The 72,089-nt window shown below is 36.6% G+C and overlaps 1 protein-coding gene across 1 annotated transcript; it reads right to left on the bottom strand.

Annotated features, from left to right (window-relative positions):
• Nucleotides 1–22,464: 22,464 nt before the first annotated feature.
• On the bottom strand, nucleotides 22,465–68,845 carry LOC121408535 (clathrin heavy chain 1). The gene is made up of 29 exons (XM_041600024.1): nucleotides 68,648–68,845; nucleotides 59,065–59,272; nucleotides 54,845–55,113; nucleotides 51,530–51,559; nucleotides 50,135–50,296; nucleotides 49,786–49,899; nucleotides 49,058–49,231; nucleotides 46,070–46,267; nucleotides 44,558–44,758; nucleotides 43,754–43,846; nucleotides 42,927–43,109; nucleotides 42,162–42,392; nucleotides 41,529–41,600; nucleotides 41,004–41,255; nucleotides 39,770–39,988; nucleotides 39,073–39,338; nucleotides 38,573–38,807; nucleotides 37,868–38,013; nucleotides 36,942–37,125; nucleotides 35,737–35,929; nucleotides 35,112–35,269; nucleotides 34,536–34,700; nucleotides 32,940–33,215; nucleotides 32,393–32,542; nucleotides 31,228–31,419; nucleotides 27,422–27,643; nucleotides 26,557–26,778; nucleotides 25,927–26,002; nucleotides 22,465–25,131 (listed from the first exon to the last, which is right to left on the bottom strand). The coding sequence occupies exons 1-29, from the start codon at nucleotides 68,687–68,689 to the stop codon at nucleotides 24,977–24,979; spliced, it is 5,088 nt and encodes a 1,695-aa protein (XP_041455958.1). The 5' UTR covers nucleotides 68,690–68,845; the 3' UTR covers nucleotides 22,465–24,976.
• Nucleotides 68,846–72,089: the final 3,244 nt, after the last annotated feature.

The raw sequence follows: 72,089 nt of genomic DNA, 5'->3' as shown, positions 1-72,089 counted from the left end.
TGTTGGTATTTTGTTTCCTTTTGTATTTTTGTTTTTGTTTGTTGGATATCCCATTATTTTTTCTATAAACCTCACAAGATCCGCGGGGTTGGAGTTTTAGGCATTTTTTTTAAAATAAAACTATTAACGTTTGTATTACAGGCTAATCGTTTAACAGCTTTCGTCACCAAAATGGAATGTAAAATTCTGTTAACACTTGCATAACCTATATAATTCTAATATCCTAAATGGTGTTGAATAATCGCTTATAGCATGTATAATATTGTCCGTTTTCAGTATTTAATATGATTAGTTTTAATCGTGAGTTATCAATATTTTATTAGCTAAAATCAGATCACAAATACAGAGTCATCTTTTTAAATGTAACGTTCCATTAATCAAACATGTACTTAGAAGCATTTTGGTATTAAGTGGGAGTTCTGTCACGTTGCCGCGCTATACCCGAGAGGATATTCGGTTGAGCATGTGCTATTCTTGTGCAACAATTCGTTAACGAAGTCACGGGAGGAAATTCCACAAAAGTACTGATGAAGATAAAGATGTCCTGTGAGAACATCTATTTGTATTTTCGGCATCCAGGACTTGAGTTCTCTTTGTTTGTTTTTCCCCTATCAAAGCTCAGTATTTCTTCTCCCTACCTTCCATTTTTTTTTTTGGTTACTGTCGCCCCTCCAATTTTCCCTCGTCATCAGTCAGGGCATTAGGAACGATTTTTTTACAGGGGGTGCTAATGTAAACTTGACGCCTGAGTCAAAAAATCGGGGGGGGGGGTTCAATACAAGATGGGGTCCTTTTGGTTATATTTGCCCATTTTACCAGAGTTCCAGGGGGTGCTGCCTATGGAAAATAACACACCCAGCACCCCCACCCCCCCCCCCCCCCCCTTTCCCAGGGCCATGCCATCAGAATATTGTATTTTTGTTTTAAAGCCCTTTCATGATAGTGTATTCCAGTTCCAGAATTATTACATGGAAAAAACACTTTTTATTACCACCAAATTGTGACCTACTTCCCCCCCTCTCTCTCTCTCCCTCTCTCTCTCAACCAGTATATTTCCCCCAACTGCAACTAAACGACCTTAAATGATCACACAGAATGCAATATGTTGCCTTATCCAATGTTATCTTGGGAAGATGTGGAATTAGCATTTTGGGGGCTGTCAATTTCTTTTGTTTTTATTGGAATTTAGTTGAAGGTATGAATGGTGGATTTTAGGGCTTATAAAACGTATTGATGTAGTACGTGTTGTTGCAGGACGTTTACAAGCTCTGGATGTTAGACGTATGGAGAAAGGAGATTTGTTGTAGGACGTATAGAGATAGGACGTATTGTTTGGGACGTATGAATATAGGGCGTATGTAACTATGTAGAACGTACGGAGCCTATAAAATGCCAACGACTTGACGACTTGGAGAGATATTTTATCTTGCGACATGTCGATATAATAAGCTTATTATGTCGACATGGCGAGATACTTTTTCTCGCCAAATCGACTTATAAAAAGTTATATGTTGACTTGGCTAGATACGTTATCTCACCAAGTAGACTTATCAAAAATTATATGTCAACGTGGCGAGATACGGTATCTTGCCAAGTTGACTTATAAAAGTTATATGTCAACATGGCGAGATATTTTATCTTGTTTTCAGTTTTTTCAGGGGAAGCTAATTTACTGTCAATAAAAGCCCGACATCATTTTATCCTATCCTTGTTAGCACAGGTTTGATCGATGTGCACACCGGTACCAAACTTTGCCTTGAATAATCATGTTGCATGTCCCACAGTCCCACGTAAAGACAAACTTGTCTGGCGTGCCGTTCCCAAGGGGTGAACTGCGGCCAAATCAGGCTTGATTTATCGCTCAAATGGGATCCCGTCTTTCATCCTCGTATAACATTCGTGTTCCAACAGTGGCTGTTATTCCAACAATTTCCCTGAATATTTCTATCGTGCACCAGTGCACACTTCCAAGGAGGGAGACGCATAGCGCGAGTTGATTCGTAAGGGGGCAAGTTGAAACCATAGAGGGTAATGATGATGATGATGATGATGATGATGATAATAATGATATTGATAATAATTATTATTATATTGGAATTATATTGGAATTATAATAAATCCGAAACCCCCGATAGAGCGGGGGTTTCGGATTCCGGTGGTCACACTCGGTGTCGATTCCCACTTGATTCCCTTTGGTAAGGCATTAATCCTCATTACCAGGTCCCTCGTAGAGGACCTTAAGCCGTCGGTCCTCTGGTTGCATCTTTACAAGCATTCATGCTTTCTAAGCAATCAGGTAAAACAAAATCATCACAATTTATTGAATAACAATAATATAATATTAATCAGAACAGTATTGAAAACAATAACATTGATTGTTATAATTAATGATGCAACGTTTACACAGCTCAAGGTACATTGTTTCGAAGCGCTACATACTGTTACCCCAGCATTAGGACGGCTACCCTGAACGGAAACTTAAGCATTTTTTTTGTCCTACGGATGACCACTACACCTGGGTGGGAGAGTGACGATGCATAATAGATAGACGCCTATCGAGCCCTCGTTATACATACCTCATGTAAATATATCAACGATTATTTCATTCTGCTCATTTTCCTGTGCATTAATCTATTTATAGGCCTATTTCATTTTAATAAATTTTCTTCAACTTCGCCACCCATCCACCCCTGATCGCTACCCCTCGCTCGAGGTCAGTCACACGACAAAAATCCAGATTTCACTTTGCCAATCGTCTGCAGAGACCTAAATCTCGAGTTTCCGCTTACGTGCAAATTGAGCTCTCTTTATCTGGCCCTTGTAAATTACTTCTGAATGTCTGCAACATCGTGATGGAATGTGTTGTTTTTCTTACAATTTCTCATGTTATTCCAGTAGTTTATTTAGAAGAAGATTCTCTTTAAAGTTTGAAATATGTATAGACAAAATAAACGTTGTTTCTGACTGTAACATAAAAGAATCTATCGCTAAGAAAGTTTTTTTTGTAAAGTAGTATGGTTTTCTTTCGTAAGGTGTAGACCCTCACACAAACGCGACCATCCTTGAGCTTTAAAATGACAACGAATTTTTAATGTAATAATGCCGTTAAAACACAAGTGTGCCCCTCATTTGAAATTTGAAAGTGAGGACCTTTTTTTTTTGCTTGTCAAGTTTTATCGTGGACGAAATGTACTTAATTTTTTTATTGAAGACCTTTTTTTATATATTTTTTTTGCTTGTCAAAATTTTCCTTTGAAAAATGTACCACCCCCTCCCCTAAATGAGAATATATATATATATATATATAAGTTAATCTAACACTTCTCTGACTTTGTCCAAATAATAGAATAATGGAGGACCTAGAGGATGAAATATATTTTCAGTAAAAAAAAATGTATGAAAAAACATTGCTGTTGTAATGATAACTTCGGCGCAATCTACCGCCGAAAAAAGAGGGAAAGCTCAGCGGCCTAATTGAGGCTGTACATCGCCTGGAACAGGTGGAAAGGCACGATTTCAAATTCATATATATATCAATGGTATTTTCATCATCTTTATTATTTGTCTTGTGTTTTTCAGCTGTAGATTGTCAAGTATCGGCATGGAGTTACTGGGATGGATGCAGTGTACGTTGTGGCATTGGGATCAAGACGAGAACACGATCAGTCATCACACAACCACAAAACTCAGGCCAGAAATGCCCACCATTGCGACAGGTCAAAGCTTGCTTCAGCAGTTACTGCGATATTACCAATAAATACGGAAATAGTAAGTGAACGTTTGAAATAAATCAATTAATGTTAATTTCATGCATAATCTCTAATGGAAATATCTGAGTTAGTTAAAACCCGAAATCGACACCTTAACCGAGAGCAAACAGTTAAACTTTATCGTAGTAGGAGTCGAATAATGGCAGGTTCCTACATTTGTATTTTATTCTCACCGTCGCCAAAAAGTCAGAGCGTCAGGATAAGTATGAGGTTAAGATGAAAGTCGATTATTAATCCAGAATTTCAAATAAATTCATAAATGAATAATTTATTCACATCTTCTTGTTTTTATCTTTTTCTAATATAGGTGTTGCTTTAATTTTACCTTATCATTTGGGAGTGAAACGCGACGAAGCACAACACAACGCAGTCAACAACTTTTTTTACCGAGATCGAATGACGTAAGTTTAACTTGGTTCAATTGTCAAAAAGAGTTTTATTCAAACGAAGTTAGGAGGGGAATGAGAAGAAGAAAAGGAAACAGATTTTTTAAGGGGTAGAAAAAACAAGAACAAGAAGAACAAAATATGAGATGATGAGGAAAAAAGAAAGAAGAGGAAGAAGATGATGAATAAGAAAGAAAAGGGAGATCCTAAAATGTAAGCAACCAAAACGGATGCGATAATGAATGTTGACTCTGACGTCATAAACAATCACAATACTAGAATAAATCACCATTAATGTTAAACTTTCTTTTTATTCCTTGCAGATTCAAGAGTTACTGTGTATATTTCAAAGTAAGGCATGTAAACAAACGTTGTTATACAGATAGTGAAAGTTGGACATCTAGTCTAAGGAAACGTAAGTATTCCAATATTTTTTCTATAAAAAATGGTGAGGATAAAATCATCCAATATTAAGTAAAAAAAGGGTATATGTATGTTTTTAGATGACATATTAGATAAAAATCATGTTTTACTATTTTCCAATAAAATTACGCAAGAATTACACAGCATTGACGTTCTTTAACCAAACAACTCCGTCGTCTGTACGTTCTTTCTTAACACGTCATTGGGTAAAACATTTTTTGCACGGTATACAGTGCGTCCCACAAAAAAGGAAACACGTTTTCAGAGATAAATTTCACAATATGTTTATACTGTAAATTTGGTGCTTATAGTAACAGTGGAATCTCATCTTTAATTTGAGACCAACAGCTTAGCAAATTATTCACGCATGGCGGGCTACAAACAATAAATATTAAGGCCTATCAAAAACGATCTGCGCAGAAACTAACGTAAGAATCTGAATAGACCCTCATTTCAGGGATCAGTGACAGAAACTTCATAAAGAATACAAAAGAAAATAATGCTAATGAGTCAATCGTCGAATAAGCACGGTTGTTGTATCAAGAACCAATCTTGTCCAATTTTCTGCGCAACCTGATTTTGACATTAAAATTTCAAACTCGTTTTGCTCATTAATGCGTGAAATGTTTGTGACATATTAGGTATCAAAATGTAGAGGAATAATTGGATTGTATGGTGATATAAATGAAATATCATAATTAATTTGCCTTTGAAGAAAAAAAGATGTGGGAATCCCGGTTTCATTGTTTCTGGGACGCACTGTATATATAGTTCACATCCACTTCTTAATTCCAAAACTTGTCATCATGTACATATGTAGGTCATTCAACACCCCACCCTCCCCCGATCGGCCCAGTCATCCTCCATCCATGCAACATTGAAAATAAAAACCGACCGCATAAAGGGTAAAATAGTTTTCGGTTTGGAGTCTGACATTAACCCATGGTATATAGTATTGAACTCTAGACCTTGCCGTGGTTGAGTGGTCAGACGGCTCATAACAGGCGACTTGTTGGCTCTCTTAATGACTGGTAAACTTACACCTAGCCATTCATAACACTTCAAACGATTATGAAGACGTCACATCATCGCGATTATTAATAAATGATTTATTGAGCATGGGATTAATTGTGAGTTATGATAATGATGATATACGGACAAGTGATAAATTAGTGAAAATCCCTCGCCAAAGCAGAAGTCACAAAATTTGGAATATTGAAAAAACGAGCACAAATTTACAAAAGAAGTTCTTAGTCTCTGCGATCACCAATCCGGACAGTGGATCAAACCTTAATGGAAAAGGATCAATGTAGCTATATAGACTCAATATTTTTTCAATGGTATAAGAAGAAATACGTTTTGAAAGTGATAAATGTCTTCTCTAACATCTTTTTATCATATTTCCTTAGGACAGCGGTATCCGTCAAAGGAATATTCTTTTTTGGGATTAGGGATCATTTTCCTCGAATAATGAGTAGGATAATAACTGACAAAAATGATAAATCGTCCGATTACAATGCTCTTCTTTTCATTACCATGATCACATCGCTTGTTAACTCTTGGAATTTGGTTGCAAAAACTGTAGTGTTAACCGGTGTACATAGAGGATTACACCAGTTATTTTACACCGGTGTTCAATTGGTGGTGTTAGTTTTACACCTATAGGTGTTATAACAACCCCTATGGTTGTTACATTTACACTCTTTGGTGTTATGTTCAATCTCTAGGGTGTTATTTTAACACCTCAGGGTGTGTTCCTCTATTAACACCGAATGGTGTCAGTTTTAACACCACAGTTTTTACAGTGTATAATGTCTGTCGTTTTGGTATACTTAAATAACTTTCTACATGAGGTCATTGAATTATGTCCGACAATATAGTCTAAATGGTAGTAAATGGCAATAAGTATACTTAAGAATCCATTTTTTTACTGCATGGTCGTCAGTAGTAGGAGCCAGAGGGGGCAGATTGTCCTTGTGAATTTCTAAAACATGCATTTTTTTTTAATATAGATTCTTTGATTCCAATGAAAATGCCTTCGTTATCAGCTCTCTTGTTTTGCTCCCTCGGTTTGCATACCTATTATAGTTTGTAAAGATTCTTTAAAAATATATTTGAGTAATTTTTCAAGACTTGCATTATTTCATCATAATTGGAAAAAATGATCCAATCTAAGGCTAAGGTCACAACCCCCAGTTTTTAGCTAATTTCACCCTTGAAGCGAGTTGCGGCTGTCCGGGCACCACTGATTTTGGGGGCATCGCTCGTTCGCCGCTAAAAATTTAGCACGGATTTAAAATTCTGATGACGCCTGCTCACTTTTCACTCGCCGCCCGAAAAACGTTCGGTGCCCGGCGCCGTCCGGCCGCCGTCGAATGGCTGTCGAACAGTCATTGGTCGGTCGCCAGCCGCTGGCAGCTTTAAAGGTTTCCACTTTGGCGAGTTAACATCGCGAGTTATGGCGAGTTAAAGCGAGTTGCCAAAATGAGGCACTCGCGATAACTCGCATAAAGCTCACCATGAAACTCGGGATAACTCGCGACAACTCGGCATGACTCGGCGGAGCTCGTTCAAGCTCGGGACAACTCTCCTTGAAGTCGTGAGCAGTTTCAAAATTTTTGAACATGTTCAAAAATTTTGCTAACTCGCTGTAACTCGTGCTGAACTCACCTAAACTCGTTGTATACTCGCAGTACTCGTAATAACTCGTAAGAAGCTCGAGATAAACTCACAATAACTCGTAATAACTCGCCACATCTGAGTATACGCGAGTGCGTTCCGAGTTTTCAAGAGCGAGATACGAGCATTGCGATCGTTTTACGAGTCAAGTGGAGGTGCCCACGAGATTAGCGCGACTTTAGATCGAGCACCCCGAGTTACAGCGAGTTTCGTATGCGTTTATTCCGAGCGCGTGGCAAGGGCTCAGAGGCATGCCGGCTGAATGATAAATGTCCAGTGATCTATATTTTCCCCACATATAAACCCCTCAAAAAAAGTTTGGAAATCTGAGTTTGGCCATTAATTTCTCCCAACTCCAAAATTTACACATTGCATATTTGACATCATTTAAAAGGTCATTCGATTTTCTTTACAATGATACCATGCTTGTTATGATCATGTCATCACGAAAAGAGCAGGATTCAAAAGTGTTGGATGAAGTTTGAATTGAAAAGCTGCAAAACGAGCAAAAAAGTTTGGAAATCTGAGTTTGGCCATTAATTTCTCCCGGCTCCAAATTTTACACAATGCATATTTGATATCTTTCAAAAGATCATTTGATTCCCTTTAAAATGATCCCATGCTTGTTATGATCATGTCATCATAAAAAGAGCAAAATTGAAAAGTGTTGGATGAAGTCTGAAGTAAAAAGCTGCAAAACGAGCAGAAATAATTATGGAGGGTCAATACAGAACATGATTATTTTGTCTGTGTCAATATAGATGAAAATCCATTGGCCCTGCTTTTTCATTTCATAATGTTTTCTTGTGGTTTATGTTTTTTGTGTGTTTGCTTGCGCAGAGGTATGCTTGATTCCATTTGAATGTTGATGTTAAGGTGCATGAAAACAATTGCTGAGAATCTCACTCATCATCATGGATGAAAAGAACAGTGACTTTCAATATTATGTCACTTTGCAAATTTTGAATTTTGACCTTGCCCCACATTTCAAGGCACTGCACCTCCAGGTGAGCCAAAATCACATCATGGAAAGTATCATTTTAAATAAAATTAAATGAACTATTCATTGATATTTACTAAAACCGAGGCGGGATTACAGATCAAACTCAAAAGAAACCGCTTAAAAAACTCACTCATCACCACGGAAAAAGGAACAGTGACTTTCATTATTGTGTCACTTTGCAACTTAATTTTGAATTTTGACCTTGCCCCACATTTCAAGGCACTGCACCTCCATGTGAACCATAATCATATCATGTAGGGTATCATTTTAAAGAAAATTAGATGATCTAATCATTGATATTAATAACAATTGATATTTATTAAAACAGAGGAGGGAGTTTATTTTAAAGTGAACATTTTAACTAACCCACGAAATGTACACTTACTTTTAAAAAGGCTGTTGCCACTGCATTATTACAACTTTAAACAAATAAGGAGAGAAATATGCCTCGATCCAAAAGATCCAAGAGTTGTGGCCATTCAGGTAGGGAAACAGCGAAAGAAGATGACATTCAAACAAGGGTAGAAGAAGTGCAGGAAGAGACAATTGAAACGGAAGAAAATTTCAATGACGAGCAGAGCCAAGGTAAAAGAATAAGACATCAAACTAGACAAGGTCCAAGTGGAGCTCCTCTGGTAGTCTAACCTGCATCACGCTATCCAATATAGTAGCAGTGCTGACTTTGAAAACTACTATAAAATAATTATTCACAAAAACACCATTCATACAATGATACAATACTACGTTCATTGACAATAAATGACATTTGACCTTTATCATGTGACCTAAGACTTCAGTTGTCAGTGATACTTGATTACCCTATATCCACATTTTATAAACTGTATCTAAACTTTGAAAGTTATGACAGCAATATAGTATTAATCTCCAAAATGGCCAAAGTTCAATAACCTTAAATGACCTTTGACTTTGGTCATGTGACATGAAACTGGCATGAGATGTTCGGTGATACTTGACTACTCTAATATCCAAGTTGATGAATCATATCCATAAGCTTTCAAAGTTATGATGGTAATTCCACAAATACCCCCAACATGGCCAAAGTTCGTTGACCTTAAATGACCTTTGACCTTCGTCGTGTGACCTGAAACTCTCACAGGATGTTCAGTAATACTTGATTACTCTTATATCCAAGTTTTATGAATCAGATCTATAAACTTTCTAAGTTAGGATGGTAATTCAACAGATCACCCGAACATCACTAAAGTTCATTGACCTTTTAACCTTGGACATGTGACTTGAAATTCGCACAGGATGTTTAGTGATACCTGATTACTCTTATGTTCAAGTTTCATGAATCAGATTCATAAACTTTCAAAGTTATAATGTTAATTTAACAAATACCCCAATTAGCCAAAGTCTATTGACCCTAATTGACCTCTGACCTTAGTCATGTGACTTGAAACTCAAGCAGGATGTTTATATTCTTTAATAACCTTATGTCCACGTTTCATGAACTAGGTTCATATATTTTCTAAGTTATGATGACATTTCAAAAACTGAACCGTAGGTTAAGATTTTGATGTTGATTCCCTAAACATGGTCTAAGTTCATTGACCACAAATGAACTCTGACCTTGGTCTTGTGACCTGAAACTCAAGAAGGATGTTCAATAATGCTTGATAAACCTTATGGTCAAGTTTTATGAACTAGGTCCATATACTTTCTAAGTTATGATGCCATTTAATTTCAAAAACTTAACCTTCGGTTAAGATTTGGTGTTGACGCCACCGCCGCCGGCATCCATCTTTGAGTGCCAAAAATGTGCATATCTCGTCCCTTGGTCGTATGAAACTCTTATCACTCGTAACAAAATCTTGATAACTCGTTCATAGCTCGCTTTAAGTCGTATAAAGGTCACCGCAACTCATACTAAGCTCGGCCTGACTCGTTTCGCGCTCGGTTCACTCGTACAGCGAGCGTAGTGAACTCGATGTTGAGTCTTTTGTCACTCGAGCAAATTCCAGAAAAATATGTAAATTTCACGCGAGCTTGTGCGAGCTAAGGCGAGTTAGAGCTCGCGCAGCTCGCGTATGACTCGCAACTCCAACTCGCCAAAGTGGAAACCTTGCTTTAGAGATCGGTCGATGATCTCGCGGAGAATTTCAGATCGGCCGGGCGTTCACATAAAAATAGGCGGGTGGCCGGTGCGAGACCGCCCGGGAATCGGTGGGTCGTCAGCCGATCACTGCTCGGACGCAAAACAGAAGAGTTCCCCAATTCGACCCAGATTTGGCCTTGAGTAATGGGTTATCGTTAGGGCATTGTTCGGCCACCGAATTTTCGCCTTTTTACAGCCCGCTCGACTTCTACAAAAATCGTTAGGCGATGCCTGAATTCCAGGGGCGATCGACCAATTAGTAGTCTGCTCGGGCTTCGCTCGAATTCAAGCATCGCCCAACGATATTTTAATTCGCCGCGAGATCATCGACCGATCTCTGAGCGGCCGGCGACCAGCCGGTGACCGCTCGACAACCTTTGATCTGACGAGTTCAATTTTTTACCTAAATTATTCCACAGCGACCGCTGAGCTCGATTACCTCCGCGCCCGGATGGCGACTACCCGGGCACTGAGCATATTTAGGGGGCGAGTGAAAAGTGAGCAGGCGCCGCCAGAATTTTAACTTGATGCCCCCAAACCAGTGGTGCCCGGATGGCCGCCGCTTGGTGCCCGGGCGAAATTGGCTAAAAACTTGCCGCCCAGTCGCTGAGCAGGCTGACTTTAGGGTTGTGACCTCAGCCTTGAAGTTTGATGAGATTCATTATCACGTGTGTATTTGTGTATTTTTGTTTGGTGAGTTTTTTATGTTATTGTTTAGTCTCGTTTTTGTTTTATTAGGTAAACATTTCCTCAATTTACCTCGATCACACACTAGTTTCATGTTAGATTTATGTCATTGGCATCCATTATATTACACAAATTGCGAATTTAACGGCTGGTAGCAAGATATCTATGTTATCAAGTTCCAATTACCATTAGGAGATCATTTTCAAGGTTATCAAATAATATCCCGCTCATCTTTATTAAGGAATAGTCTCTTACCATTTTACTTGAATTACCATTTTTTTCTAAGGACGGAGCTTGCTTCATACAAAACATTAATCTTAGCCCCCGGCCTGTCGCTAAATGTTGAGGATATTAGGTGAACTTTATGATGAACTTAACACAAATCAATATCGTTTTACACAATCCCCTTGCTTTTGTGACATTGTTACAGCCGCCAATAAATTGGGGATTGTGACGCTGTCGAAACAAGGTTTCCCACTACGCGAAGTTCTTGGGGAAGTGCTTAACCTTTTATTTAGGGAAATGGGGGTTCAAAAATATAGCCAGAGGCGAGAGAGCATGAAATTGAGCTATTTATCTTCTTCTTCTCTCTTTCTATCTGTGGTTTTGGGTTGATTGTGTTAAACGGGAATACCTGTAGAGATAACTTCGTGTTAATTTTCAAGAGCAAGCATGCACAGTCATACCAAATGAATGAAAATATAAATAAAAGGAATATGCTTTTGGGAAGTGATCAGTCGGAACATCGTCTTATTGATAATGTATGTCTGCCCGCAGGGAGGAAGGGTGACGGTGCTTTTAATAAAATATAAGGAACAAAAGGTTAGCCGTTATGTTTGTGGTCTCTTTACATGTACTTCGTGGTTTGTCCCGTCAATTGAGGTATGAAAATTATATGATTTGCGGTCAAAATCGGACGTGAACTTAATTTGACCTCTCTAGAATTTCGTGGGATAGTTATCGATAGTTGGCATGCTAATCATAAAGTGGTAATTTTGCTTGTTATTCTTCTGAACAGCGATCATCTTCTAACAGAGTGGGATTCGAAAGTGACCAATGTCTATGGCAAACAAAATGTTAATCATTTTCGTCAAGGTCACAGCGTTCAAGTTCAATTTCAGTTAATTCACTTCGACACTTTAAAAACACTGAGTAAAATTTTACCCAATATTGGGTAGAAAGGGAACATGCATGTTTGCTGGGTATATTTTTTTAACCTCATTGGGCTATTTCAACGCAACATTGCGTAAGATTTACAAAATTTACAAAATATATCTTTTTACTCAACCAACGGCATTTTAACCAATATTGGGTACACCCTTTTTTTAGAGTGTATTTAATACATCACAACGAGGTCTCTGAAGGCTTTACATCGTCGATAATCTTTTTCAAAATAATCACATTCACTATAAGACTAGATTGTAGCAGTCAAAATTGACACAATTACATGCATGCAATGGCACTATTTAATCAAATTGGCAAATTTATCAAAATTATAACATCTCATGTTTGACAGAAATCGTGTCAGTTTCAAGCAGACTAGAACTATATGGAGTTCATAATTGAAGTACGGTGTGGTGATTGTTTTAGAGTAAGATGTGGGCCTATCATTGTTCGTAACTCGATGAATCATCCTTTAAAAAGTACAAGTCAACTCAAACGAGTATTTACTTCCCTCAAAGGTGTTTCTACTCCATCGTTGATTTTTTTTCCTCCAGGTGGAAGGAATACTACTGTGAATCAGACCCTTTGGAGAAGGGGGTTGCTTCCAGGGGTACACAGAAGGGCGTTCCCGCGGGAAAGGGGTGTATGGGGGGTGTTTGCAATTACCCCACTTAAAACTTAAGCCTCTTAATAAACGCCCACCGTCTTATCCTTTTGCACTAACATACATATAATTGCTGTATTTATTATTTAATCATTAGAAACCGCTTAACAATTTAAATTAAAAGATAAGATTATTGAGCATTGGTTATGTTAACCTGTATGATCAGGTGTTCTGGTGAAAAAAATATTGTTTTACTCCAATGACTAATAGTTTTTTTATTGATTTGATCAGTGACTATTTCTAAAACGTTTATGACTGTCGCGCGAGTTTATCAAATCTATGTCATGATCATTTTCACGTTGAAATGCATTGTCCTGTGAATTAATTATGTGAAGACTTCACATAATTTCAATTCATGTTTAGACAACTCCACATTGAAGTTGTCTAAACGTGAATTAAAATTATCAACAAAGCTACTCATTCTCACATTTTATATCTATAATGCAAGACTATATTATATGGCCTTTTGGACATATTCTACGCGAGCTGATAGACTTAGATTTTCTTGGAGGTTTAGCAATAAAATCTAAGTCTTCGGGTAACTTTGTTTTTAATTACAAGGGGTTTTTAAGAATCATTTTGGCTATTTCCTGTTGGATTTGAAGCATCATTCTTTTGGATTTAAAAAAATGTGTTTTGGGGATATGGTATACAAGATTTTTACAATTTTATTGCATGTTCAGAATTTACAAAACTTATGACATCGTTCAGGGCATAGGGTCCATGTTCAGAGAAAGGAGGGGAACTCTGACCGAAAACACGACGCATTTTCATCACCTGATTGTTATTATTGTTTTTTTATGAAGTTAAATTATTGAATATGTTTTGATTGGATGTATGTGAGCTTTTAGTTTTCCCTTTACAATTTCGACAAATGTGCAAATTAACTTGAATTGTGGCTGCAATTTTTTTCAGTATATCTCAAAATTTTGTTTTTTAAACTATGATGTCTATGTTTTGATGTTTATAGATGCTCTGAAGTCTTATCTTTCAAATGCAATTTTAAAGCATAAGATTTGTTCATGCTTGAGCGTACACAGAAAATTTTTGCTGGGGGTTAAAAAAAATACTTGCGCCAAAATTGCAGAAAATTGGAAATAATCATGAAACTTGGTAATGAGCAGGCTCCTCTTAACGTTTCATTATTTTGCCATTATTTTCGAATGCTTTCAAAATAAGCTTTGTTCCACACAATGAAAGGATTTGAATAGATTACAAGCTCTCCCATTAATACATGTAATGCAAATCCCATTACTTGGGTTGACAAAAAAATATGAAGGAATATACTCAATGCTATTAGATAACCTATTATAAGTTGGTTCGTGAACCACGAGTTTCGCCTGATCTACCCAGTCAATATCTATCAAGTGTGAACATAATTGATACAGTAGTAAAACAAAAAAAAGAGAGTAAGTTGAACAAAAACTAAAAATATTTTTTTATAGCAGACCAATAGGAAAAGTAATTACTAGGTCTCTGCAAAATTTCTTTCAGGTGACACCAAAATGGAGTTAGAAAAATCAGGTGAATAAATAGCTTTATAAATGCATTTTTATACGCACTGTATAGGTTGGATCAATAAATTCGCATGTCAAATTCTTGGAATGCAATGCAAACGATGATGATGATGATGACGAAGAGATTCGACATTACTGACCACTGAATTTAGGAAGATCACCCCCCCCCCCCCCGAAAAAAGTACGGCATTGCGTGTGTCAGGATCAATAAGTGGCCTTGCCAACTAATAGGCCCTCTGTGATCTTCAGGAAACACAGTTGATTGTTTCCCAGGGTTGGGAAGGTCAGGGGAATGATCTTCACTCAAATGAGTAACAGCTCCGGGTAACAATCACAATAAAGAACTTACAGTTAGAAATAAAATGAAATAAACCATTTTGTCTTTGGCACAAGTCCACGGTTTGCGAATGATTGAAATAACGGCTCTTTTATGGCCTTTCAAAACGCTATCCGATGTCGTATCATGAATAAAGGTGATGATAAGTAATGAGCGGAATTGTCTTTACTTTTGCTTGTGTAACGGGTTGTGACGTGAGAAAAAAAGTATGTTTAATGCGACATATACGAATGTAGCATTGTTTCGAAACAAAGTGTAATGATTTAGTCATCTTTTGCTATCGCCCTTTATCTATGCCTCTCACTCATACCACCCCCCCCCTCTCTCTCTCTCTCTCTCCTTCGTCCTCTCTGTGTTCATCTAAAATATATTGGGTAAAAATGCTCAATGAGGGTAATTATGTGTCCAATCAACATTATGCATTTCTTTGGGGCTTTTTTATTTATCCATGAAAATTTTGCCAATTCTAAAGTAATTTCTGCTTATTTTTGTAACCTTAATGGACAATATCGTGTGGTCCAGTGGTTAGAGCATTGGACTCATAATCGCAAGGTTGTGAGTTCGATTCCCAACTCTGCCATTGTCTCCACTTTGATAAAAAGGCCCGAGAGTGATATCTGTCGTCTATAACGTCAGCCACTATGACTGATTAACATAGACGTTAAATGTTTCATTGGTAATTGGTTATATACCAGCTTGGCGTTTACCAGCAAAATGCTGTCCCGCCGAGTTCCTACGGGAGTTACCACAAACAGAAACAGAAATATGTTTCTCGCATTGGGTAAAATACTGCCCCAAATTGGTTGGACACACAATTACCCTCGTTCTGTTTAAAAGTTTACCCAATATTTTTTACAGTGCATACTTAATGTAATGGCCTATAACATTGACTTCCTTATTTGTAAAAAAAAAAGTCTTGTAAATTGTTACAATGTTGTTGAGGGTAGCCTACTGCACAAAGGCGTGGCGAATTCATAACTCATAGTACTTTAAAATCCAATAGAGTTTCATGGTAGGAATCTGACTTTTGAAAGTGGACAATTGAACTTATCTCGAGTCAAAATTTCAAAATATAAATGAAATCATCTCGCTATCATGTCTTACCCTAACCGTGCCCGACCTCCATTTCAAGTTATTTATCAATTTTACGACTCGATAAACAAATAGGGGCACTCATCAATCATAAAAATCTAAAAAGCCATTTTAAACGTGAATAAACTTTGAGTGGAAGAAATGAAGCCTTGATTATTTTGTGTACTGAAAGGTTAAGTTCACTGCTTGGATAAATACGCGGGAAATGATTGAAGTGCATGAATTATTTAGCGGAATTAAACGCTCGTTCCTTTTGTAATATCCGTGTAAATGAAATGTAATTTGGTCGCGACAATGGGATGGGTCGCTCTCGGGATCATTCTTCTGAGATAGCGATTGTCGAAAAGAATGATTTATTTGAGTTTTTTGTGAGACGGTAAACTTGTGCAAAATCTGGTGCCAGAAATATGTTAACAATATTGCCCGCATACATTGTGTTCTATAAGCCAAAACATTGTGTAGGGGCAGTGCCGGCATTTAGGAAGCTATGGTATTGTATCGAATGCTCGTGAATTGTAAAAAATTGGCAATCGAAATCCAAATGAAGGATTTAATCTATATTTTTTTAATGATTTTTTTTCATCCATTGCCGTGATCGCACGAACAACCAACATTATATCAAAGTCCATTTAAAAAGTCGGTGTTTACTTAATGCACTGTTATCAGAAAAAAAATAATTTCCAGCAAGCTTCGAAAGATGCCAACCACTAGCTTACCTACGGGGAGGCAGTCTGCCCCCTCTGACGAGTCACAACCCATGCAAGGGACGTATCCCTGCCCCCCCCCCCCTGACGAGCTTGAAGACCTTTTTTTTTTTTTGCTTGTCAATGGTACGCTTTGCCAACATGTTAAGGGCTATAACAAAAAAAGTTCAATCAAATTTGTGCAAACCTGGAAATGTATCGTTTAATTAATGTTAATTGGTATATCGTTCATTCCGCACTCGATTGGACAGAGATCTTAAATTCACATCCTTATTCAATGGAGTACGGGATGTAGATTTGAATTGCTTCGGTAAATATTGTCCATGTGTGCTCAACTTTTACTGTCGTAAATCACCTATACTACAACGTATTCACCAGGGAAATATTATGGACACGGGTAATACAGTTTTATGTGTACATTGGGAACAATTTGTAAGCTATCAAGAAAATGAAAGTTTGTATTTCTTATGTCTAATAAACCCACATGTTTTTACTGGAATTGACATATCAATTTAGTAACATTTCTGTTGAAAAATGTGATGTTTGGAATATCTAGTTACAAATTTACTACGTCGAATGACTACGTGTAACTTTTCATAAGTTGACTTGGCAAGATACCTTTTTGTCGTCACGTCGACTTGACAGGATAGCTTAATAGCTTACGTCGTATGTTGCCGAAGTTATATTTGTTGAGGCTACTATTTGACAAGATATTATGTCGCCAAATTTACACAACAGATACGTAAATTTGATGAGACCATTAGGTCTACTTGACAGGATATCTTATATCGTCATGTCGCCAAAGTTACACAATTAATACGTCGACTTGACTAGATTCCCCTATATTAGTATATAGAATTACAAACATAATAAGTCGACTTGATGAGACCATTATGTCGACATGACAACACATCTCACCATTTCGTCGAGTACAAGCTTTCGTGTTACACGATTATCTTTATTATTTTTTTTCTCCAACCACCACAGCAAAGATAGCATGTGTTGAGTGTGACCGCCCCGCTTACGGCACCGACGGCCACTGCCACGGTGAGGGAGTCCTCAAAGAGAAAACTCGCTTCGTCGCTGTCGACGTCAAGGGTTGCCGAGGTCGCTGGATACAGCAATCCATCGAAAGTGACTGCAAATGTAACACCGGAGAAGATTATATATTTGTTTAGTAGATGATTAATATTTACCCTCTCATTATATTATTATAACTCGTAATGATTCTGATTCTATAGGCTGTATTTTTCTCGTCTCTTTCTTTAAGTTTCTTTACTTCGCTCCGTATTTTCGATATGTATTTTTCGCTCGGGTACTGTAAAATAATTATTTGGATGATAAGCGTATCAAGACCGTGTGAATTTCTAAGATTGTGTATACCATGTTCTTATCGCATATAGATTACTATGCGATTTTCAGAATGCCTTCGTATTTTAATGGATTTGAAACATTTTCCTTTTTCTTTTTCGTCAAAGTAATGCAATTCAGGTTTTGATTAAACTTTAGCCCACCACCGACATATTTCTGTATCAAACAAACACTAAAAACAAAATCTTCAAAGTAATTTGGATAGCATGTTATAAACATATTTGTTAAAATTAAAGCTAGTTGAAATATAATTAAACGAAACCAGTATCATTTTGATATGAAAAAAAATGATTGAAAAATACACATTTTGACAGAGTAATTCGTGTTTTTGATAATCATATTTTTATATGTTACATGTGATTAAATGTTATAATTTTGCAAAAAGCATGTATGATATTTCACAGCAGTCCATTGCTTTACATAGACATAATTATGTCAACCCTATTTGACTGCTAAAAAATCGTTTTATTAAATTATATTGGCAGATTTCATGGGAAAATTAGCTAAAAAGTTTCTGATGTCCAGTGAAATGGATAAAATAATATTTCCAATGTAATAATAGAGAATATTTAATTGTATAGGATACAATATGTTACTGTGAATAGTAAAATTCAAGCAGATTTTTTTTCACTTGAATTATTTAAACTGTATTGACGATATTTAACTTAAAAATCATGGTCTTGATACATTACATTAAAATGTTTTAATGTGTATTAGAAAGAGGTAATAAAATCAGTTATATTCAGCAATAAACCTTTAGACGTACAGCAGGGGCCCGTTGCAGAAAGAGTTGCGTTTAAACGCAAGCCAAAAGAAATCATCGCAAGTCCCAAATGCGCGCTGTTGATTGGTTGAAAATCAAGTTACGCATGACTTTTAGAGTTTGATTGCAACTCTTTCTGCAACGGGCCCCAGAACACCAGAGAGTATTCAGACAATCCGTTTTCAAGATTTTGGACCAAATCGGCAACGTCTCAGTCAAATGTTTGTATTCAGTCCTGTAAATATTGGTCTGTTGAGTGTTTTTATACACTTTTTTAGTCAAACCGGTATATTTTCGGCATTAATATTTGGAACGGTGAGGCGTATAATACACGGTGAAACAGAGTATGCGCTGTTTCATTCTAGAGTTATAATAATAGGTATGTTTTTAGGATGGTTGCACGACAAGTGTTAAATAACTTCGCGAAGAGTCTTATTGTTGTACTATGTTATAAAGAACACAAAATGTTGCATTTTATGTGAAGGTGCTATCGTTTGTCACGTGTATATACTATTTTCCCCTGCATGTTTTTAATGCCTTTTAGACATGTATTTATATTGAGATATTATTCGTTTTGCATATAAACATTTATCACTAGCTTTTTACTTGTATCGTTAAAAAAATTATAGTGATAGAACTGCCATTATGTATTATTTTATTAAATTGGGTTTTTATTGTTCTGCTGCACTGTCTGAATTTATCTTGTTTTTTTTTAATAACAATGATGTAGATTTCCGAGGGAGTGTTAGAATTTGTAGTTAAAAGAGGAAAATATTTTTCAACTGCTGTGCTTTTTAATTATTGAATCTAAAATAGAGTAGAAGAGAATTAACTGTTGATTTTGATATCGATATTATTTATTTCCTTATTTGCTGACCTTCGAGATCATCGCCTTTGCTTTACTGCTGTATGTTTAACTAATAACTCCTTATAAGTGTTATGCAGTGATGGCCTCTAAGGGGAGCGACATGGGTAGACCTCTCCCTATTTATGTTTTTTCAAGAAGTGAAAAAATGAAATATAGGAGAAAATTAATAAAAAGCGGAAGGGAAATTTTTTAAAAGGAGAAAAAAGAGCATAAAAAGGAGAGTTGTGGGTCGTCCAATTCCAAAATACCAATTTAATGTTCGCTGTCTGTATGTCGTCACTTTTATGATGTGGTCTCCCCCCCCCACCCATTTCCCCAATCGAAATGCAAGTGCTCCGCCCTTGGTATCTTTTCATTTTTTTTTACTCATTCTACACATCTACAACATAATTCATTTGACTTTCTGTTGCCTCCTCATCTTACAGTCTTATTTCGGCTCTCCCCCTTCATCGTAACTCTTCAATACCCATATTCCTTTTATTCACAAACTCATCATTTCTGTCTTTATCATCCGATCTTCTTCCCTTTTTTAGAATAAATTTTCATTTCGTTTTCCTTCTTTCTATTCTCTTTCACATCTCTCTCTTCATTTAGCCTTTCACCAAGTTTCCCTCTTCTACCTTTAAATCTTATGCTTTAATTTTACCCTTCCTTTATCCCCCTCTCCTTCCTTTCATCATGTCTCCTTTCTCTTCTCTCTCTTCTATTTTCTCTTCTCATTTTTTTTTATTTTGCCCCCTCTCCTTCCTGCATCCATCCATTTCCCCCTCTCCTTCCTTTGTCCTTTCACCCTCTTTCTCCTTTCAGTTCCTTCGCTATTTTCTCTTCACCTTTTATTAATTTCCCCCATCATCAGTCCTTTCTAATTCCTTCCTTTATCCTTTCCCCTTTTTTCTTACATTTTGCTCTTGTATATTTTCCTTACACTAATTAATTCGTCACTCTCTTCCTTCCTTTTACCCTCTTTCCCCTTCTTCTTCCACCTTTTTCATTTTCTCTTCACCTTTTATCAAATTTGTCTAAATCTCTTTCCCTCCGCCCCGTTTTTCTACTTCTCCCTCTTTTGTATTTTTCATGTATTATTCGTCCCCCTCTCGCTTCCTTCGTACTTTAAACCTCTTCCTTCTCTTTTATTTTTTCTTCACCTTTCATCAATTTCGCCACCCTCTACTTTCCTTCCTCCTTTCATCCTTCTTCCATCCTGTGTTTCTTACTTCTTTCTTAATTCTCATATATTTTCTTTTCCTTTTTCCTCAATTTTAATATCCCATCGGTTTATCCTTTTACATGTCACTTCAGTTCAAAGATAAGTAAAACCAACTAAAAACCGAGCTATACGTGATTTCGCATTGAAACTTTTTTATCTGTGTAATGTCATAGTAAATGGCAATCAAGATATCAGGTGAATTGAAATTTATAAAATACTACTTTGGAACTAAAGAGCAGTTTCATTATACCTCATCTTAAAAAGAGAATAGATGAACTTTGTCCATAGATGTAAGTTTTGTTTGAATGTCCGGCAGTTTAATGGCAATAAAGTGTGTGTGGTATACAAAAGAAACAAAAACAGTGTGTGAATGTTTTCTTTTTAAACATATGTATTGTTTTGTACTGTAAAATCAGTCATTAATAATGTTTTTAATCAAAGTGATTAATTTTGGCATTGTTACTGACATTGTTACTGAAATAGAAGCTTATAAGGAGACGGGTGGGGGGTATTGTTCAATCGCCGATTCATGCAATTCCATTAACAATACTTCAATCTTTACTGATAATTTCCTACTTTTAATCAACTATACAAATTCCGAAGAAATTAAGTGTGAGTTACGAGGGAACAATGATTTGTCGGAGGTAAAATGCAACATTCATTTGCAGGAATTCAATTTCAAAACAATACAATTATAAAAGTTTTGCAAAAGTCTTGCATTAATTAAGTATAACCCACTCAGGCAACCCTGGGCTGGACATTAACAAATGATTTATGAGCATTGATGAAAAAGAAAGAATTACCTCGAACAAACAAAAGCTGAACAATCAATTCAATTAATTGCAAGCAGTTAATCGACTTTTCGCAAAACGAACTCGTTAAAATCGGGGGAAAAATGAATTTACAAAGAGCAGACGACCAATGCCTTCGCCAGTTAAACGATACCGATCGAAGCCAAATTTTTCTTCGATGCCGTACCACACACAAACCCGCGGTCCCAGTGCGATGGCGGGAAGAATGTGGACGTGTGTTTTCTTCGAGGGATTCCAACCCCATTGGACCAAAAATAGTTCAGTGTTGACACATCGCCGCCTGCCTAGGATTCCTCTTACTCATAAACTGATTTTTACATTAATGCTCGTTTGTCATTGTCGGCTATAAATAGGAGTAGTAAAACGAAAAGGTTTTATTATCAGTTTGGATTTATAAGTTTGATCTGGGTCAAATATAAATACAGAACAAGTATAATTTTCTAACAAGAGTAAAGGAAATCTGCATCACATAAAAGCATTCTGCTTTTCCTTTTTTGTTGTTGTTCACTATCCCTTCCTAGTTTCCCTTTTATTCTTTCTTTTTTTGTTTTTTCTCTGTCTATTCCATTCGCTTTCCTTTTCCTTTCATTTCGTTTCATTTCCTTCCTTTCCTCTCCTTGCCCTTTTCGTTTGTCTTTTTCTACTTCCCCTGACCTTTTCATCTTCTCTTACATTTCTTCATCTTTCTCATCTCCCTTCCCTTCTCTGCAGCTTTCGTCTTTCTTTCTTCCTCCCCCCCCCCCCCCCTCTCTCTCTTTTCCCACTTTCTGATCTATTTTTCTTACTCTCTATGCATTTCTTTAATAATCTATTCTCCAAAACATCCCTCTTTATGATAATCACATCTTTCAATCACAAGGAAATGGTGAAAAAAAAATTTGCAGGTGACAAAAAAGTGTTAGAATTACTGGGTTTATCACATTTATTTGTACGGAATCTTTCCCTCACATAATCAAGAGAAACATGAAAACAACATTGTCAATCTGGGGCCAGCAAGTAACAAAAGAGGTTTGCACATGTGAAAATGAATGAATAAGAGAGAAAAAAAATCTCCTTTGGAATAACAATTCATACCAACATTCATTTTAACAGACAAAATCCTGATGTGTAAGTGCTTTTCCTACTTTAAATCATTCAAGGGGCAGTTCTTGCAGATCATTAAAAATTGTTATATACCTATTCATCTATTTGCTTCAGTCACGTGACTCAAATTCATGGTTTTCAAAACTGACAAAAAGTTTGATTTCCTCTCCAAGATTTGATGATACTAATTGAGGGGTTTAATTCATGAAATGTATATGATTTGATGGTTCTGCAACAAAATATAGAAAAAAAATCTTTTTTTATCTAAACAAAACAAAAATATAGCAGAGATCCAAACATGAAAAAGCTTGTGACATACTTTAAACAAAATACTCTAGAGCTCTTCATCTTTGTCTTAAGTCCTGAACTATATTAGAACTATCGCTACAGCCAGAATGCAGCAATATAACAGATAAACTCTCTTTAAATGATTCATTAGCACATTCAAGGGCGATTCAATTGTCATTACCAATTGGTCCACGTCGGTTCCATACACCATCTATCAAATATATACCATTCAAAACTACTTCACGTCCTTAAAACACTACTTTCTCCACGGTCAGGAATGAATTCAGTAGACGAGACTATTTTCTCCACGAGGGTCCACAAAATAATATATCATAGCTTCACAAAACAAAAATATAATAATATGTGTATGATCAGTATTGTTATAATAATGATAATTGTTGATATTGACAATAAATGACTACATGATATATAGTAATATGGTCCATTCATTTAAATAACTTCCAGTGGGGATAATTTACATTCTGTTTATCCTTATTTTATAGATGTATATTTCTGTTTAAAATGGGAAAAAAAACTTGAACAAGATCTTGTCTTGAATTAACTATTTTCCCCTCAAATTATTGAGAATTAGTTACTCCTATAATCGCATCCTCAATATCACATCATCAGTTTGTGCTCATTTTTTTTATTCAACTCAATTTGATATTTCAATTCCTAACAGTTTTGATGAATTTAATTACAGATTGTAAATACAATTATTTCTCTAATTCTCAAGAATGCCATCAAAATCTGATTAGAGCAGTAAATTTTGAATTCATAATATATCTCTGAGTGAAAATAAAAGCTGGGCTTCAATAATATCTAAACACATTCTTAATTAAATTCTTTTCTGGACAAGTTACAAGATCATTTCTCATAAAAGCTGGGCTAGCATATGCAGACATTTACAAAGCACAACAATGAACTGACAATTAGAAACACAAATAACAGTACATTCTAAATTCTTCCATAAAGCTTTCGTTCTCTCTTCTCTATGGGAATTCCCCTGTAAAAAAAAGAATGGGGAAATACCCTAAAATTGACACACAAAATCTACTTATAGAGGAATCCCTGGAATTTCTCGGAGCAGTCAAGTTAACTCAACACTCCTTTAGCTCTCAGCACTAAAGATATTTCCCGATTCTGATATTCTTCTTCACAAATAATCATACACAAAGAGTCTCCTCTTAAAATAAATTTGACAAAAAAAAAAATTAGTTCCCAAATCTGGCTCGGCAATGTATTCAAGAATATCGCAAAATACAATCTAGTCTCTTTCTGGCCTGCCAAACGTCATATAATAATCCACCTCCTATTATGGACCACATAATATAATATCAATTACATAAAAATACAATATATAACTAAGTGTACTAAATATCACAACTGGAAAGCAATATGGTTTGGTTTTCAATCCACAATAACAAAAAGAAAGTGAAATCATATTCATGAACGTATATAAAAACTAAATCTTGAACAATCTAAACCTACTCTGATAAAGTATGGTAATTTGGGACCACATGACCCAAGAGCTTGGTCTCCGGTCTTCCTCATCCAATATTTCCTTTTATCCAATTCATACACATTACCTCCTTTCCATTTATTTATATTAACTATTATGAAATGACTTGCACATAATTTTATTTATATATATATATGTATAATCACAAATTCATGTATTCCTGTTCTGATGTGACCAGTTATTTCCAGCAGTAAGTATGGAGGACGCTATGTCAGAACATAGCATATCATTCTACATCGATTTGTACATCATTGTATCTTTGTATAGAGCATACATATAAAATATGCAAATATAGTTCACTGTATGTCATCCATAAAACCATCGTCATCCAGAATCGCCTATCCCATCTCCCTTTCATTTCAAAGATAGAAGAACTTGCTGGCTGAGCGAAGCATTCGGTACTGCAATAAAAAGAACTTCAGGTACCGCCCGTGACTATGATTGGGTGCCAGAGGCGCTGGTTGGTGAACCGGTGGTTTGGTTATATGATACCCCCGGTGCAAGTTGATTACATGTGTTACATACCATAGTAGCCTGGTTGTGCACCGGGCATACCCATACCCGGTGCCATGCCAGGCACCATGCCTGGCATCATACCTGGTTGAGGCGGCATCCCTGCTGGCATACCTGGTGCCATGGCGGGACCAGCGGTGATCATGAGCTGAGGCTCATCTAGAAAAAGATAAAAAGGAACAAGATTTGTTTAGCATTGATGGGGTAAATAGTTCACTGCAATGTAACAAAATTTCAGTCAGCATTTTCAACTACATTTAGAAATACTCTTCTCTTTCTGTTAAAACTAAGTATCTATAACATGTCTGCCATGTTGGTTTTAGAGAGAATTAATAGGATCATGAGGCCCAGAAGCAAAGACAAATATCTAAATCTCTGGAGGCTACATTTCTAATCCTGTTTTGTTTTTTAATGACTATAAATTGGTATTTTGGACATTACTTGAGATGTACACCAAAAAAATCAGCACAAATTAAACAGAAAAGATGTAAATTGAGTGATTTGTATCACAGCTGCATTAGAAATTAATGCACAAGGTGAATAGCCATCTCATAATTTCAAAATAGAGCTCATACAGATTTGTTTGAACTAGATAGCTTTACATCTGATAGCAAAGCGCTTACTCCTTGCCTTGAAAAATAAATGCCACAAAATAATCTTTACATCTCACACAAGTTGACACAACTATAATCTGCAAAAAAATATGCTGTTTGTCTTTTAAATGATTTCCCCAGCATACTTTGGAAAATGTAACTATCAGTTATGATTAAACGAAAAGTGTGTTGAATAGCTCAAGAGTCCTGCAATATATGAAACTTACCAATAGAAGGCTAAGCAGTAGACTATATGATGTTTGCAACCAAAAAAAAATAGGATGCCGTTGCCAAAATATAAATCAACACACCCACACCTTATTCACGTGTGTAAAAGGAGATAATTGAAATGAATACTCACTGTATACAAGGGGTTGGTTTTCATTCGATTGCTCCTCTTCTTTCCTCTCTTTCTCTGACTCGGCAAGTCGGTCAACCTAAGAGATAAAAAGATCATTAGATGGTACAGTTTACAAGACAATCAATTCAGGATTCAAACATTGGCAGGCTGCAAGACATCTGCCAATGAAAAGAAAATCAAAGTCAAATTCAATGAGAGCTTTGTAATCTCAATTTATGCTCCTTGTGTTTTTTTTTATTAATTTTTTTTTCTCTCACTCTCTCCCTCTCTCTTTGAATCTTTCCCTATCCAAAGAATTTGAATACATATTGAAAATAAATCCCAATACATTCTATACAGCAACAGGTGAAGACAAACTCCCTTGCCGCTTGACAAGCAAATAATTTCTTCCATTCCTAAATGCGTACATGGGTTATCCAATTTCATGAAATAGTGACCAAATTAGAATCAAAGTCAACAAAACCATATTCATATTTAATAAGATTTTGAACAAACTTGTTAACCTATTTTCCTTATTGATATTACTTTTGCCATTGAAACCAACTTGATCTGAGGGTGGTGTACCCATTTGATGTCTAGAATATTGTCATTGAATTATCAATGGTTCAACACCAGATTAAGTGTACTCACCTTTCCCAAGTATTCCCTCATGACCTGAACCATGTAAGGCATGGCAAAGTTCATGATGTCGTGCCTCCACGCAAGCTCCAGGATAACATCCGGACGCAGGAGATCGTAGCAGTTGAAGAGTGATGCGCTGAAGCACTCGTGGTTGTTCTGCTCAAGGAACCAGTTGACGAGTTCCTCGGCGATGTCGATGTTCCTCGACTCGCATGCGTATTGCATTGCATCCTGGGAACATGAAGAAAGAGAATGAGGGCAGTGTAAGGCAGGAATCAGATATGAAACACAAGTCATAATGCAGACTTAAAACAATGTCACTGCAGGCTCTACACTTTGCACATTTCTGTGCATTTTCCTAATGACAGTGACAGTGGCTCCAGCAACAATTTTTCCAATCGGAATTGCACCAAAAAAAAACTAATCTACTACCCAACTCCATCAGCATAACTGAAGATATCATCTCATTTACTCAGCCTGGCAAGTAAGAGAGTCTCAATCTCAAAAGTCTCAGCTAGAAATTGAACCCATAATCTCCCTTCCCTTAGGCAAGCGCTCTATTATTTATCATTCACACATCCTCACATTATCTCATACTGAATCCCAAGCCCCTGTCCTAGTCCTCACAGTATTCTGAAGTGAGCCTTCAACCCTAATCCTAGGTCTCCATAGAAGTTACAGCAGGAACAATTGTTGCAAGAGCAAATGTTGTGTCACCAGTATGTTGGTGGGCCAATAACCAAGACCCTATATCTTAGCGATTGCTCATACATTCAATTTGACTGCACATGATGATCAATGCTATCAATCGTGAAATCCAGCACTACGATCATCACTACGCTTTGTGTTACCAGGCCCAGATAGTTGTACTGACCTTAAATAACCTATCCTTCTTGCAGAGTTCAACGGCTTGCTTCCAGCGGTTGTTGCGCTTGTAGAGGTAAGCAGCGATACGACGGAATTCAATAAGTTCATGTTTCTCTAGGTTCTGGGCGAGGGCGATATTGTCAAAGTTATCGAAGGCATCGATAGACGCCTTCAGGCCCTGGTAGTCTTCCTCGTCGATCAGGAGGTCATTGAGGGCATCGTTAATCGCCTGAACACAGAAAGGAATAATAAATCATCAAAATCAAATAACAATTTTCCCTAAAATAATGAAGTCTGAAAACACTGGAAATAATCTTTTAACCAATTTCTGTCACCTAATTATTTGAACTTTGCTTACTAAGCTTCATTCTTAAAAATAGCAACATCAGCATTTTGCTTCTTTGTAGCAATTGTTCATTGACATTTTGGTGTATCAGAAATAAAGATTGATTATCCAACTCTTTACGGTTTTCACAATTTTTCAAGGAGATATTGGTGGTCCCACTACATTGCCAATTTAAGGTTTGAAGTGATTATTTCATTCCGAAATAACTTAAGCATCAAATAAAAGTAATACAAATGAAATGGGATGAGTGTCATTAGTCTTTGGTCGACTTGTGCATATTTTGCATGATTTGAAGGAGCTCGGCACCAGAATTAACTGGACCAATAACAAGTGGTCACTTTGTTACACACAGGAATTGACCATGATAATTGAATGTAAGAAGTGATACTACACCAGGACAAAGTTTTTTTTTCTTAAAAATAACCATTGTTAATGGCAAGAACAGTTTCAACCAAGATGCAGTGGGAAAAAATGACAAGTACCTCTACAATGGCCTCAATACTGCTCAAATAAAATAACAAATATGAAGAAAATATATTTGTTCATAACTTATGTCACAATGTTAAAATGATGTAGCCTTTCCAAATGTCAACTGTTCATATACTTAGATCAGTATTAGTCCAGGATAGGCCCCATAGAAACTTGACCAAACCTTGTTTTTTTATATATACAATATTTTTTGATGGTTTCTTGTCAATTCGAGGGTGCTGATCACGAATCTGGATGATGCCACTCGTGTAACCTTGAGCATTTTCCGCAAATTGGCAAAATCCAATATGGCCGCCAAAATATGCAAATTACCCATAAAAATCCTAAAATTGTCCGCACATTGGCTATGAAATGCATGGAAGCGTGTGGCAGGAGTAAAATACACTCTGAAAAAATAATTTTTGACAAAATATTTATTTTCCTGATATTCAAAATGGCCGCCATAGTCCATTGTATACTCTATTATGTACAATATGAATAGGGAAAACTATTTTTTTACAAAAATGAGCACTAAACCGCAAAAAATCGCGATATATGAACGAAGTAATATTATGCAAATCATCATTACTAACGAGATATATCATTTATTATGTCATAAATGGGGACATTTCTGCATTTTGATGTCTAAAATGGCCGCCGCTGGCCCAAACAGTATTGCGTACAATGGCAATAGGGGCCAAAAAATTCACAAGAGTGATCACTAAAATGCATATTATTAAGATTAAACGAGTGGAATACTGACTAAAAATATAATTGTTAACGAAATATATTATTAATATGCCATGTCTGTGATGAATGTTGTATTTAGATATTCAAAATGGCTGCCAAAGGCCCTAAAAGCATTATCCACAATGAGAAAGTGGGGCAAAGAAATCACAAGAGTGATCACTAAAATACATATTATATGTGATAAATTCATGGGATACTGTTTAAAAACGTATTTTCTAACGAAATACATCATTCAGGTTAAAAGTTTGTGTTAAATACTGTATTTTTACTTTCAAAATGGCCGCCAGAGACATTAACAGTGTTATGCACAATGCAAAGTGGGAAACCAATATTAGCACCATAAATGCAAGTATTAGTGACCTATGAGTAAAATCTTGTCTGAAAGCATGATTTCTATTAAGAGATATCATTTATTCTGCCAGTTAGGTGATAAATACTGTTATTGAAAATCAAAATGGCCGCTACAGGCCCTTAAGATATTATGCACAATGTGAATGGGAATAAACTATTTCATCAGAATTTGGCTTTGCTTGGCCAAATGGTAATGTATGAGTGAAATATCGTCTGAAAACATGATTTATGACAAAATATATCATCTCTTATGTAATTTATGTGATAAATACTGTATTTCAACATACAAAATGGCTGCCATATGCCCTTTTTGTGAACATTATTTGTCTGCACTCAAATTGTATATTATACGATAAGGGCTTATGTTGGCCATTTTCAATTTAAAAATGCAGTGTTTATCACCTACAACATTATGATATATCTCGTTAGAAACCATGGTGTTAGACAATATTTCACCCTTGCATCAGAATTCACAATTATAGGCAATATTTAGAGTCAAACAAAGCCATATTCTGTCAAAATTACATGTCTAATGTTACAATGTACATAATACTTTTAGGACCTATGGCAGCCATTTTGGATTTCAAAGTACAGTATTCATAACCTCCACAACCAATATGTGATGTATTTAGTTAGAAATCATGTTTAAGACAATATTTTTACTCGTATATCACAGTCATATGCATTTCATGATTCTCACTCTTGTGAAAATTAGTTTCTCCATTCGCATTGTACATGATAAATATAGGGATTATGGCGGCCATTTTGAATGTCAAAATACAGCATTTATCACATAAATTACACAAGATATCATATATTTTGTTATAAATCATGTTTTCAGACGATATTTCACTCATACATCCCCAATTGGCCAAGCAAAGCCAAATTATGCTGAAATAATTTGTTCCCATTCACATTGTGCATAATATCGTAGGGCCTGTAGCGGCCATTTTGACTTTCCAATAACAGTATCTATCACCTATCTGGCATAATAAATGATATCTCTTAAATTATGCTTTCAGACAATATTTTACTCAGATCACTAATACCTGCATTTATGGTGCTCACTCCTGTGAATATTGGTTTCCCACTTTGCATTGTGCATAATACTGTTAATGTCTCTGGCGGCCATTTTGAAAGTAAAAATACAGTATTTAACACAAACTTTAAACGTGAATAATATATTTCGTTAGAAAATATGTGTTTTAAACAGTATCCCATTAATTTATCACATATATATGCATTTTAGTGATCACTCTTGTGATTTTTTTGCCCCTCTTTCTCATTGTGCATAATGCTTTTAGGGCCTTTGGCAGCCATTTTGAATATCTAAATACAACATTCATCACATACATGGCATATTAATGATATATTTTGGTAACAATAATGTTTTTAGTCAGTATTCCACTCGTTTAATCTTAATAATATGCATTTTAGTGCTCACTTTTGTGAAAGCTAGTTTTCCCTGTTTATATTGTACATAATATAGTATACAATGGACTATGGCGGCCATTTTAAATATGACGAAAATAAATATTTTGTCAAAAAAGTTTTTACAGGGAGTATCTCACTCCTGCCACACATTTTCATGCATTTCGTAGCTAATGTGCGGACAATTTTAGGATTTTTATGGGTAATTTGCATATTTTGGCGGCCATATTGGATTTTGCCAATTTGCGGAAAATGCTCAAGGTTACACGAGTGGCATCATTCAGATTCGTAATCAGCACCCTCGAATTGACAAGAAACCATCAAAAAATATTGTATATATAAAAAAACAAGGTTACGCCTCTTCTATCCTGGACTATATACCATGATTGATTTCAAGAAAATTCATTCACTACTAAGAGTATCACAGGTGAACACAAATGACTCGACTAAACCTTTCTCTCCCTTACCTTGTTATTGTGGCTCTGTACTTGTCTGAGGTAAGGTTTGACCAGTGGCAGTTGCTTGAGCTTGTCAAAGAGTCCTACGGCTCGGGTGTGGTCCATGCGAGGAATGAGGACCACCAAGAGGTCGTTGAGGAGCATGGGCTTGTAGTCCAGGTAGAATTGGATGGCCTTGTAGTACAGCTCAATGTTGGCAACCTGGTTTAGAAAAGCAATCAAAATACAAAGTTGACCTGAACTGAATTGGATTGAATTTTATTTTCAATTTATACTAACACTATGAACAAAGTAGAAAGCATAATGTAAAATTCAGTAATGGCAAAGAAATAATATTGGAGACAGAAAATAAATAAAGGATAAAGACAAAAGACAGAAGCCCTTGCTGCAGTATATCAAAAGAATCTAAATATACATTTAAAAAAAAATAGTTCCATTTTCTGTTAGTTCCCTAAGGAGATGCCTTCATCACTAATTGAATCCTGTGCATTATTTGTTTTATCAAACAGATTGGTATTAAGAGTGGAAAACTTGTTAAAAATTGTACCGCTACAAACTACAACAGAGAGATCACTACGTTTTATTTTGATATCATGCCAGTATAAAGCTTGACATAACCTTCTCTTGAAACAGAAAAAATATTTCATGAAAATGGGTTTTTATGTGCAAGAGGTGATACATTAAAATTGCATAGTACTGCACCCAAAAATATGCACTGCTGGTGCATTTTGTAGAATTATAACATCAGAACTTGCCTTGGACACACACTCGATATTGCCTACATCCTTGAACCCATTTCATAATTCGCCTCATAAGCAAGTTGAATTGTCGTTTTTTATAATTTTTTTCCCCCATATAGAATCTGTAGATTCATATAGAATCTGTAGATTCTGAGAGGTTTGGTACCAAACACCCAAGCAGTAAAACAAAAGATGATTTACATCCTGGAGCGTTTCATGAAAGTTGTCAGCGCTGACAAGTTGGCTTTCTCTGACAGTTACCATAGTAACAGTCAGAGGTGCTCACAGCCATCAAAACCAAGAATTTCACCGAAATTGTCAGCAACGATAATTAGATCAGTGCCGACAACTTTCATGAAACACCCCCAGATCCTTCTGTTGTCAACCCTCACACTCAAGTCAATCCTAAAACTCAAAATTTGTGAGGTGGTTACCTTAGTGATGACATCTTTGAAGTGGGTTTCTCTCCATGCATCAGTAGGGTGGGTCATCATGGTGACTATGGCGTTATCATATTCCTCGTACTTGTCGTAGAGGAACACCAGCTCCGCCCACAAATGAGCTTGCTCTGCTGCACGAAGGACCTAGGCATAAAAAAGAGACATCTTTAATGGTTACTGGAAGTGTTGGAATCACAGTGAGTTAAATCGATAGAAGATAAGCAATTAGACATTGATGCTAGTTGAAATGATTTAAAGGTAAAAGACAGCAGAAGCAGCAACGATTATTTCATGACATAGTCTTTTAAATAAAGGTTATTCTCCCTAATAAAATGGGTTGCACATTAAAAGAAGTCTATATTTTACAATGAAGAGTAATCACAGTAGATATTTTTCAAATATACATTTTGTTTTACAAAAATCTAGAAGGCTCAGGTATGAAAAAGGATTGATATTAAAGATATGTTTCATGCCCATCCCTACTTTTGGAATGTTATTAAATGACAACTCCTGTTTTTATCTCTAACATGTGAACAAATACCTTTGGAATGTTGACACGTGACCAGAAGAGCTCTAGATGCTCCCTCATCTTGGATGGTTTGTACTTAGAGTAGAGGATGGCCAACTCGGTGAACATGCCCATGTGTGCCCGCTCCAAGCCCAGCGCCGCCTCGAGGAGTTGGATCAGCTCCTCAAAGTAGCCCCGGTCCTGGTAGTAGTTGATGAGCTCCTCGAGTTCGTCGGCGTGGACCACGATGTGGAGACCGCACATCTGGGCCAGACGGAACTCCTCGCCGTCCACGCAGGAGAAGCAAACCTGTGGGGTGGGAGAGGCAGTAGTGATTAAACAAAGTATAATGCATTACATCAGAATGAAATTCAAAACATGTCAAGAATTATCACAAAGATGTAGTGCCAAATATCAGGTTCATTTTGACTACTCTGATATCTCAAATACAAAAAAAAAAAATAATAATAATAAATAATAGAAGTTAAACATAACAAACCCTTACCATGATAAAACATACAATAATTAACATCAGGGAAATTTTCAGTCTCTATACCATCTACACTAGTTTGTATACTCCAGGGGAATGGACCCTTAACCTATTTAATCTGCACAGTGGAGAATGATTTTCAATCACAGATGGGATTTATTTTTCCAATCATAAGTTTACTCTCATACTAGACAGAATTAGTGGGCAGATGGACGGCATTTTAAGGTTAATCATATTATGCTGATAAGCCTACATTCACAAATCTCTTCGTGGAGTATAATCAGTATTATGTTGGGAGTTCTGGGTCATCAAAGGTTCCTGCCTTTGTACCCAGCAATACAACATCACCACCACATGGTCGGTGGAGAGTGATATGGTCTGGTTGCAGCTTCAGCTGTTAATGTGATAATTTGGAAGTATGTGACCTTGATATCATTCAAAGGTCAATGCGATGGACAGTGTAAAGAACATCTGATTAAATAGGTTGGGTCAGAAAGAGTGCCTGAAATGAGATCAGTAATTATCCGGGAATGTGAAGTATTAAATTGCATCAAATGAAAACATTTGTTTGTCTTCGGGGGGGGGGGGGGGATGGGTTTACATTTTGTTACACTGTTTTTATCACACCAATATTCTCATAACACTAAATTGCTTTACAACATTAATATTTACTGTCTCCTATTATGTTCAATATTCCAACAAACAAACCAGAACTATAACGTAATGTAATTTAAAATCTTTGTCTAAGTAATTTCATGTGAAACTTGATGACCTATGATATCAAAGATCTATAAAGAGAGAGAGAGGAGGGGAGAGGGGAGGGGAAGACAGAAGAGGGGGGGTATTAATAACGAATATGAAGCTACTCCTAATCACCTGACCATGTGTTTATTTTGCCATACCCCAATTTTACTACGATTGGTAATGATCTATAGGTCATCAGTAAAGTTTTATGTCCAGTCAAAATATTATTTTGAAATGGAAAAGATTTCTAAATAAATAGATCCAAAAACCACCATATAAAACTAAGTTTGCTTGTCATTCCATTCAGGCATTAGCATAATCACCCACAACTGTTCCAAACAGTAGTGTGGTTGATGTTCTTGCTGATGTGTTTGATGTGTATACATGAGACTCACCTCTTTCCATGTTCGTGTGCTGTTGGCCTTGCGAGCGCTGTCGACAGCGGCCTGGTATTCACCGAGATGGACAAGGGTGGATGCCAGACGAGCAAAGTTGGAGACATTGTTGAAGAGTAGCTTGGCTGCTTCATACATGCCTTCATTATAACACCTGTCACCAACCTGTGATAGGGAGATTATGATAGAGATTGTTGATAGATTAATGATAGAGAGATTATAATCACAGAGAGATTAAAGAGAGACATGGATTAATCTAAAGATTCAGCAATGAAAACTGCAATACAAATATTCCTCATATATAATATCAAATTGTCATTACTATTGACATTCCCTTAGCTAGCAATCATTTCAGTAAGGATAGCTATAAACATGTACCAGGCCATGAAATATTCAATGGCAACAGATGACTTGCCTTTAAGACATCCATCATAGCCCTTTCAAATTGATACCAACTTTGATGGAAAGTGTTGTTTGCCATAAACAAATAGGAAAAGTAGTCATCACTCAGAATTAGAACAAATTATCCATGTCCATAATTGAAGAAGTAGAGGATACTGTCATCAATTTTCATACCTGCTGGATCTGTGCATGGTTTGGTCCTGAGATGAACTCTTCCAGGTCAGCAAGACGGTTCGTCTTGGCGAAAGCAAAGATGAGTTCGGTCTCAACATAGGCATCGCGGGCCTTCTTGCGTGCCATCTGCAAGTAGCGCACCAAGTCTTCCCAGTTCCCTGTGAAAGAGGAGTAACAAACATTAGGTTATACAAAATACAATATTTTCTTATCAAAAACTTTTAATCTTCACTGGAATATAAGTACAAATAGACAGTCTTCTAGTAAATACCAACATCAATCTTGGCAGCAGTCATATACACACACTAAGATTTTTTTTTCCATGAAATTTGTCTAATTTTTCATATTGATCAAGAGATTGATCAAGAAATCAAACTGTATTTTTGGGCATCTCCTTCTATAACAAGGTATGCAGAATGTCATTAATCTTCATGTAAATATCCATTGTCTCCTTGACTACACTAAACTCACACCCTACTCTACATCAGCTTCTTTGACTTACAGATGACAAGAGATAAACAATCCTTCATATCTTCTTGGACATACTTACATTGGTCTCTCATGTAAAAGTTCTCACATTGAAAAAATGAATAAATAAATCAGTGAAAAGTTTTTACTACCATACCTGAGTCTGAAGCAGCTTGTACAACCTCCAGGTAGGTGGAGGGGTCATTAGCCTTGATGTAGGAATCAATTGCCTCCTTGACCATGCCAGCCTTGATCTGGGCAGCAGCCAACTGACTCCACACGTCGGGCTCGTTGCACCTCTCCGCGAACTCGTAGGCCCGGTCCAGATTCTTTATGTGCTCGATAAGGACCTGGGTTTGGCAGGAAAATGAAGGTAGATTTGGTTTTGTTGGATTGTGGATAGGTCCAACTTTGAAAGAATATGTAGAATGAGCAATTACAATAATTTGGTGCTTTCCTGTGACTGTCTTAGAGGAAGTTCAACCCGATTATTATAAGTTTGTTTTAATAATGGCAGAAAGAAAGAAGAATATTGGTGAGAGTTGCATTAAAATCCATCAAAGAATAAGAGAGATGGGATTTTATATTGGCTTTAACTTGTGTTGTCATATTCAATCAGCTCCCCCATATAAATTTAAATTCTTGATACACGAACCATGATAAATAAAAATATTTTCCTTATATAGGGTGAACTACCCCTTTAAGTAGTTCATAAGGTTAGTTCATTTACCTAATCTTTACTTATTTCTGATATGAAGTATATGATGTAATAGATAATAATTGGCATAATAATAATAGCTGGATTTATAAAGTGCTTTTTTGCCAGAGGATACAAAGCGCTGCTATTATTACCCCAGCTTTAGCTCGAGCTACCATCATCGGTGCTCAGTGCATGCAAGGAATTCATCCTGCCAGGTACCCATATACCTCACCTGAGTCGAGTGCAGCAGTGTGGATAAATTTCTTGCTGAAGGAAAACACGCCATGGCTAGGATTCGAACCCACGACCCTCTGAAAGGCGAGAGTCAGAACCACTACACCACGACGCGCCCGCATAGTAGTACCAAGCGGGCAAAGGAAATGTAATTGACTTGGAAGAAACAGCTCTCCTCCCCCAAAGAATGATTTCATTCATTTACATAGATAGCAAGTAAAATGCAATACTTCAAGACAGGGCAATTCCATAAATCATGCATGTTAGACCCCCTATATGTGAGGCCTTCCTGAAATCCCACTTAACATCTTCATGATAATTTTTCCACCCCTTCCAGAATAAAAACAACTTGGACTGCAAGAACAATGCTGTTAAGGTACCGAGCAGGATTTGCACTAAGAAACACGACACAGACTTAGGAGCCTTACTTGGATGGCAGATGTGTTGACGTCAAACTTCCTAAAGATGGCGAACGCTTCCTCAAAGAGTTCGCTATCAATAGCAATGTTTGCAATATCTGGAGCATCGTAGTTGTCCAGGCGGTTGATGTATTCCATCACACGGGTACGGTCTGCCTTGATCGCCGTCAGGATCAACAGGTTCTGAAGATTCCTGGAGCAGAAATAGATGAAACATCATTATTACTCAAGGAATTCTAGAATCTCTTCAAAATATACCAGAATTCTGACAAATACATGTCACTTAGTTGACATATACAAGGTATATTGACATGGATTTCCTGATGAGAAACAAGAGGATGGTTTAGACTAACTGACATTTGATGAAACCCACAACATTCTTCAGCAAGCACAGTCAACACTGATATTATTACAGATTTGGACACCATGTCATAACATACTAATCAGAACAGATGACAATATAACATTCAATGTCATCAACTTCCACAAGTATATTCCCGTTGAATTACAGAAGGAAAGCAATGCTATCCATATTGATTTCTGTGATGTTCTACAAAAAATTCAATGACATCATTCCTTACATTCTGGAGATTTTAAGTGTCAATATAACAACAGAAATGAGGATTTTTATAAGAAACCACAGTCAGGCCATTTTGAGATTAAAAAAAAAATGGTGCCCATGTCTCAACACGTGTCCATTTTACCACACTTTAAGAGTTTGAGAAGAGAAAGGTTTGAGCTCTATGCAGGAAAATGTTCAGCCCTATGAATAAAACTTTTGAAACCTAAAAAAATGTTATCCAATAATCTTAATCGCAGGTAGAAGTTAATGATCACTGTGTGTCCTAGGTTTTGATAGAATCACACAGATACATGCAGGCCCTGACAAAGCGAGGACTGCATAGACTTGGGGCACCATGAAAGTTAGAACTTACCTGTGATCACTGAAGACAGAGTTCTCCAGCACAATCTTTTCTAGCAGTTCAATCAGTTCATTGGGCAGATCAGCAGTCATGAAAGCTTTCACTGTCACTGAGATATCTTCTGGATCTTGGGTCTCAGATAGGGCAGTTTGTACAATCTACCAAGGGAAAATAATGTTGAAGTTTAGAGAAAGAGAGATAAACAATGGGAGGTATGTACACAGCATTAATATATTTAACCCAAGCTAAAATATAGATCACACATTTATGGTGTGCCAGTTGCCAACTCATTCAAGATCATTTTAAACCTTTGGGAAAAAAAGACCAAAATAGTAAAGTTTGCAAGGAAATAGAAGAAAATTAGTACAAGAAATAAATTCAAATGTTTTTTCTGTACATTATCTTTGTCCAGAATATTGATGAAAACAAGCATGAGATTACCATGTTCAAAAAAGGTCTAATAGAAATTCTTGTTTCTCATGTTTTGTTGAATTGCTAGATTTCAAATTTTCACAGGAAATGTAGGAAAAATCAATATTTTGGATGGGCCATTTTTCAAAATCTTAATTTGAAGTTCAAGTGACTATATTAGCTACATACAATGAAGATTTACCCAGCAAATATTTATAGGCTTTGAGCTGGATAATCCCATAAAAGGACATGATTACAGGTGTGTAGGGAAATAAATGCCATCTACCAAAGACTCTGAAAACTCACCTGGTCGATGAGTTGTCTCCTGAATGGGTTATCTTCCTGGAGTACCTCAGCCCAAAGTTCCTGATCCCGTCGTCTCACCAAGTAGCGGGCCTCGCTCTTGAACAGGGAGTTCTCGTTGCACACGTTGATGAGCTCTCGGTCGCACTGCCCTCGTTCGTACGCCACGCAGGCCAGGTGAGGGTCGCGCTTCTCGCAGTACTTGCCGACGACACGGCTATCGTAAAACTGGTTTTCTCTGCAGGGGACAAGAGATGATAGTGCACATTTTCAATGCAAACTTCCTAGAATATTACTTGCACATAAACTTGAAATAGGACTTATCAAAGCAATATTATGAAAATATTTTCATTAATTTGCAAAGACTACTTTTCTTGTAATTTGAGTATTCTGGTGAAGCACCATCACCATCATCATCTTATCTCATCTCCCTGATCATCATCACCATCATCATCATCATCACTATCATCTTCCCCCACCATCAGCAAACATGACCACCTTACCTGAGGAATCGTTCAGGGTTGTTGTTGCTATCGATGTAGATCTTAGCCAGGGCATTGTGCGTAGCTGGCTCAGTGCTTCCCTCATGGATACGGGTCTCCAGCCAGGGCAGGAGCAGCTTGAGGCGGTTACGCTTCTCCACCTCTTCCACCAGTTCATCGGTGGAGAACTGTCCCCTGACCACCATGATCAAGCTCTTGATGATGTCCTCCGAGCAGTCAACATCGAGCAGGCCACCGATGACGACAGGCAGACGGGATGGGTTCACCTGAGAAAAGAATGGCAACAATTTTGTTTCTTACAGTCAACCTTTTAAATAAATACATCAAAGGCAAATTCAAGATTTGTCTGTCCTATTACTCCAAATTGTTCATTCATGATTATTGATATACATTTTGTATCAAGCTCACCAGCAATCCATGGTGTTCTTCAGCAACATAGAGGGTTATTTGGGGGGCATTTGGAGGTCAAACAGCCTTCTGCTCACATACATACTTCTAAGGTAGTTATTCAGACTTTATCAGAAATTGTTTTAGCAGGACTATATACACTAAAAAACAGAACAAACGATCACGGTGTTTATAGGGGGGTTGTAAATTTAGGTCCAAAATTCATTTGTCAAAAATTGTTTTGATAAGTCTGGTTTTACAGTGGACAGCTCATTAACCTCCAAGTAAGAGTACAGGATAGTCTTCTCACCTTCTGCACATAGATCTCAATGTACTTCTGCAGGTTGTTGCGGTATAGGTAGAGGACAAGGTCATGGACAAAGTCAAAACGATCACAGACAATGATGAGAGGGAGCTGATCGGTGAGCTTGGCTTCCTTGAGGAAGTTCTTGACACGCTCGGGATCGTAGCAGTTGCTCTCTCGGCAGATTCGCTCCACTTCCTTGATCTGACCAGTCTTGCAAGCAGACTGTTATGGAACAAAAATGAAAGAGTTATTATCATGGCAACTGGCTGAAGGTTGAAAAGTTTGCATTTTACTGACTTTGTCATCTTACTAATCAACAAAATGAGTCTTTGGGTGATCTCAAATTTGTTGCTGACACCCAAGGTTGGTATTGGGTCAAGTTTGAACACCAGCCACAAAACCAAAATTGAAAGCGAGACTGGTGCTGGGTCTCATAACACAAAGGTTAGCAATCAACCGTACGCTTGATTTTCACGTCTGATTGTACATTGTAGTCAATGGAATAGATCGTAGACAACCGATTCTCTGATCATCACTAAGCTTTGTGTTAGGCCCCGGGTGCTTATAATACAATTGGAATGCTTTTCATAAACCAACTTTTAACTATCACAATATAGACTATAATCCAATCACAGCATCAAACAGAAAACATATCAAACTGACTTGGTTAGGAGAAGTGCAGAGAGAATTGTAGGAAATGATTACGAAGCACTGGCCCACAAGATTAAATTGACCAGCGCTTGTCTGTCATGCCTTGGGTATTTCTCTATGGAGACTGGGCGAATGTCTTCCCTATGATAAAGGTAGAGAAGCCACAGAGACCCCGTCTCCAAGATGTCAATGGTAAACACAAACTCACCTAGTGTGGTTCACCTGAAGTAATGGCTAGATTGAAAGCTGGCTATAATTTGAGTACATCCCTTCCTATCCTTCCTTCTTTCCCTCTCTATATTCTTTCTCTGTAAATACTGCACATAAAAGCCTTTCTTTTTGTTTTCAAATACATGCATCTACCATAACTCTATGTACAAAACACAGGTTTTGCAATGACTCAAGCTTTCAAGCTTATGGTCCTCGACCTTTGTGTGTTCTATTAATAAGCAATTATGTCTCCACATGCAAATCTCCTGTATGCAGTAATCATAAGGACTGCATCGCTGTTCTTTTTGTATGAGATTGTGAGTGTGAACACATATCAAACAAAATATAAATGAATGAATAAATAAAGGAAGCCTACCTGGATGTATTTGAAGTGGACATCAGAGTCTTGGCTGAAGTTGACGATAGAGCCCAAGAAGTAGAAGAGACCCTCGTAGCTCTTGAACGTCTCAAAGATATCGATCAGCGCAGTGGTGGTCAGCTGTTCGTGGTACTTGGTGGCTACCTGGACACAGATCTGAAGGTTCTGACGGAGGTTGGCAGTCATCATGGCTTTGATGCATTCCAGGGAGTCCTCGACGGACAGTGAGCCAAAGTAGTTGACCAGCCACTGCAAACGACCAGATAACAAAAAATTGGTATCAGAGATTCATCACTGACCATTCTGAATCGTAATCAGGAGCGCATTCCATAAAGGTAAATAGTCCACAATTTCCAATATTTGTAATTAAGTACTAAAATCAATGCATCCGATTTGCTAAAAGAAAATTTATCAGTGATATTTCACTTACAAAACTTTTATATAAAATGCTCCCATAAATGACTGTAAATATGAAGACTAATATAAACAATTCTATAAAAAGGAATTCTAGAGATAACATACTTCAGCGTTGAGTAGATGGGTGTGAACGACGGCCCTCTTGATATCATACAGGTCTGTGTAGTGCTCAAGGGCCTGCAAAAAATAAAGAGATACAGAGATGTTGATTGTGGTGATATTTGACAGTGTACATATTGCCCATAGATGTGATGATGTAATGATAAATCTAATGGTGAGGTGACGGTTTCTGAGAAAGGAAAATCAATTGTACATTATGAATTTTCAGGTAAATTGAAAAACTTCACATTCACTTCACATCATGGCACTCCACATTCATGCATATTCATGTATTATTTCAAGGATATCTTATAGTGCAGCATGAAGGATACCATAATGCGCTTAGCATTTTATATTTCAACCCCACGTTAATATGAACCTTCTTCACTCCCTCAGGAACATTTGAACCATCCACACCCCATTCACATTCATAGATGTAGAAAAATCTGGAAGATGGTAACATTCATAGCTAAAGACAAAGTTGATTGCCATCGGAAGCGGACGCTTGTGCGTACATAGCACGTGAGCAAACCAGAATCCAAAGAACAGGGTGATGATCTATCTATGAAACACTTTTACAAGACGTTGAACAGATGTAATGAACCATTTATTACAGAGGAATATGAACTTATCACTCACCCTCTGTAGAAGTCCAGCCTTCTCACAGAGTTGGGCGATGTGGGCACGGTCATAGTGGGTGAACATCTGGTTACCAAGGATGGCATCGGCGACCTGAGGAGCAGCGAGGAGGTTCATCTCCAGGAGACGGGTCTGAAGGTGACCTTCAGCAGGGCGGTTGTTCTTCAGGGCATCCAGGAGGAAGGAAGTGCAGGGCGGCACCAGGTTCTGTTCCATGAATACATCCACAATCTGGGAAAAACAAAGTACAAGGAGAGGGCTTAATCAACACCAATGAAAATTTGTGCACACAATTTACAAGCAAGGATCACCAATCTTACGTAAAGTCGCTCGTAACCTACAAACTGCTTTATGAAACACCTACCTGAAGTCAGAAAGCTTGGTGAGTCTATTCTTGACCGATTAATTACTGGATTTCAAAATTGGTCTTTCCATGGTCGCTCTTAACTTACCAACATCTTTATAACACACCTACCAGGGATCATTTTGGCTCAAACATAGGAAAGAAACCACGTTTTACATATGAGAGTGCACTTAAAATTACACACAAAAGAGAAAATCTTCTTTGAGCAAAAACTTGAAAATTGTGAAAATTCAAATTCTTTCCTCCAAATTAAGAATGGTTTAGGGTCTCAGTGAATGTTCTGGGTCCCGAAACACAAAGGTTAGTAATTAATTGTATGCTTGCTTTTCACGATCAATGCAATCAATCGTAGAAAAAAGTTCTATGATTGCTATGCTTTTGTCATACGGGCCCCTGCTCACCATATTGATATCAGCAAGCGGTTCCTCATCCTGGACCAGCATCTGAGCAAAACCAGCTCCCTGGTCAGGGTTGACCCGCATCACGTTACGCAGAAGGAACACATAATCTGGGGTGAAGTTCACCTTCTTCGCATACAGTACAATCTTCTGGAACTGGCCAGTCTCCGCAAAGCATTGGATAACCTGAAGAGATTCAAAACATGGCAGAAAGATCAAATTTTAAAGAACTTCAAACAGACTTCACAGAATCCACCCCCCCAAAAAATAAGGAAGTTAGTTATAGTACGAACTTACATAAATATTCATATGTAGGAAATGATTACGAAGCACTGGCCCATAAGATTAAATTGACCAGCACTTGTCTGTCACACCTTGGGTATTTCTCTATGGAGATGGGCGAGTTTCTTACCAAAATACAGGTTGAGAAGCCACAGATACCCTGTCTCCAAGTTGCAAATATTACATAAACACTCAATTTAAAGGTAGTAGAGTTAAGAGAAGATAAAAGCTGGCTATGGTTTTGAACATCTGACGGCATAAACCACATAGGTGAGAGCTACAAGTACCTCCATAATACTCTGTATGTTCGTGCAGTCATGACCATGTGGTCTTGTCTGCAGGTTTCACAAAACATGACAAGGACGAGATCAAAGGCCTTCATCGATTTGGTATTCTAATCAACATACTGCTTGACTGCAGTATTCTTTTACAAAGTTGATATCATACAGATAGTGGGAAGTTATCAAGTTATATCAATAACCAGACAGGTGGCAGAATAGCTCACAATCCTATTACTGTAAACTTGATTGTTCATAGAAGTGACTTACCTTGTTTGGTACACTGGCACGGAGATAGACAGAGAGGGCCAAGGTAGGGTCATGTGCTTTCACCAAGTCTCCAAGTTCCTCGCTGCATTCAAGCTACAAGAGAAAAGATGTATGCCACCATTATCAATTATCAATTGAAGTGACCTTCAATGATGAAAGATGTTGACTAGAGTTGGCGTACTCCATCCCTTTTACATAACGAGTAAGCAAAAAGTTTTCTTTCCCTCTTCTTCTCGAGGAAAGAACACAAAAAAATGGGAGCTCACTATTCAGGATCAATTATTTTTGTGTTCTGGCTGAGTGTAAGTCAAGTTTAATAAAGAATGTCAATTGTCACTGCATATGCAAACCATTTTTTAAGACAATGTATAATTTATGTCTCTTTCTGTTTGCATTCTGCAACCTTGCAGATCATGGATTTCTTAAGCAAATGCTTCTTTCTTCCTTCTAAGGGAAATAGGAACTGGAGTGTTAAAGAGAATCTGAGGGGGAATCGGTAGAACATTTTTATAGCTTTTGACAAGGAGTCTGCAGTGGGGTATCGTAAGACACTCCTATAATATCATGTATCAGAGCAAGGTTTGCAAAAGAGTTAGTGACTATATAAAAAAAATCATTAGAAAGCTTATTCTTGGGAAAAAAATCTTAATTCCTTTGTCAGATATTGTACAATCTCCACAACATCCTAAAATAAAGAGATTCTTTGACATGCAGGTAATGGATAATTTGTACTGGCTCATGTTCAACTTTGTGTTGATCTCAAAGGGGTGACAGAGATTCTCCTGAAGTATTGAAGTTACTCACCTTATCTTCCTTAAGCCACTTCTCCAGGAGCTGCTTGCGTCCCTGCTGCAGGACTGGGCGGCACAGCTCCAGAGACTCGTACTTGTTGAGTTGACCCTGATCAAGCAGGATTCCAAAGTATTGTAGGAGGGGTGAAGTCTGGCCTTGCTGGGTGGGAACCTGCTGGAACCTCTGGATGGTCTGAGGAGTCCTCAAGATACCCTGCAAGAAAGATGGGACAAAGATGTTTGGTTCAATGAAAGAAGATAGAGATAAGTGGCAAGGATCACTGTGACTGACTTTGTTGAAAAGGAACTGGCTGGAACCACCGAGAGGTGTTAGGAGTCAGTTTCAGATGTAATACAAGAAAGATAGGGGTTTGCTTTAAGGAAGATAGAGAAAACTGGCCAGGATCACTGACTGACATTTCTGGTCAAAAACAGCTTGAAAAAAGTGAGAAGTCTTGGGGAGTACTCCAGATGTACTCCAGATGCACTAAAAATAAAGATTTATTCAAAGAAGAATTATTTGTTCAAAGAAGGAAAAATAGATTTTTTTTTTTATTTGTCAGGTTAACTTTACAATATTACAACTGATGCTTGGAAAGATGTGATAGAGTAGAAGTTTAATATCAGAATAATAATCTTTTTAGAAGTAAAATATGGGAAACTTTATCCCATCAACTGCTCAAATATTCAACAGGATGGCTAATTTGAAACTTACTAAAGCAATTAGATGGTTACTTCATTCTATATTTACTTTTTTAATACAGAAATTGTTACATGCTAACCTTAAGTACACATGAGTGCAGTAATCACATTCCTTAATTTCAAGTAAAAAATCAACAAGAGTTTCCTGCAACAGGATGTTTCTACTTACGTATGGGCCTAAGTGATACAATACATCCGCTTTTTAGTTCTTTTCAGTTTCTAATCCTAATGATTACTTAGCTCAGTCATTCTCATTGCATTGCATATTGTCTCAAAGGATCATTAAGTTCCAGTAGGTAATGAGCTAAATGAACAAGCCAAATTGTTACAAAATGAAGGCCATGGGGAAATGAATAAGAAAGGTCTTCATTTAGGCAGATGGTTATTTCACAGGCAGGTAGTAAAGTAGAGAGATAAAATAGTCCAGAATACATTAGGAATCAATATCACATAATAAAAGCTAATCAGTGGTGACATTTGCCATACAGGAGTGTGATCAGATGTCATCTGTTTTTTTTTCCTCTAGAATTTTTTAGCAAATATCGGTAGAGCAGGATGAAATAAACTCACCCACAAAGGTTGACCTGTATAATTTCATGGTAGCCTATGGGGAAGCAGAGTAGTTTGAGAACTTGATAATGACCCCTCCATTTCCTCATTCCTCCCTTTCCCCCATGTGCCAAGCCCTGAGATAACACTTGTTCCTAACTCTGGCGGTATTGAACCTGATGAAGATCCCAACCTCATAGAGTAAACCCTCAAAATGAATAACTCCCCTCCCCAAAGTACCAATCCCTCAGATGACCATTAATGTCTCTCTTACCTTTGGTGCATTAGCAGCCACCTTAGCAGCCTCGGAGTAGTTACCCTGCTGGAACAGGTTGTTGAACTTGCGGACAAAGAGGTCTTCAGCACCAGAGAGGTTGTTACGGACAGCAAGACGTAGGGCAAGGTCTGGATTCTGAAGGTTGTTGGTGATGTAAGGAACGATGTGCTCCTCATCAACACTAACTGTCAAAACCTGAAGAAGAATTTTTTTAAGAAAAATAAAATAACATTGAGAGTTAACCATTATTAATAGATAGTCCTGATATGGGATTGCAGAGGGAACTGTCTCAAATTGATTGGGTAAAAGCGACTACAATCCACCCAAGAATAAGTGTATGTTATCATCTCATCAAAATGATGACAGGTCAACCCTCTTACTGAGAGTCAAACAAAGATAGATGCATGGGACTACATGTACATAAAAATGTTTTTAATCACAATTTGAATGTTAGGGCATCTGAATAGCAACCCTTTGTCAAGAACTATTTCATTGTAATACTCTCCCTTAAATAATGAACAGAATTTAACAACTAACGACGATTGCTTTTATCTCTTCAACAAAAGTTTTTTCTACTCTTTGATATGTCGGGAAAAAAAATTGTTTGTAAGGGGATAATGAAGGAAGAAAAACACTTGAGATGTATGTAAAAGTAGGTCTGATAAAAAAAAAATGGCGTTAAGTGATTGATGTGACTGTAGTGACTATGTGACTGCTATTTACATAAGAGATTCACAATAGTCACATTTCCTCAGTATATAATTTAAAATCCTGCATTTTCTTTACATTAACATCCTTACAAAAATGGCTGAAAAAATAAATCGTGCAATAACGATTTTGAACATTATATCAATGTCTCAGAATTTGCCCCATTGACCAAGTTTGACATGGCATTCAAGTACCTTGAACATTAATCCCCTTCCTTAGGAGTGAGAAGAATGTGTACCTAAAGGTCCATCATATAAATAAACGTGTCATCACCAAAGTGACACCACCAGAGAGCCCTTCTATGTACAGTGCATTACAGGCAGTTACTAATCAAATTACTGCATCATATCCTGTGTACCTTCTGCAGAGAGTAGTTGACTTTTACGAGTGACACCCACGCCCTGCTTTCATGGAAGCATTTCATGCGTAAACTTCATGTTGCCTTGACTTTAGGTTGAGTACTGCCTCCAGTAATGTGTGACCTTACCTAACATTGTCTAAGGTCATCACTGATTTTGTTTACTTCTTCTCATTTTCCTCCAGGAAACATACAAAGGTTTATCCTCTTATTCTTGCCAAACACTTTTTACAACATTCGCTATGTTATAATGCAATTTCTTTTAATTTTTAATGGCAGAAGTACAGCTTGAATAAGATGAATTAGGAAATCATCTAAGTAACACAACTGAAGATAAATGGAATAATTAACCCTAATTTAACTTATAGGAAAAATAAAATGTAGAGTGCTAGTTGCCATCTCATTTGTCAAGTATCAATTATTTTAATCCAGCAGACTTGAAAAGTTGTTCAAACTGATTTTGGTCTATGCAATTGGAATTCAAGGATAATCTGGATATAAATAAATGCCAATCATATGGTAAATTACATTTGTCATGGATGCTGAAGAAGTAAGAGTAACACTAGCATCCATAGAAGTGTGGACTAATTTTTTTTTCTATTACACAATTAAACTTGGGTTAAATTATTAGAATATCTCCCATAATCTAGCAATGCAACTATGACACATAAAATAGATCCATATTGGTCAGGTTTCAAACATCCACATATCAACAATAACAAATACATGAACAGCAATGATCATGCTTGGAAGTGTGACCTGTAATGACATCATACACACATGAACAAGGTGGTTTTCTTTATAGCCTGTATGTAAACTACCTGGGGCAATTTCATAAAGCTGTTCATAAGTCAAGAACAAATTTAAGAATGACTGGTGATCCTTTCTTGTGGTAAATGATGTTCACCATAATGTTCATTGATTATTTAGCCTGTAAGAAAGGTTCACCAGTCATTCTTATAAAACGTCACTCTTAACCTACGAACAGCTTTATGAAACACCCACCTGTCCTACATTTTCAAGGCTAATTCTGTTTGTCAAGGTAAGGCAATAAGCAATTAATCACATTGGAACACTTTTCTCATGCATAGTTCCACCCACATAATGTGCTATATTTAACTCCCTTTCCTTGGGATTGAGCTAAACAGTTTGTTCATGTTATGCTTTTTACTTAAAATTGCCCTTCATGTAAGCTTAACTGAATCATAATCTTGAAAAATAAGAAGTACCCATGTATGCATAATTTCCATTTCTCCAAATTAATACTACTAATCAAAACTACTTGATAAGGCTTATCTGAATTTCCTATGTTTTGATGCTGTGTTCTGTATTATTATAGATTTCATCTTTTCTATTTCTCAGTGAAGATCAATTCAGAATTTTGTGTCAATGTGAAAAAGGTCTCCTACAAAAGTCATTCATATTTGAATTAGAAATCTGATATGGATTTATTGCAGTTCAAAATTGTTTTCTTACCTCCTTAATACGAATATCGCATTTAAATATCATTGGCACAGACTCTCGCTCTGAAAATTCAATGTTATGTTTGACTAAACTTAATGGGACACCAATTTTTGCTGCAGTAATTACTGGCAGACATTTACATGTATATGAACCTGTTTAAATAGGGATATTCATTAGTTTAGTTTGTATATATTTGTTTAGTTCAAAGAACATTTCATGAAAGTTGTCAGCACCAACAAATAGTCATTCTCTTAAAAACAGTTGCCGGAGTGACTGTCAGATGCTAGTGCTTCTCAGCCAATCAGCAATCTCAATTTCTTTTTTTTAGTCAGCGCTGACAGCTGTCTCCAGACACATGTTGATGAAACTTCCTTCTGGTATGTCATGAAAATTGTCCCATCTGGATGTAATGACCCTTAAATCAATAATAATCTGTGAGTTTTGTGAAAGCTCACCTGTCCTTTCCTGTTGACACCAATGATACCATCAGTAGCTTCGTGAGCAGCAGTCACGAAGATGGTCTCACCGCTGATACGGTTCATGTAGATACAGGTTGCTGTCTCCACATCGTACAAGTGGACGTAGCCGTACTTGGTGATGAGGAAGATGACGTTGTGTTTGGGACTCACCTTTAAATAGGAATACCAATATTTTAATGATTAACTTTACTGTAGATATATTGCCAATTTTTATATCTGTCTACCACTTATCTATTTCTTGGCACACTTATGTCTGTCTTACCATGCGACTCCTTTCAACTTATCACTTTGCCCAATATCACAGAATAGCCTCCCTTTTACGACCTGCCTATTAAGGGAAACTTCAACAATTGTAAAATGATATCTACATTGTAAAATGACAACTACAGAGTCAACAAGATGGACAGCAATAATGAATAAGAATATCTCATGATATTCTACACTCTTAACCACCTTGGACAGATATTCCGCCTTTCCAACTGAAATTACAATGTATACAGAGATGAAAGTGAAACAAAATTTAATGTTAGAATCACTAGAAATAATTTGTTAGAAGATAAGTAGTAATGTTTCTTCATACTCTTACATGCATGTGAACTAGCATGGAAATACTTTTCTCATTTAGAATATCATTTCCTTCAAATTACGAAACTGTAGAACATTCGAGTATGGCATTGGGTCTTAGAATAAATCTTCAGACTTACTTGCATGGCTACGGGGAAATCACTCTGTGCTTCTGGTGGGAAGAAGAGCTCAACCGCCTTCTTGGTGAATGGCTGATTGCCTGAAGCTGGAGAACCAACTTCAATGATGTGCAGCTGAAGAGAGGGAAAGCAATAAAATCAAGAATATCAGTGACGCCACTATGAATTTATTTAAATAAGGAAAATATCATAGAATGTGGTCTTTTGTACATTTTTAAAGACTTGAAGATTGTAACAAATCTGGTACAACTTCCTTTAAAGACTTGCCATGAAACATGCACCAAAGCAGAAGAGAGTGGACATGACTGCCACTGGATCAAATGCATCACAGCACCCTTGAGAGACTTACCTTGCCTCCTGCAGCACCACGTACACCAAAGCAGAAGAGAGTAGATGGCTCAGGGTTATTCTCCATCTTGAAAGAAGTGAAACAAGCAGCGTGGCCCTCGATCGGCTGGCTGACCTTGCGTTCAACGGAATACAACTGCATCGCCCCTACAACACGGTTTTGCTGCGATGGAAAGATAGATAGATTCAGAAAATGTGGATTATAACTCTTGTAGAGACTATTCACTTTTATATTTCAACAACATAGGTATCATTAAATCCTAAAGCCAATTTCAAAGTTGCAATTGCTTTAAATTGATCACAACTCTTAATATCACATAGGAACCTGACAACAGTCTTACTATTTATCTTGTCAAGTGCATGGATTTTTCTTTTCATCTACTGGGTCAAACTATTCAAAATAATCAAGACATTTAACTCTATAACCAAGACATTCCAAACTTCTAGTTTTTATATATATATAAATTAACCAAACTTCTATTACATGTAACTTTTATTTATGGTGTAGAAGTGTAAAACAATTTCCCAGCAAATCTTTCTACTGGTTCTTTTGTTTTCTTCCCCTGTTAACAGGGCATTTGCTGGCAATGAAGGGATTGTTTCATCATGAGTCTATGCATTTTGTTTTCTGTTTCAAATTAAGTTATATCTTATCATGCTGCTACAGAGGATGTTACAAAATTACGATAACACCAAGAAATGTGTAATGTTCAGGGAAAATATTTTCTTCAGCGAGACATTTTCTTCTTCTGAGTCACTGAGAAATAATAAAAAAAAAACTTACCAAAATTCTCCCCTCCCCCACAAAACATTTACATCTTGTAATCTGAAGATAAATATTAATAATTCCCCTCACAAATTGTTAACAAACCAAATTAGCAGACTGCAATTTCATTATTTACTACCAATCAATTTAATTTGTTAGATGACTATTTGCTGCAAAGCAGATGAAGAACCCCTTCCACCAAATATATATCAATGGAAATGACTGAACACAAAAACAGATCTTGACCAAAGATCTGCTTCCTTGGCAAAATAAACAGTCCTACACACTGCAATTTCAACAACGAACGACCACAAGGATCATCTGCCAGGACCCTACAAGAACTTCTACCTTCACTACACAATGGTATCCATCCTCAGACAAGCATGCATTACTGCAAGGTAAGGCAATGCACTACAAGGTTTTGTACAGTATACTTGGAAGTCAACAGGTTAAACCTGTAGCTTACTGGAACAGGGAGATCTGTACAAAGTCTACGGAAGTTACAGAACTTGGTAGGCAAAGCATTGACAAGGTGAGTGCACAAGGGTGTAGAGAGAATAGGGCACATGCTAGAAGCATTAGCCAGTCTACAGGGTGTTAAGTCAAAATAAGAGTTTCTGAGTTTTCTACCTGCGGAGCGGATTCCTGATCTTTTCCGATCTGAGGATAAACAATACACATGTGTAAGAAGTGGCTGATACATCACACTTAATGGAAGGCACCTTTATTTAGTTTGCGACTATTTAACATGACAAGAATGGGTTCATTAAAATTTGAGCAAATCCTGATTGAAAATGATGGTTAGAAAAATCATTTTAATCTTAATTTGATGGTAATAAGCATGGGCTACACTGTACAACTGTAGATCACTCTGAGAAACTGTACTGTAAATAAAATACAAATATTTTTTTTCCCAGGGGGAGGGGTTATTGATTTACATGCAATATATACAGGGACTTGTAAATAGTAGCTACATATAGACAGCAATTCCATGAAGTGTATGTATGTAGGCATGTGTAAGGTTGCAAAAAAAAATGGGAAAAAAGACAGATAATTGCCATGATAGAATGGGAAAAGGAGTGTTGTACATGTAATATTCAGAATTTTTAATCTGTGTTTGAATCAACCTAAAGAAATCTTGTAGCATCCTTACATTTTCAATTTTCTCTCAAAGCTTTCCAATTCATTTTTCTTTTAAGAAATATCAATATTAGAATGGAATATTGCTTTACACTTCTTTTATTCTATCTACTGTAACATTTTTTTCAATCGTATTTTTAAACTTGTATGCTTTAAAGTACATTTATTGACAGTCAGCAATTCATGTACTATCTATATTCTCTGAAGATAAAGAATTTAACTGATGCAATTTCATAAACACCACATATTCAGATTATTAAAAAGTTCATGATTTCACACTGTGGGCAAAAACAAATGCATTGTCCTACAACTTCTGAGATAAAAATAGTTGACCCAATTCAATCATTACATTCCAATTTGTTTTACGTCTTTCTCTTAAAGCTATCATTTCCTGTCTTTCCTATCTTTAAAGAGAAGGGGTGGCACAGGGAATTTTTCAATGGGGGGGAGGGATGGGCAAGACGATGTAAGAGTGATATCATTTTTTTTTCAATTGAAAAAATATTAGTACAGAATTAACATAAAAAAACAATCTTTTCATGCTCTTCTGTCTCCCTTTTTCCTTCCCTGTTTTCACCACTGATCTTTAAGGGCAGTTGTCCAGTTTAAGAGTAATTTGCAGGATCAGCAAGGGCTGAATTAAAGCAATAAAAAATAACAATTGCAATAAGAGCAGAATGATATGAAGCACACAACATGGGTAGTTAAATAAATATTCCAGAACAAATATTTTGGCCATGCTACATGTATGGATAATGATACAAGTCCTTCAACGGGAGAGTTTATGCCATATACATGTAGACTTTAATTCATGTTTGTGGCTTTGCATGTTAACTAATTATGATATGAAATTAATAGCAAAACTAGAAAGAATATTACTACACATTCCTGCATGGTATTAAAAAAAATCATATTGCAGGATTAAGATACAGCATGGCAACAAACAGCTCAACACCAACAATTTGTTCCCAGTAACAGTTCTCTATAATTAAGTAAACATTGAGTCTTTGACACAAATTTTTTTATAAATTTGACTGTAACCTTAGACTGAAAGAGAAATTTGAATCAACCTCCCACTTCTAAGTCAAATAATCACCAAAAGCAAGGCATTTTTCAGGTCAGAATATGCAGATACATGTATGTTACTTACATCTTCCAAGTAAAAAGTTTGTAAAAAAAAAATATTTATAGTCCCAGAAGATGCAACATTTAAAGCAGATTCATCTGCATTGTGTGAAGTAATACAATCCAACCAAAGCCAAGATACAAGTATATTAAGGGCCATTTTTTTTGGTGGGGTACTTCTTCCTGAAATTCTTTTAAATCAAGTAGTTTACTAGGCACTGCTAAGCAATTTTAACAAGTTTATTCTAAAGCTTTGTTTTCTCATTATAAATCTAGAAGTCTTAAAAAATAGATTTTGATTATTTTCGTGTTTTGAGCTGGGCAGTGGCATAAAGTATGGTACAATTATGTGCAATGACAAGACTGAAGCAAAAGCTGGCTAGCTAGCATTATCCCTTGTCACATGTACATGTAGGACAACTCACATACTGTAAGTTGGAACTATTTCAAATAACAGATAACTCTTTGCTTTATCCTATTCGCTTCAGCAGCATTACAGTATTTTCACAACTACAGACTGTGAAAACATGTCCTTTTTAAATTTCTTTTTATTACAAGTATATTGGATGCTCCAAATATGTAAATGGACTGTATGAAAATGAAACAATTCTGTCTAATTACCTACATGTACGCTTCGAACAATGACAAAATTTCATTTTTTATTGACTTTTAATGGACTTTCATTTTGTGACTTAAAATGATCAGCGAGAAAAGACTTTACACTTTACCCTTATCCCCAAGTTTCATGAGATTGGGCTCACTTTGTCAATGTTGATGCATCAATCAAAAACTTAACCTAAGGTTGAGATTTTTATGTTCACATCACTGCCACACTGTCAAAACAGTGACGCCATGCCCCCCCCCCCCCAACTGCTATGCAGAGACAAAAATCAAACTGATCAAGCAAACATGACCAACATTTAATACCAGTCCTCCTATACTGGAATAGGTTGGTCTTAGTAAAATCACACAGATCTGTACAACTCCCCTGTCCATGCATTATTCTGTTCTCAATAAAAACACTTCTACATGGACTTTTGAAGAAATAGTTGCAATCAATTGCAACTCTAAAAATCATGCACAACTTGATTTTCAACCAATCAACAGCGCGCAATTGGGACTTGTGATTGATTTTTGGGCTTGCGTTTAACTTTAAACACAACTCTTTCTGTAACGGGCCCCTGATCAAATTACTATATGTGACTTCATCTAGCCCAAAGAAAACATTTACATGTAAGTCACATTACATGTATCTTTTTTCCATTTATTTGATATTTTTTAGATTCCTGACTTTTCTTTTATCAAAATCAATAATAATTAATATCATTGAACGGAAAGGGAAAATCCTCTGAGAAAATCGAAACCCTTCTGCATCTCTATCATACTACACGTAAAATCTTAGAAAAATGTTTCAAGACAATAGCAGGCACCCCTCTTTTTCTCCTTATGTGCATTAGATTCATTCAAAGAGCTGCGCTTATAGACAAAACTGTTCTCACTTTAAGTTCAAAGTCATCATGCTCCAACTTGCAGATGGACCTTCACATGCATGTATTTTAAGTCAGATGATGAAAATCATGTTTAAAAGATTTGTGGAAGTGACACTCTCTTAAAGAACATGGACAGGTTGCACGTATTCCCTTGTGACACAACCCAAGCCAAGCACGACTTTCTGCTCACCTGTGCCGAGATACCGATGAGAATCAGCCACTGCATCTTGGCATCTGTCCTGTAGTTGATGATCTGACAGGCGACCAGACTGGAATGGCGGTCAAAGGCCTTGATAGGCTGGGAGTCGCCCTCCATACCCCAGTGGTAGACAGTGGTGTCGGTCACCAAGCCGATAGTGTTCACATTGATCCACTTCCAGAAGGTGACGTCCTCAGTCATGGTATGGGCCTTCATCTTGCTCTTCATCTCAATATTGAAGATCTGGAGGGTGCGACCAGCTATGAGAATGAAAAAAAAGAAAAAAAAAAGGAAAATACAATATTAAATTTCTTCTATATATAGGGATACAAATAGAAACAAACAGTAAACACTAAATACAGTCAAACCTGCTTCGGCAGCCACCTGTCTTAAGTAAAAATCTGTTTCCCTTTTGATGGCCTTAATACATGTAGACAGGTTTGACTAAGTTTATTATATTGTTTGCCATTTCATCACAACCATCAACCACACTCTAGCCAAACAATTTTCTGTTCTTTCAAGTATGTACAGTGCTTAACTGCTTACTGCTTAATAATATTGAATTTGGCAAAGCGCTTCACAGATATATCATTACATCCTAGTTTACAATTATTTGTAAGACATACATGGTTTATTTTGAGACCGAAAATATACTTGCAATTGATCTTAAATTTCTTGCAATGCCCCATTAGATTAAGAGTCGGGTGAACAAACCATTACACATCCATGCTAAAAAAAATGTGCTGTTATCAAACAGGTGCATACATGTATGTACATGGATGTTATTAATAAAAGGACTTTTACATTCAGTATAATTCTTGAATGTTCCTGCACATGTAAAACTGTATTCTGTACATGTAATCTCAGGTTATTATTGAGTGTTGACTTCAATGCTTTTATTTTCTATATAACTTGCACATGACCCCGAGTTACAAAGAATTTTTTTTTGATACACATGTAGAAAAAGCGATAATGGTCACAAAGCAATTAAGTTAAATACTTCATCCTAAATATCACCTTACATTGATTTTTTAAAGCTTATTTTTACCTTTTATTTTTAATGTTGAATTATTTCTGTTTACATGTGTTGGTTATTAATTGGGGAAGCAAAGATGTATTTCACGATCCTTATTTTTTATTCATGCTCTGTATGTCATTTACTTTCACATGTAGGTCAACAGCAATAGCAACTGGGTTGAAGCAGCTCTTTGATATGAATGGGGGATCTTGATGACTAATCTCCCACGTGTGCAACGCTACCTCGTGATTAAATACATCCTCCTCGTTACGATCCAGACTTGATTAAAAAGAGTTTTGGATTCGTCCTCTCATGATTACATGCCAATACACTACATGTATACATATTAAGGATTGCCTCTTCAGAAAGCAATCAAAATCCCTTCAAGGTGTGTGTGTATTAACACAGAACCGTATACAACTTGTCTCAGAGAATAAAGAAACGTCATCCACTCACTTTTTCTTTTGTATTTTATTATTTGAAATATGAAATATTCTAATTTTCTCCTCATTATCCTGTGAAACAAAGTTTTATTTCTCACTGAACATGTGGAGCTACCATTGCTTAACATTATATGGTTCGGTCAAGTTGGTCCTTATTGTCAAATCTGTAAACATTGAAATATTGTAAAATTCAAACAATACAAAACAAAAGAAATACAATGTAGTGAGGGACATCTTCGATTCTCTCGTATGCATGTGACTAAATTGTGCGTAATATTTGGTGAAAAATAAGCAAAATTAAAAATGTCATAACTTTCTTATTTTACATCTGATTTTGATTAAATTTTCAGCACTATGCTTGTCTGATTTTTCTCTGTTGATTAACAATTTTTTTCTGAGGTGGACTTGACCTTTAATAATCAGTGCTTCAGTCAATGCCCCCCCCCATACATGCACAAATGTACTACATGTATTTTCCCCATTTGAGCTTCATTATCATTTCAGTCTGCTAGGAAACAATCTTGAAGTTGATGCAAAATGTAAAACGTGGCAAGAAACATATACATGTACCAGTAGTCAGAAAGAAATATTAACCATGCAAAATTAAACTCACAAAGAGAAATAAAAAAAACCCTTTGATTGAACGAAATACATGTCATAGTACATGTAGCATGCACAGTTCGAAAGGTTCTAACGTAATCTGCAAAGCAATCTCAATTCTCTGACATTTGCAACAGTGGCATTTAGGTGGGTGTACACATACTGTACAGTGTACCCCAAAACGACACAACAGGGCCATTCCCCTCATCTTACTCGCATTTTAAATGAGTGCTAGTACTTATGCGGTTATGCCATCAACTGATGCAGTTGAACAAAGTACATATATCATTATTACAGGGCTCTGTATCATGAGCGAATGGATCAGTTGACCCATCCCACTAATTGATTCCTTGTATTGATTTTCTAACCTTGTACCATAGCGCCCCCCCCCCCTTCCCTCTTTCCTGAGTGGCTGGAGTTTGATCCTGCATTGCATATTTTATGCATAAAGGGAAATTAGAAAGTTGATTGTATTGTAATGTTCATCAATCATGTCAAAATTATTTGCAAGCAAATTTAATTAAGTAGATGCCGTGTACGTATATGTACGATTATCAAATGATCAAAACAAAGTATGCTACACTACATGACATATATCATTTAATGTTTTATTTTAAACATTGTATTCCCATTATTTGAATTGTCTAAAATTGATAAGACCCAAGATACATGTATATAAGGGGTAATGTACTACAAGATACTCTATAGCAGACAATATTATGGATGTTAATCTGTTAAAGGTAAATTTTCAGAAAGATTTCAGTATAGGTAATCTGCCCATTTATAACATTTCCATTCTGCTTTATAAATGTAAATATTATATTAATTTAATGAGTTTTATTCCAGGTTTTTTTTTCAAGCAATTTGCTTATTTGACAAACCTTCCCCTGCAAACTGTAAATATTAAATTTTCTTTGTTGGTAGTAGATCATATTTGTTTAGAATGACTTGTATTTTTTTCTTTATTATTCATCCAGAAATCAATTACCGATATATTATGTTTGTTACATAATGATAATTGCATTGTATATACAAATGTTATGAAAAATAAATCAAATCAAATCATTTAATGAAAAAAACAGTTTGAAAAAAAAGAAGAAAAATATGGTAGATAGCCCTTCAGAATACAATTTTGGAGGAAACCTAGGTTGTAAAGGTGACATTTATTTGTGGCTAATCAAATGATCCAGAATTCAGCCCAATTGGAAATCTGGCTTAGATTGCAGATTTACTATGTAGATTTTGACTGTATCCAATCAATTTTCCCAAGCGACATGTAGAATCACAAATAATGAATAAAAAAATAAAAACACAAAATGGGGTTGCTGTGAGAGTACTAACATTGAAATAATATTTTACTTTTTCTTGAAAAGTAGCTTTCTCCTTCATTCCACTGCCGGCCCACTGTGCATTGTACATGGCATCTTATCTGCCTATAAGTAGACCAATCAATTTAGAATGTCCTAACCTGAAGCAGGCTGGTACAGTGACGTTGCAGGATTGAGATTGCCATTGCATTACATTGATATGATTCACTTTGATTCTTTGAAACGCCTGTATGAAGCACTCTACATGTACATACATACAGTACATATCACTATTCATCATCACCACCATCACCATCATCCTCATCATCAATGTCATCATCATCACCACAACCATCACCATCATTATCATCATAATCACCATCATCATCACCATCATAATCATCGTCATCATCACCATCGTCAGCATTATCACCATTACCATCATCACCATCATCATCGTCAACATCAACATCATCATCACCATCGTCAGCATTATCACCATTACCATCATCACCATCACCATTGCCAACATCACCATCATCATCACCATCGTCAGCATTATCACCATTACCATCATCATCTTCAATGTCATCATCTTCACCAAAACCACCACCACCACTACCATCATCACCATCACCATAATCACCATCATCACCATCACCACCGTCAGCATTATCACCATTACCATCATCATCGTCACCATCATCATCATCATCATCATCATCATCAAAATCATCATCAACAACATCATTATCAACCTTACTATACAGTATAAATTATCATCATAATTATTATTTCCTCATCATTTCTCCAAAGCCATTAATTACAGGCAAAACCTCTGACCTTTGAGGGCAATGACTTTGCTGGCAGGGTTCATGATGGCCGAGTCTGCAGAGATGGGTCTTCTGATGGGGTTAGCAGAGTCGTTGAGGTCGATGATGACTACCTGAGCCTGCTCCCCAACCTTCTCTCTCACACAGATGTACTTGTCCGACTCCATGGTCAGTGTGCTGAATCCGATGTTGGCAGCATTGATGCCCAGATTCTGGAGCTGAAAATGGAATGAAACAATAGCATTCATATATCAGTTCTATATTCAGGTCATTTATGATACATTATTGTAGAACACTGCATGTATATAGTGACTACGACTACTGATTTCAGTGCTACATGTATCTAATGTTTCCATAGTATTATAGCATCATTATGTCAACTGAAGAAAAGTGGGGAAAAAGAATCAAACCTTAATTGAAATAGCGACAAATATCAACAAATCACAGTATCTAGTCCGAACGGAATATACTGTGCATATTATAAGGTGGCAAAATATTCAATCATTAATTTCATTTACAATAGGCTCTTCAATGTTTTTAGTAGTTTCTTATTCAAAATAATATTTGTATTATACATTTGCAAGTTAAACAAACTGAAAGTACCTTGTTTCACTTCAACAGTTATTTTTAAGATCATTTTAATCTTTAAATCTCATACTACAGTATCTTGTTCTACATCAAATGTATGCAGTGTCGGAACATTAGGTGTGCCTACGTATTTGATAAATGCCATCAAGGCTCATGAAGTATTCATGAATTGAACCCATTCAGCTATTAAAGGACATAAAACAAATTCTGAATGACAGGAAATCACTTTGCCTCTTGCACTCTTCATTAACATTCATGCACAATAAAATACAAATACAGTACATGGTGTATGTACAAGGAGATATTTCCTTGGTATGTACCTGCATTTGGACGTGGTAGGACACAAATCAATACCAATTTATGACATATTTCCACCTCACTTGAGATGGAGCCATGTACACCTCTCTCTATCACTTAAAATTTCTACCACTACAGTACCTAAAACATATGGACATTCAATTCCTTCCCTAAAAGATGCACACATAATTTCAGATCAAATCTAATCCGGGATAACCACACACACATGCAGCTATTGTGTTAAAGATGCCTGCCCACAGCATCTCAAACACACACAGTATTGATGCGCACATGTACATGTACGTACATTGGAGTCTTTGGAGCAATTGATAATATCATGAATTTTCTTTTCTTATTAAAGACAAAAAAGCTGGATGAGATAATTTAACTGAAATTTGACAACTTAACAAGTCCAGAAGATGATATTTAAAAAATATATGAATTTTAGCTAAATTCAAAATTTAGGAAATGACATAATTTGATGATTTTTTTTCTTTTCCAGTTAAAATTATTTTTTAAATTTAGTTTTGTAATATATTTTGGTATCAGTTTAAAAGCAAGTACATACAAGTACATTGTAGGCCTTAATTGAGAATGTCCTTTGAAAAGAATGATTCACAAATTTTTTTAGAAAGTGATCTGACTTGGAAATTACATTAACTTGTACATGCACAAGTATGTCCTATAAATAAGCGATAAATATGTCCTATACATTTGGGAAGTTTCACATTATGCGTACATGTACATGTCCGACAATGTATGTACAACTTTTTACCATGTGTATTAAATGTATGAATGTACGCTAATTCAAACGGTTCATAGTATACTATCATACAGTGATAGATTGCAGTCAAGCATCTAGTAAATTTCTACAAATTCAAATTAATGTTGAGCTTGAAAGATGTTTCTGTTAAATACATTTCTGTATGATACCCCATCTGTTGCTGTCCAAGGCAAATGCCAATATTGTGCATGTTGGCTTACAACTTGAGTACCATACATGTATCACTATCAGGAGAAATGGATAACCTGATCTCACATGTCACACAGAAACCAAAAGTATGTATGCCTTACAAAATGTTGATCATCATACAGTGTACATTCTGTTTGATATGTGCAATATAACTCCATATATACTGCACAGGGCGGGCACTGACTTACGCTAAAATAAAAATAAATAAATAAATAATAATGAAATAAATAAAAGCTGTGCAATGGCATTAATTACAGGAAACCAATTTCTGTTTGAAGATTTTTTTTATTCAAATAGGCCTACATGCAAAGCATCCCTGTTACTATTTCTACTTCCAGACAGTGTTTGAAAAGTTCATCATGACATGATGTCAATTGCGTCACTGTTTACATGTAGATTGCCATGAATCATGTGCTTGGCATGTTTCTCTTTGAATTCTCCCAACCATCTGCCACTAAGAATGTACATTATGCACACATACACACTAATACACACAGAACAGAGGACTACCATATTCTGAAAAGCTGAATAGCCTTGTGGTTTTTAATTTTATGAATGGTCATGCAACCATGTACCTCACTGACTGGCTAAATGAATTAGTTTGTACACATCAGTGAACAGATTTACTACCTACATGACTGTACACAGTCATGTAGGCCTAACATTTTTTTTTACCAAAGATCATTCTCTTTTGTAATTTTCATCAATTTGCCAACTAAATAGCAATGCATACAAATATTAAATTCTTTCCTCATCAGAAATTACAATGAACAATATTCTTTATAAAATGTGCAAATGTAGGCCTGCTACAGCACTTGTGACCAAAACCCAAATCCCCATGGGAGTATTTCAAGCAAATAGTGATTTTCCCCAACAAATTGTCATTTGTTCTGAGCCAATCAGAAACATGGATTTCAATAGCCTGTAAAATTGAAATCAGTATAAATTTGCTTCATTAAACACTCCTGAGGTTACAATAGATTGATAAAAAGATTTTAGAGTGATCATTCATGGGTACACTATATACATGTAGGGCAGAGTCATTACAGTTTGGAGGGGTTTTTTTGACCGGAGATTACCTTGTTTTTTCGGCAGAGGCCAGTGGACCACTAAAATAAAGAAATGCATGAAAATTTCAGAGTCATCAGAAAGACTATGAATATCAACCCCTTTAAAGCCGATATTTCCTTAGAGATCAATATATCGAAACAGAACTATGGAAAGAATAGTACCATGCAGGATTTCTCAATTTTCTTGCTGGGAATTTATCTAATTTAGGGAGCTTTGTAATACTGGTGCGTGGACATGGATAAAATGTTTTTTTCTATAATTGCGAGTTGCGACTCAAGTGGAGTATAATATTTTCTTTTAAGTTACCAACAAAAAAAAATTGCAGCTCCCACAGTCACGCCCACATACGGTTTAGAGCCAAAATATATTATGTCTTAAAAGTGGTTGATATTCTCAGTCTTTGGTGATACTGAATTTCTAATACATTTCTTTAATTTAGCAACCCACAGCACCTGTCTGGAAGAAGTTGCAATGGTTGACCAGGAGCAATGGTCACTCACCAGTGGACCGTCTGCTTTGTCTCAGCCCAACATGTAGTACACAATACTCCACTTTTTCATTTTTTCATGTTCATTTCAAATTACATTTTGTATTGAGCCATTTAATGGTAAGTAATTTACAAAGGCGAGGCCGAGTTTGCAACTATTGGGCAACAACATTTCAGGGGCTATTGAGGGTCTTAAGCCTGATGCACCTTTTTTTTCTGAACGGGACCATTTCTTCCTGTCTGAAAGCTACTGAATGCTGGCAAGCACAGCGACCATCCAGCGGCTCGATCTGAACTGTTAATAGTATTTACTTTGTGGAAGGAAATGTAATAGTCTCAGGGCTCTTCATAGATTCCTTCCTTATTTCCTATCTGGTGTACACCAAGAGGTCATGCCTTGACTGAGGGTATAATACAGAGGTTCATTCTCAAAATGCCGAAATTCACAGCATTGGAGGGAAAAAATTAAATGTATCACAGTAGTTGGGCAAACAGTAGGCCCTACTGTACTAATTATACATGTACATATGTACTGAAGAAATTTGTAAATTAAGGGATATTTCTCATTTACATGTATAAATAAGTCACAAACTCAATGGACTGCAGCAACTTTGGCAGCATGTCATAATAAAAATAGCTATGACTGAATCACTCAATTCATTGACTTCATCCTGATTTCTTCTTGTTCAAGAGGAAATGTCTGCAAGTTCACACAACTTCAACTGTACAATGGGCAAATAAGAAAAAAAAAGGTGATTTAACTCGGTCCACCCATTACAAAATATCTGTAAATGTAAAAGCAAACCTGAAAGAAAATATCCAGAAAAATACTCATCTGGCACTGCACAGTGGCTGCCGGGCCAACATGTAGGATCGATTGGGCAAAAAGAATATTTTGAGTTTTTCTCTTCCAGATTCAATTTCAAACAATAACATACCGATTATCATTCAAACAAAGAAAGATTATTTTCCAAGGTAGGGACAGTGATTTTCGGTTTTAAAAAAATGCCTTTTCCTTTCAGAAAATCTCAAATTCTGTTTCAGCATGTCAGAAAACGGAAATTCTGTTACCCCATAGACTTTGTGTACATGAAAAAGTGACAATTCCGTTTACCCATTGAATAGCAATATCACAACACTCGTGCTGGTCTGCCACTGTACCAGCAACGCAATAGAATCTGTTCTAATCCGATCTATGCGGGTACACAAAAATATTTTGACACACACATTTAACATAAATACATCCTCACCTTTCACATTATTAGCATTATTTTACAATTAAATGAAATTTCATCAATAATTTCAGGGGTTTTCGACATCGTTTTCAGCAGTCAACGATATTCGCCTATCCACCATTTTGAATTTCAAGACCCCGATATCGTGCTGTTACAACTTTGAACGTAGAGGGCAGCAACACACGACTGTGTTGAAATCAAACGATGTGTGCATGTGAATGTTTTCGATAAGCCCAATGCCGCTCGACGGGTACGAACGAACGAGTGTGATGAAGTCGAGTGCAGTCACGATGTGTGAATTGTCATGATTGAAGCGAAGTGAGATCATGTTTTCTGGGGTTTTGTGGTCATTAAATATTCACATTTTGTTGAGATTTTGGAGCAATTTCTGTTGCTGTTCTGTGTATTTTGAGAAAAAATATGTTTTCTGTGATTTTCTGTTTGAAATGCCACTTTCCGTTTCAAAAGGCCCTTTCCGTGAATTATGTCCGTTTTCCACCCTCGCAAAAAATGTAGGTTGCTCTCTTTCTATGGATCACATGTTTTGTATTGCTTTTTCATGGGAAGACGTGTTATAGGGGTTCCATAAAGTACATGTATATCATGGACAAAGATTTTATTTACTATCATAAATGTAGAAAAAACAACTTTGTTTTGTGTATATTTCCAGTGCACAAAGGGGAGAGTTTTACTTCTGTGACATCACAAATCTTGGTCGTATTGCAAATAGAGGGATCTCCAATTTTCTCCATAGCACTAGTGATATTGTTTATCAATTACTTTTAACACATTGTTTGTCCAAATATTCTTCCAATTTCATTAATCTGATTCTTTTATTTTTCTATTTTCACATAGATACCTTGTTCCAAGAGACTCATTCTCCTTAAAATCGATAGGATAGGAAAGTAGCCAGTAGCCACATTCAAACAATGAAACTTAATTTAATGCAATACAACACAGGCACATTTCTTGATTTACGTTAGTGGGCTGCTAAACTCTTGCACATGTACATGTATCTCTTTTTTTTATGAGAATGGGTATAAGGAAAGAGCTGTATATTTCAGAATTATGTTCATGCGTGGTTGCCTCCTCATCCTAAAAAAGTCTCCTCATAGAAACACTTCAAATGAAAAGGTTGCCACAACTCTCAGGTTCTGATCTACATGTACATTGCAGACCTAAATCTATACTCTCTTTCTTAGCTGCTGTCAACATTTTCAAATTGTGAGATAGCCAATCATTGCTAGGGACAGTGATTTTCGGTTTCAAAAAATTGCCTTTTCCGTTTCAGAAAATCTTAAATTCCGTTTCGGCATGTCAGAAAACAGAAATTCTGTTTCCCCATAGACTTTATGTACATAAAAAATTAACTATTCCGTTTACCCATTCATTAAAGCTTGTGTATAGTTTTGGTAAATCCACCAAAATGCACCTATCACTATTCCAATTCATTGCTAGCTAATATGAATGGATATGCCCTATAACAGTTATGATGTGGAGGATATGACATGAAAATGTGTTTTACAGGATAAATTTTGCGATTTTACATGGAAATTTAACTTGATCGGGTCACCCAATCAAATTAAAATATCTGTGTGTTTTTGTCTTTCAATTAAATCCTATTCCATATCATGGAATGGGCTGAAACTTTCAGGATATGTTCTTTGTCTGTAACTTTGGATATCTAATCACTAAATTTATAAGATAAGTGCTTGAATGCCCATTTTTTTAATCTAAAACAAGCATCGCCGAGAGAGGGCGCTATATACATGTAAACAACATTTGCATACCGTAAGTAACGGTGTATTAACCGCACCCGTGTATTAACCGCACCCCCAACTTTGGACTAAAAAAAAAAAAAAATACTTCTCACATTTACATGCATATTTGAGGTACGAAGAAACAAAAACTAAGTTTAAGATTTCAAAGTTAAGTATCCAAAGAGATTACCGGTATGCGGAAATCTGCTGTTCTTGATCAATTCATCTACAAATGTTAGAAAGAAAGAACGGTCCCGCCAATATTGGCCACTTACACACTCACTCACAGTCACAGTGTACACACACACAGAACTGCCATTTCATTGCAAACTACATACAGTAGCAGTCATGCCAATACATCTTATCAAATTATGATCTGTGTCTTTCCCAGCGTAGGAGGAAGAAACATTCACATTTCTTGCATCACAACCTCACAATCACTTTCAGAAATTTGATGTTTTAGCATGAATTTTGGATACGGGATTACAGGAAAGTTCAAGAAACAAAGAAATTGACATTTTTTTCCAGTTGTTTTTTACGGCTTCGTGCCGTCTCTCTCGTGCGTGGTTTACATGGTATCTTATGAAGAGCAAACAGGAAGGAAAAAAACGAGCTGGCGCGAAACGGAACTTTTAATAGTGCCAGCTTAAGTCGCACTAACCATATTACAACGCAATCTCTAAGCTCACTCAACTCCCGCTCAGCGGTGACAAAATTTTACCGAGTATGCTTGGCGTCCCTTTTAACTTAGCCAGGGAACTTCACTACTTTGAATTGAGAATAAAGTCAAAATTAGTGTCATGAAGGTGGGTGCGTTTGTTTTTGACAATATCTAATTAAGATCGTAATAATTGCTTCCCATTACCCGCGGCTCATACCCCTGTAAACGACATTGCCTGGGCGGCTACGCCCGGCCACTCGATGTGTTGTGAACTGGCAGACATCGTACATGTACGGGAGGGGTTACGGCGGGCCGGCTCAAACCCGTCACCGTGTATAAACCGCACCCCCGACTTTTGCTTCTATCCCGCCGAGAAAAAGGTGCGGTTAATACACCGTTACTTACGGTATTTGAAATATTCTCAGAGAAGTGCAGTTGGAAAAATATCTAACGGTCTCTACGCTTCAGTAAGACTGTCATATTAGATGATATTCGATTATCAATCACATTATTGACCCTTTACCAAAGCTATACACAGGCTTTAACACAAGTTAATAATTGCGTTGGTCAAAATTTGTATCTGCCACTGTACCAACAACGCAATAGAATCCGCTCTAAATGGACCTATGCGGGTACAAAAAATATTTTGACAATCATATTTAACATGACTACATGTACATCCTCACCTTTCATATTTTCAGCATCATTTTAAAGTTTAATGCAATTTTATAGATAATTTTGGGGGTTTTTGGACATCGTTTCGAGCTGTCAACGATTTCGTTCTATCCGCCATTTTGGATTTCAAGATCGTGCTGTACATTTTCAAATGTAGAGGGCAGCAAAACACGACCTGCATGTGAATGATTTCGATACGGCCGATCGACCGTACCCCGCCAGAGCGCCCGGGAAGGACCGGGGCGAGGAGTACGATCGAGTGTGAAGGAGTGAAGAGCAGTGGGCCATTTAATATTCGTATTTTGTTCAGATTTTGGAGTAATTTACGTTGCTGTTCTGTGTATTATGAGGAAAAATATGTTTTCTGTGATTTTCCATTTGAAATGCCACTTTCCGTTTCAAAAGGCCATTTCCGTGAATTCCGTCCATTTTCCACGATCGCGGAAGATCACTGTCCCTACATTGCACATGGATAGACTTGGTTAAGTCAGACATTCCTGCAGTATTATTATAAAAAAATACGTGGCCTGGCCCCTCGGGCTTTCTAGTTTTCTAATCTTTTTTCACACACCTACATGTATTACAAAATTGGAATAAAGAAATTGGATGTGTCGGGAGGGGGGGTGCACTTGCATTGACCAGTGGATATCATGCAAATCAATGAGGTTTTAAAAAAAAACACATCCTCAACAAGTATTTTCTATGATCATATCAAAACGCACCCCCTTGACAATAGCAGTTTAAAACCTGACCCTTGACCAGAATTGGGTAAGAAACCCTGCCCATAACAAGTATAGACCCCCTACATGTAGTTACAGAAAGAACCCCACACTGCACTTATCAAGTAGGCCTATTCCCACTTGCATGGCCTGGAATATCGAGGATAAATCACCCATTAATCGGTCAGAAGTAAATTACTACGGAAAATCGGACGCTTAAAACTCAACCTTAGCACGAAAGGTCTAGAACTTGCCAACCCTTTAAAAAAATATTTCAAGTCTTTATCTCCCTTGTCATTGCAAATCACACCCTCTAATCTTGTATGTCACTGCATATACCCATAACATCACTATTTCTTTTTACACCTTCTTACGTTACATACGTTATGTGTCTTACATGTATCCTTTTCTACACTTTTTTGGAAATAACTAATTCACTTGTCAATGGAAGTGCCCCCACCCCCCCCCCCCCCAGATGTGTCCACCAATTTTTGTTGCCGCTAAACGTCGGCCCTTGATTCACAGCAATTTGTAATCTACAATAGTAATGCGCCAATTCTTCAGACGTCGCTGTATCATTATCATCACCAGGAGCTGGACATCGAGGAACAGACGATCCAGTGTCCAGGACTAAACGATGAACCTTATGAGTTATGTCTGTATTACAAAACCAATGGCGAAATGGAGCCATTTCAAGTTTCAAATCAAAGTTAATTTTAAATTCAGTTTCAACTTTTATTCGTCTCGAGTTAACAATCCGACATTGACATTCAATGCCATGTTCTGTTTAATAAAAAATTACGGATGATGAAAAAGCACTGATAACATAATTCTACCCACAGTTTACAAATCTTTTCATTTTAGTTACACAGAATTACTGGACAAGAGCAAAACATTCATCAAAGAATTTCAGTAGACTGTGGAAACCGGCGCTTATCCATTTGGAGGGCGTGTATCTCTCATTGCCCACACACATGACCGTACCGTTACACACTCCGAACACTCACCGGATCCCAGTCATACATGCAGTGGAGAATGAATCATACACACAGAGGCCGTACACGTTACACGTAAACGATACAGAAAAAATATACTTTACTGAAACCTGTGAATTACAAACGGCTTACCTGCAAGTGCTCCTGAAAGCGAATGGGCAATACTTGCGACATCTTGCTGGATTTCACTAGCCACTAATATATTAAAGTTATTATTTCTACAACCTGAAGAATTTGGAAAAATCAAAGAAATTTATTAACGGTGTAGCGGCCAAACGGACTCATGCAGGCCGACATGAGTAGAGAAGAAACAAGTAGTTCCGGATTAAATATTTTATATTCATCCTGTGATTTTCAACTTCTTATTCATGGAATCATCATGAATCCGAAGTACACTTTTGTTTTATTTTCAAGTTTATAATTACGTTTGAAATATACATTCTATTTGGATAGGAAATATGGAATCACTATCCCGTAACTACATTCTTACGCAGTGATTTTCTATCACTGCGCTTGCCACATATTGCCAATCATCACCGAGCGAGACGCCGCGAGCGGAGCTGTAATTCAGTCAATTCATCGGCATTCGCTTGAGAATAGCTTCCGGGTTTCCGACTCGAACAAGGCGCGATTTTTGTGGTCTGCTAATGAAAAGTTGCCAATAAAATCAATAATTTTAGCAAGATTGTGTAAATCTAGCTTACAGAACCCCAAGGAGGGATAGAGTTCAAGGCAAATTTACTTAAAATGCTTAGTTTCATTGCTTATATTTATCCTAAAGGGAAAAACAGCTATCAAAACACCCGTCAAAGCATGAAATCCTGCAAAACGCACGAAATCCCGGATTTCAATTCATTTTTTTTCACATAGTTTGTACACGAGATACTATAATTTTCTAAATGTCATTGTTAGCATGATAATGATCAGCCAGGTGAAGTATCAACGACGAATAATTCTATGATATAGCCTATTATAGGCTATTAAGATTAAATGAAGTCAAATTAATCATGGGGTAATGTAAATATGCAATCAGGATCAAAGGGGGCGTAACCCTATAGTCCAAGCAGACGACATGTCGATAGTTTCGGAGTACTGTGTAGTGTCGAGAATGTGATGGGGCTGTTACTGCATACATGCATACAACTGATCAGTGCTACATTTTCTCGAATTCAACTTTGTCCCTAGCCTGGGAAAGAGGGGGGGGGGGGTGCTGCGTGTATCATTCTCCATAGACAGCACCCCCAGGTATGTGTAAAAATGGAAAAGGTAACCAAAAAGACCTTCATTTTGTAGTGAACCTTTTTTTCATTTTTACATCAGCACCCCTACTATAACTCCCAGGGCCCTGAATTCGGCCCAACTTCAACTTTGAAATTTCCCCAACTGAAATTGGTGACCATAAACCATTCATCTACTTTGGATCGAATTTACACCCCCCCCCCTCCAAAAAAAAAACCCTCAGTATTATACAATGAAAAAAAAACAACCCTAATGAGCATGCATAGAAAAATCTTCATGCAATATCATCGGCCAGTGATTAAATTTACGTGTATTCATTGTTCTATGTGAGTGATGCCAATAAAAAAAACAATCTGTATTGAAATGCCAACAAGATTTTGATTTTACTGCATTGTATATGTATATGGCTTTCTCGAAAGGGCTTTTGCACTTAAGGAAATATCATAGAGGTGTGAAAAGGAAAAAGAAAAGTGGAAGAAAATGTCATGCTAAAATTTCATTTCGTTTATTTCCACGAAAAGAGCAAAATAAGTACAGTATTTGCATCTCAAATTCACTATGAAAAATAAAATTCAAGTTTTTTTTTATACACAATATAACAAAAAAGGTGTTTAATGTAAATAAAATTATGAATAATGAATCTTATGCAACGTTACACATAAGCACGTGAATCAGATTCCTTATATCATAAATTAATTTAAAATGATCCTACAATCCCTAAAATAGTTTTTGGCGTCATTTATATTATCTTTTGAATAAAGGACTACTTCCCCAAAATAAAGTTCACCAGACCAAAATTGACATGAGTAAATGGAGAAAATTAAAAACAAACATCTCTTTCATGAATCACGGATCAGGGGCAGCGGAACGTTGTTCCATTTTTTTTTTTTTGGGGGGGACAAAGCCAAAAGAGTTACTCATATGTAAAAATTTGCATTTTGGTGCAAACTGATATTTTCACCATCAGATTATCATCTGCGTGAAGTACTTGTGTATGTGAAGTTCAGTAAAGCATTTTTGAAGTGATTGATGAAATTTATATTTAGGCTTTATTTTTTCCACGAGGGATCGTGGTAAACTTTTTTAAAATCTTTTTTTTTTGTTCAAGTGTGAAGTTGTAAAACTCGCTTTTAACTTGAGCACCACTTCACTTATACAGTGTCTCCAAGAATTAGTCATTATTCGTTCGCTACAACATTGCATGGTGAGAAGATGGACGAGTCTGTTGGAGCGTCCAAAATCCTAACTTGGCCATCATGAATCAGGCCTGTATATATAGCCGTTGTTTTGCACCTAGTTCCAAATTGTGATCATTCACACACGAATTAATGATTATGAATAATAAAATGCAATCATGCTCAATTATTTTCAGACCTATATTAAGATTATTAAAGGACAAGTCTGCCCCCAACAAAAAGTTCATTTGAATAAACAAAAACAAAAAATCCAACGTGCATAACGCTGAAAATTTCATCAAAATCGGATGTAAAATAAAAAGTTATGACATTAAGTTTTGCTTAATTTCCCAAAACTGTATATTATGCAAATCCTTGTCGATATGCAAACGAAGTTGCTGATGACGTCACCCATTCACTATTTCTTTTGTACTGTGTTCTATTCTCCTCGTTTTCCTGTAAAACAAAGTTTCATATCACCCTGAACACATGGAATTACCATTTTTATAGTTCAGTCAAGTTGGTCTTTATTGTCGTATCGGTAAACATTGAAATATTGTAAAATGCAAGCAAAAGAAGACAAAAGAAACAGTGAGTGAGGGACATCGTCAAATTTTCATTTGCATATCACTGAGTTGTGCAACATTTTTTTTAAGAAATAAGCGAAGCTTTGAAATGTCATAACTTTCTTATTTTACATCCGATTTTGATGAAATTTTCATTGTTGCGCTTGCTTGTTTTTTTTTTCATTATTCAAATCAACATTTCTCTGGGGTGGACTTGACCTCTAAGATCTAGAGTGCTTGCATCTGCTCAGGCCCTGCATCGTTAATCGACACTCATCCAAAATCTATACCTCGGAAATTGGTGAGTAATCGGCTGAATTTTGTTTCACTCTGAAGGGGAATGAAACCTTAGGAACAAGTAGGCTTGCATCGAAACAGAAAAATAAAAAAACAAGAACAAAGAAAATTTGAGAAAAATCGGATAAATAATGTGAAAATTATGAGCATTTGAATACTGCAATCACTAATGCTATGGAGATCCTCCAATTGGCAATGCGACAAGGATTTGTGATGTCACATGAACAACTTTCCCTTTGATGGACTATAAAATCCCCTCAAAATGTCTCTTTTTGCTTTTTCCTATGGTGATACAAA

This window comes from Lytechinus variegatus, chromosome 2 (assembly GCF_018143015.1).
Source record: "Lytechinus variegatus isolate NC3 chromosome 2, Lvar_3.0, whole genome shotgun sequence".
Taxonomy (NCBI): domain Eukaryota; kingdom Metazoa; phylum Echinodermata; class Echinoidea; order Temnopleuroida; family Toxopneustidae; genus Lytechinus; species Lytechinus variegatus.
The sequence above is the reverse complement of the archived record's forward strand: the minus strand, read 5'-3'. Positions and strand labels throughout refer to the sequence as shown.

What these genes read in the sequence shown, in the direction of transcription:
- LOC121408535 (XM_041600024.1), bottom strand. Translation starts at nt 68,689, where the DNA reads ATGTCGCAAGTATTGCCCATTCGCTTTCAGGAGCACTTGCAG. An exon ending in GTGGTGCTGCAGGAGGCAAG is followed by an intron (nt 49,900 to 50,134) that starts GTAAGTCTCTCA and finishes CCCTCTCTTCAG; the next exon opens with CTGCACATCATTGAAGTTGG. An exon ending in TTGAGATCTATGTGCAGAAG is followed by an intron (nt 39,339 to 39,769) that starts GTGAGAAGACTA and finishes TTCTTTTCTCAG; the next exon opens with GTGAACCCATCCCGTCTGCC.